General features: G+C 45.7%; 1 protein-coding gene across 1 annotated transcript; it reads right to left on the bottom strand.

Moving 5' to 3' along the window:
- On the bottom strand, window positions 29,948-40,426 carry RHOU (ras homolog family member U). Its single transcript, XM_021072737.1, has 3 exons — window positions 40,165-40,426; window positions 38,554-38,612; window positions 29,948-33,172 (listed from the first exon to the last, which is right to left on the bottom strand). The coding sequence occupies exons 1-3, from the start codon at window positions 40,424-40,426 to the stop codon at window positions 32,717-32,719; spliced, it is 777 nt and encodes a 258-aa protein (XP_020928396.1). The 3' UTR covers window positions 29,948-32,716.

A 72,089-nucleotide genomic window follows, 5' to 3' on the forward strand; every position in this document is an offset into this window, starting at 1 on the left:
ATACAGCAGACAACAATACTGCTCTCCTTTTACTGGCAAAGTGATTTCAATTTGAAAAGCCTTCTTACCTATATCACTTCATTTGAACTTCAGAACAACCCTGGGATGAATTATTAACCCCGTTTCCGAGAGGCACCAATAAGTTGGTACTTGACAAGAGATCCCAGCAGTGTCAAGCACCTGAAGCCTGGTTTAACCCGAGATCTCCGGGTCATCAGTCATCCTGTGCTTTCTCTGTTCTCCTTTCCTTATGCCAGCCCATCCCCCCCATTAAAAGCTGCAAGCATAACCAACCACTCAAGTCCTGAGGCTCCCGATAGAGCTGAGACCGTTCTGATGGCACTTATCAAACCCCATGGGATGCTGAGCTCCATTTCATTTGTTGTAGGAGGGTTAGGGGACAAAGAAACAGGCCTTAAAATCTAGTTGGGAAAATTGGGCAGAATTTTAGAAATAATTAAAGAATGCTAAGCAAATTAACAATCATGTCTGATTACAAAAAATTTTAGGAGGAACCTAGTTTCTTTCTTCATGGCAAATGGACTGGGATCCCATGAACAAAAGTGCCTTTTTTTTTCTTTTTAGGGCCGCACCCATGGCATATGGGAGTTCCCATGCTAGGGGTCAAATCATAGCTGCCGTCCTACACCCACAGCAATGCCAGATTCAAACTGCATCTGCGACCTACACCACAGCTCATGGCAACACTGGATCCTTAACCCACTGAGCCAGGCCAGGAATCAAACCCACATCCTTGTGGATACTAGTCGGGTTCTTAACCCGCTGAGCCATAATGGGAACTCCTAAAGGTAGCTTCTTGGAATGTGCCTTAACAGTGCTAGAGGAGAGTCGCTAACCCATTACCTCTCCCGGGAGCATCGTTAGAGGATGTTCCAAGCCCTTCCAAGTCGCCTCAGCTCCTGCTGCCACACAAAATCCCAAAAACTCAGTGGTCCAAGACTATGACCATTTTCATTATGTTCATGAAGTTTGTGGTCCAGAGACCTGGCAGGCCAGAGCAGAGCTTCTCTGGGGCTTGGCCTGGGTGACAGGAAGCCCGAGGTAGCATGTCCACGTGGTGTCCCATCAGGCTTGTGGTCTTCACAGCACAGTGGGCTTGGGGAAGTCAGGATTCTTGTCACCTATATGCCTCTCAGAACACCAAGAGTGGGGGCACCCAGGGGACAAGGAGGAGGCCACCTGGCTTTTCAGGATCTGGCCTTGGAAGTCCCACGGGATCACTTCCACCACAGTCAATAAAGCAAAACCTCACAAGCCCACCCTCACTCAGACGGCCATAGAACCCCCCCACCTTCCTATAGAAAGAAAAAATGTAGAGCCGTATTATAGAAACACTGCAATGCCCTTTTGTGCCTCAAGCAGTAGATAATCACCCATAATTGATTAATAAGATTAGGAAAGAATATTTATCTCAATGCACTGGGTTTTTGTTTTGTTTTGTTTTGTTTTGCTGTGCCCAGGCCTTGTGGAAGTTTCCTGGGCAGGAATCGAATCCAAGCCACAGCTGTACCCTGAACCACAGCAGTAACAATGCTTGTCCTTAACCTACTGAGCCATCAGGGAACTCTGTGTATTGGATTTCCTTCTTTACAGTTAATAACTATGGAAAACAAAATGATCTTAATACAGCAAAAGATTTGGAGCACAGAATTTTGTTGCATTAAAACTAATAAAATGTCACTATTCCAGTTCATTGGCTAGGACCCTGTAACAATTTGTTGTTGCTGATGTGTGTATATAGGATTTGAACACTGTCAGTAAATGCAAATTAGTGGTGGATATAGTATGCAGATGAACATTTTTTGGTATGAAGAATAAAAAAATGGCTACAATTAAGAATGCATACTTAAGAGGGTGTTGATATAAACTCTTTCTGGAAGACTCATTTCAGTCAGGTTTTAAAGGATGCAAGAAGAATGCTTATTTCAAATGAATACTGCTAGTTATAAATAAAATTGATTCTTCTCATTAAAGCAAGCCCAGCAGGATTTATACTTGGAAGTACTTAGTGAGAATTAATAGAGTTATTATGGGCTTGAAATAAAAATGGAAAAAACTTTGGATTGCTAGAAGAGAAAAAAGTAAAGTATCAGTCTAAGACCCACGGGAGAAAAGTATGATTTTTTTTTCTGCTGATCCTCCTGTGGGCTCCGGGACCACTGGCTACTCAATTCTCTGACAGCAAGTGCTGTATGATTTCAGAGTGTGTGAACAAAGGGTGAATTTTCTTTTCCCACAGCAGCATACAGTGCACGCGAAGGAAAATCTGGATTAGTTTGAACTCCAACTACTTTTAAAAATAGCTTTATTGAGATATATTTCATGTACCATAAAATTTAAAATTCCCAGGACTGAAGAATCAGGAAATTGGGTCTAGTCCTGCCTTTGTTAGCATTCCAGGAAATTTGCCTCAATTTCCTGGGTCTTTTTCATAGTAAAACAGACATTGCACGACCTGATTTCTACAGTCGTCTTCAGCTCTGGAGCACTTTGGATTTATGATAGACAACGTCTCCCTGGAGCAGAGAGACCCCCTGTTTCGAGTTGGCCATGGTCCGGCCAAGGGTCCTTCCCCCACCTCTTGTCAGGCCTGTCCAGGTCCCGCTCTGGTTTCCGTCAGCAGGGCCGTTGTGGACTTCCTGCCATGTGGCCCCTAAACCCAGTATCTGAGCCAAGTGTGGAGAGAAGGCAGGCAAGGAGCTGACAGACAGGCACGCCAAGTCCCACTTCCTTCTTGTCTGTAGGAAGGGCCGAAATACAGGAGGCCCCTGGCCCACCTCCCCCACCAGTGTGCAACGTGGGGGGCTCCTGATCCGCCAGGCCCCCCACATCACTGTCACTTTTGCTTCCATGTTTGAGGGGAAGCTTGGGCCCCTCAGGGGAGTGTAATGGGCACCGGATGTCAACCAGCCCCTTCCCGGCGCCTCTGCCCTGCCCCAGCCCTGTGCCTACATCAAAGCGGTGGGCTCCCAGAAGCCCCCTGAGGATGTCCCCTGGGCAGCCTTGGGTCAGAGCTGAGAGCTGTTTGCACAGAGGCCACTCCGCAGTTTACAGCTCTCATTAAGTGCCTTTACAACTGCACAAGTTGATTAAAAACACACACACTCACACATGGGAAGCAGAAAGCACAAAAACTTTGCTTATTTTGCAGATGCAGTGGGTTACGTCACAGTGGGGCTGCTGATTACCCAAGAGTGTCCAGCACATTTTTCCAAAGGGTCGGGCCTGTGAGGGCCGTGCAGGGACTCAAATGCTGGGTGGGGAGCCCAGGGCCTCCCTGCCCTTGCTTATCTGCAGATGCCTGAGATGCACCCTGCACCAGCCAGCCAGACTGGAGGCCAGGGTGGCGACCTGGGTGGCCCCTCTGGCCTGAGGCTCTCGGGTCACCAGGTGGCTGGGGTTGCGCAGCACCGAGGCAGGAGGCTGGGAGGACATGGGCCATCCCAGGCCATCTCTGTGGCAAGGACTTTGGACAGGGCTGGCCTGGGCCTGGTACACTGATGTTGCTGGTCAAGACTGGTCAGAAAGTCCTCTTGCCAGACCTCCTAAGTCACCTGAGCTGCTGACTCAACACCTAGGATGCTGACGAGCCTCCATCTCATCTGCCAGGACGCATCTTGATCTCTCCAGCTGTGCTGTGGTCCTGCCTTCTCATCTCTGCCCAGGGGTACCCCCTTACTCCTCCTGGCTGTTGGCAGGTCCTGCCAGCTCCCCAGTCTGGAGGCAGAACCAGTGATTCCTCGCCGTCAGCGCTGCCCTGTAGCCACCTCTACTGTTCCCTTCTTCCTTCACAGCCTGGTCCCCCAAACAGCAGAAGCCAGGTTTTAAAGTATAGGTCAGGCTGCGGAAATAAAACAGTAAAATCAGTGCCTGTCAGTGTCAAGGCCCTGCCCACTACCCCCGCAGGGCTCTTCCTGTCTCAGGTCTCTCCAGGCCCTCCCTGGGTTTTGGCATTTGCTCTTTGCTCTGCCTGGACTGCTCAGCCCCAGTCCTCGTCACCTCCTCAGGGATGGTTCCCTGCCTACCGCCCACCCTCCACCAAATCCTTCCCAGGGTATCATTTGTAGCCATTATTGCACCAAATTTAAATGCACCAAAATTTAATTTTGATGCTGTTTTTTGCATATAATTAATGAGATAATAAAGGCTTCCAGATCTGTTTCGTTGGCTCTGGGTGTAGAAGGGTGCCCAGCACATGGAGATAGATGCCTAACAGACATTTGTGGACGGAACCAAGTGGGTGAGTTGAGGGACCAGTTCCACTGCCAGTGGCCTCAGCTCAGGAGGAATTCCTACCATCAGAGGCGGCCCAGGACCATCTGGGAGCTGAGGCTTGAAGGTCCCTCCTGCTGGGGGCAGGTGACTCTGGGCTTCAGTGGAGATGCAGGAGCTCTCCTGGGTGAAGAGCCACATACCAGTCTCAGTGAGGCTTGGTCTGTAAGGACTAGCAGCTGCTGAGAGGCCTGCGAGGCTCCCGAGCCTTCCCTCCCCTCCCACTTGCTGAAGCTCTTCTCCACTCCCAGCTATCCAGCTGAAGATGCAGGGAGCCCAGAAGTGGCTGTCCCTTCCCCAAAGTCTCCAAGCTTCCCTCTCCAAAGTCCGCTCCACTCTGACCAGCTGCACTAGTCACACGCTTTCACTCTGGAGCCTTTGGGAACTGAGCAGGAGACAGACACTTGACCTGAGACTAGGTCCTGCGCCAGAATCACACCACATGGGCTGCGTCAGCAAAGCCAGGCAGAGCCAAGGACCACAGTGCCTGGAGGAAACAAACCTCCGCAGGGTCCCTGTAAGAGTCCCCTCACTCAGGGGACAAGTAGAAGGCACAGTGATGTGACTGCTATGTAGCAAGGAAGGAAGGAATGCTTTGAGAACACAGACTGTCTGGTCATGCTAAGCCAAGAGCAGGGCTGGCCAGTGGGCTCGCCCCAGGACTGCCAGCATTTCTCCTGGTTTCCTGGAGGTGAGAATGGCTAGATCTCATTTGCTGTGAGCCACACTCAGTGTGTGGGCTGGGTGCAGTCTAATGCACACTGGGCAGTCGGTTGGCGTGTAATGAATGATTGTTGATTGAATGAATGACCTTTTCAAATTGCTTTAGGAAGCAGAACTCCTAAGTGGTTTGTTGATTCCAGAAAGCAGAATAATTATGATTCCTGAGGTAAAGCAATTAAGATGTAAATTCAAAAAAAAAAAAAAAACCAAAAACAAATGAAAAACCTAAATGTTCCATGGTCTAATTAATTGGGAGCAAAATGAGGCTAGGGATTCTGGCTTTTACTTCTAAATTCTACCTGCATTTCCCATCTCCTCCCTGCTCCCTCAACACCCCACCCCCACTACCTTCCCAGGGCCTGAAATTCCACAATCTGAAATACTTGCTCTGAAATTGAGGACTTGACTCCTTTAAAACACCTTTGTAGCATTGCACATAAATTCTTTTCAATTATAACCAAGAATGACTGAACTTCTTTGAGCATTTGTCTAGATGAGGCCAAGAGCAGAGAAGATGCAAATGAGAAGCGGGTGATTTGGGCCCAAATTCTCCTCCTCCACTCCCACCCACCTACTCAGATGACCTTTGGCCTCCAGACAGCCCTGCAGACCAGAAATTTAGCGAGAGTAATCTATGTCTGGATCTTGATAAGTGCAATGAAATTATCTTAAGTGGAAAGGGGAGGGTCCAGTCATCACTCCCTTCAAGAGAATCAGGTTGAAAAGAAAAAGGACATCTTGGAGTTCCCGTTGTAGCACAGCAGAAACGAATCCGACTAGGAACCATAGGTTGCAGGCTTGATCCCTGGCCTCGCTAAGTGGGTTAAGGATCCAGATTTGCCATGAGCTGTGGTGTAGTTCGCAGACAGATCCTGGCTCAGATCCTGCATTGCTGTGGCTGTGGTGTAGGCCGGCGTCTGTAACTGACTGTAGCTCCAATTAGATCCATAGGCAGGGAACCTCCACATGCCACAGGTGTGGCCCTAAAAAGCAAAGCAAAAAAAAAAAAAAAAAAAAAAAAAAAAGTCATCCTTTCAACAGAAAAGCTGCAGCCTTTCAGAAAAGCACAGGCAAAACACCAGACTTGGACTGTAAGCTTGTGGATGGGTTTCCACAGCAATTTGATTCAGAGTGGGCAAGCCATCAGGTTGAGAGCCAGAGAGAACACCGTCTCTGGAGAGGCATGGACAGAGGCTCAGAAGTGGGTTCAAAGTCTTTCCTCTGAAGCTCTGCCTCCTGTTGGGCAGAAGAATCAGAGAGGGGCGGGGTCCTGATGACCCGCAGAGATCCCACAGACATGGGCCTGAACCCAGACCTTGGCTCAGAGGCCACATGCAGGTCTGCCTACGTCACCTGTGTCAGCAGGCACATTGGGGATGGCTGGAGGGGATGGTTGGGTGGGGCCTCAAGGGACATGGCTTTGTCTGGGAAGGTGGCTCCAGCAACTGCATGTCAGGTTTAGAGCTGCCCCTGTTTCTGGTCTTCAGGGATAGTACATCCCAGCAATGCTGTGTTATAGGGCCTGGGCCCTGGTCCTGCAGACAAACAGCCCTCAGTCCTTGGCTGCCCTTAGGACACCAGCAGCGGCAGCCAGCTCCTCGCTCCACCCCAGGGAAGCCAGGCCCTGCCTGGCTGGGGGTGGACAGGGGACGGGATTAGAACCATGCAGAGGGGTTAGGGCCATCCCCTGCAGCCCAGCACTGCCAGTGCGTGGACAGAGCCACATGCCACGGAATGCTCAGCCCCACCAGAGCGCCCTCCCACCCCCGCACTGCCACACACCGCCTCCTGGCTACCCCTCCCCAGCGGAAGCCCTAGTGCCTGCGAGAAGCATGTAAACACCAAGTCCCCCAAGTGTGTCATTTAAGCCTGGGCGGCTGAAGTACACTTCCCAGTGTGACATCCCCAAGGCTAAAAACACCTCCAAACTTCCTGTATGGGACACTGCATGCTTCTTCGAAGGTGCAGCAGCCACACAATTTCCTACAGTATCCTAGGCACGTCTCGACCCCAAGACCTGTCTGACAAACAGTGAATGAAACGAATCTTTGCTTAATCTTATGAGACGAATATTTATTCACTGACTAATAAAAACAATCCCTGAATGCCCAGTAGATGACCAGAATGGGAACATGTTGCTCTTCCTTCCTTATACGGTTGACAGAGAACTAATGAAACCCAGCAGCAGAACTGGTCCCAGACTGTATGGGGAGCTTGTAGACATGAGAGTAAAGTTGGGTGTGCTGTATGTGATGGAGACCAAGGAGAAGAAAGCAGGGGATCAGGGGGCAGGGAAGAGGTGCTCCCCACCAGGACCCAGGCAGACTCTCCCCATTCTGGTAGTGGCGTGCTGGCCGCAGAGAGCGGGCAGCCTGAGTGAAGGGAGGCTCTGGTCATTAGTGTTCTGGCCCCCAGCTCGTTAGGGCATCAGGACAGAAACTGAAGCAGGAAACCCAGGGCATAGCAAGGAGGTAACTTCAGAATCTGGCTAGAGATCCTCCAGAGACTGCTTTAGAACTTGCAGGCCTGGGCTCACATGATGGGGGCTCGGTCCTTTTCGGAGTTTTGGTGAACCTCAGACTTCACAGGGAGCTGAAAGGAGAGAGCAGGAGGGGGCGCCCAGGCCTGGGGAGGACAGGACTCCATGAAAACAACCTCCCAGCCAAGGTGAGGTGCCCAGGTGTCTTGTGAGGAAGAAGAGCCCTGATGTAACTGAGTGGTTCATAAACTGTCTCCTCACGGACACTTTCATCCTCCACCAGGTCTCCTCCTTGCCTTCTTCTTTCTCTTAGATTTTCTCTGTTCAGTGAGAGAGAGGGGATCACACTTTGGAGGGCCTCTCATTTAATCCTAACACCAGAGGCAGCCCCATTGTACAGATGAGGACGTTGAGGCTCTGAGGGGTAAAGTGTCTTGCCTGAAGTCACACAGGTGTAGGTAGAGGGACTGTACCCAAAAGTCACTGCCTTTCCCTCTCTCACGCCTGACCATCCCTGACCCCGAGCTCTGTGGGAAGTCCCCTTCTCTTACCTCCATTCTCCCACTCCCCTGGGCTTGAGGTTCCCAGACTTGTCTCCAGGATGAGAACCCCCAAGAGGTTAAATAAGAGGACTTATTAGGTGTGGCTCATCCTGATGTACAGGACAGAGCCATTTCCATGGTAATTTCAGAACCCTGAGTGTCAGATTTTTTTCTGAAGCCCCACCCCCCAAGCATCCCCATCCCTCCAGCCCTGCCCCTCCCCGCCCCTCTTCCACGGGGCCAAGCCCTGCATGAGGCATGAGGTGGCTTTGGGTTTTCCCCCAGGCATCTTTCTCACCACGGGGGGGGGGGGGGGCTCCCCAGGCTGCGTGGATGCCCAACGGCTGGTGGCTGGTCAGCACCCACAGGGTGGCCAGGACCTCAGAGACACCCCCCACAGCCCAGGCATTCTGGGTGTGTCTCCACTTGGGAATGAGGTGGGACTCAGAACTGAGATAGAGAAAGGAGGCCATCATCAAACCAAGAGTAATGTGTTTGGAGCCAGGTCAGAAGATGGAAATACAAAACAAAACCTCAGACAAATGGGGGGACAGAGGTGGCTTGGGACCTCATGTCGCCTAACGTCTGTCAAGAACTTGGTGAAATTCTCTGGGGGAGGAATGGGGAAGGGTCCCCACAGCTGCCAGGCCCACCCCAGGCGTCCTCCTCGGGAGAAGGGAGGGTGAAGGCTTCACACCACCTGAAGGGTGGGGGGCCTGGGCCTCAAGTCCGGGATAACAGAGAGAATTGGCTCCACCTGGCTCTTCTTCAGGGCTTAACTCTAATGAGGTCTTGGGATGAGTGCCTGCAGGTGCCAGCAGGTCTAGTAGCTGGATGTGGACCAAACAGCCCAGAGGGCTCTCAGGGGACACGGAGGCCGAATCTGGTCCTGCACTGGGATGTTTAGAGAAAAGTCAGGTGGGACGGAGGCCTCCAGGTGCAGAGGGATGCAGAAAATAGGAGAGGGGACCCTAACTGCGTGAGAAGGGCCCTAGGGGCCGATCCCGGAGCACAGGTGTCAGAGGCCAAGGGGGTAGAGACCCAGACCCCTGATGAGTAAATCTTCCCTTTATGTTTTCTCTGCTAGCTTCAGTGTCCCTGATGATTTCCTGGTGATTATTTATTAAGCTGTAGCCAGGGACACAGCAGACCCCTGAGGCCTGGATGAGATGCAGTGGGTTCAGTGCTGGAGGACCCTCGCCCTGGGTGTCACCCCTCCTGTCATAGTGCTCCAGTGGGAAGTAGTCAAACTGCCTGGTAGCCAGTAACTGGCCCCAATTTTTTGCCATTTAGAGCCTCAGCCTGATCGGCCCAGCTGTCCTCACCTCTAAATGAACAGAGGGAGGAGTTGGCAAACCAAGCCCGTTCCATCCATAAGCAGCACAACGCGAACACTTTAAACTGGTCGCTCTACAGTTTCAGAGAGTTTACAGTATTCAAGTTATAGTTAGCATTCACTGAGTATTTATTATGTGCTGGGTGTTATTTCATTCAATGTTCAAAATTACCCTGTGTGGTGATTATCACTCAAAAGATTATCGAGGCTTCCAGAGGCGTGCCTGCCTGGTGGGTGAAAGGCGGGGCTGGTGGGAAGGCCTATCTGCCTGAACTCAAGTCCCTGCTGTCCAAGACCCCATCTCCAGGTCCTCTCTAGAAGGCCTGGCTTGAAAATGGCCACAAGAGCGAGGCATAGATAACAGGTGCCTAAGGTAAGAACAGTCAGAGAGCTGAGGGCAAGGGTGAGGCAGGAAGGAGGCCAAACTGCTGCTTCTTCCCTTGGGTCAAAAGTTTAGAAGTTCTCTGACTTTTATTGTTTTTGTGAAATGAGGTAATGGCCCAAACCCAGTTGGTAGATACCCAGGGTTTAAAATCACAAAAAAGACTCACTTCAAGCTGCTGTCCCTGTGGACATCCTCTGGGAAGCCAAGGGCTGGCTCCCACCCACAGGAGAATTGTCCTCCCTGGAGCCAGAGGGGAGGGAGCCAGTTCAGATGGAGGCAGGAGGGAGAGGACCACCACAGTGTCCCCACAGCCTCCGGGCCTTGCAGACGGCTCCCTGGGCTCGGAAGAAACAATGAGGGGTTTTCCTCTCCAAGTAAACTGAAACGAGATCAACAGAGAAAACATTCTCTATTTTCAAGTTCCTCCCTAAGGTTTTTCGAAGCTGTATCACCTCCTGCCACTGGTCTGACAAGAGGCAGCAGAGAGAGGACAAAACCAGCTGAACCAGGAGTAAATTAATTCAGGGTCGAGACTGGAATCAGCTCATGGTGCAGACTCCAACAGTTTGTTTTATTTTAATTGTTTTAATGAGAGAAAAGGCAGATTTTAATCATGTAAATATAGGGGGTTCACCCCCCAAAATGTGACTCAAAAGGTAGCTGGGCTTGTGTACCCTATTCTTTTAATTAAAAAATTTTTATTTTTATAGTTTTAGCTTTTTTTTTTGTCTTTGCTATTTCTTGGGCCGCTCCCACGGCATATGGAGTTCCCAGGCTAGGGGTCTAATCGGAGCTGTAGCTGCCAGCCTATGCCACAGCCACAGCAACTCGGGATCCGAGCCGTGTCTGCGACCTACACCACAGCTCATGGCAACGCCGGATCGTTAACCCACTGAGCAAGGGCAGGGATCGAACTGGCAACCTCATGGTTCCTAGTCGGATTCGTTAACCACTGCGCCACGACGGGAACCCCAAAATTTTTTTATTTTTTATTAACAGTTGCTTTTATGTATTCATCTGCTTTTGATTTTTTCTCAATGAATTATTACATTTATAGTTGTACAATGATCATCACAACCCAATTTTATAGCATTTTCATCTCAAACCCCAAGCCTATTTCCTTCTCCCCACGTGTCTTCTTTGGAAACCATAGTTTTTCAAAGTCTGTGAGTTAGTATGTGTTCTGCAAAGAAGTTCATTGTGTCCTTTTTTTTTAGATTCCACACTGTAAGTTGGAAGACACCATTCCACATGTAATTGGTGTCTCACTGTTTGACTGACTTCACTTAGTATGATAATTTTTAGGTCCATCCATATTGTTGCAAATGCCACTATTTCTTTCCTTTTAATGGCCAAGTAATATTCCATTGTGTATATGTACCACATCTTCTTTATCCACTTCTCTGTTGATGGATATTTAGATTGCCTCCATGTCTTATCTATTGTAAATAGTGCTGCAGTGAACATTGGAGTACATGTGTCTTTTCTAGTCATGGTTTTCTCTGGATCATCTGCTTATGATTTTGCAGCGTGAACATGGGCTTTGGGGAGACATATCACTAACAGAGACCCAAACTCACACAGACTGCCAGCCACACAGGCTGCAGGAGGTCACTGCTCTTCTGGAAACTTCCATCTCCTAGCTGTAGAATGGGGGTGGATGGTGCCCACCTTGGCAAACATGAAGGTTCATTACAACAAAGAAGGTGCCAGAGCTGGTGCTGGAGGGATCTGACATTGTTCCTGTCTCATGCAGTCGTCCTGTAAACTTAAGCTGTTTGCTGCCTGAGCAAGTTTGAGAAAGACTGCCTTCGGAGTTGTTGCATCTTTATTTAGGCAGATCTGTGTGACACTGCAGGGCCCAATCCTGTCCCCTGGCCTAGGCAGCAGAGTGCTTGATGACATGATGGGAAGTGAGGTCGTGTCTTCTTTTGATTTTCTCACCTTTCTCTTCATCATCAGCAGTGGTCTCACCATCCTGTGACTGGCACCACCCCCGTCAGTCAGGAGGCAACGTCATGCATGGATACAGACAGGAGTAGGTTCTCAGGGCTTAGGAAAAGAAAAGCCCATTGTTTGTTCTTTCTGTATGACCAGGGTGGTTGGGCAAAAACAGAGAAGGAGGCATCTGTGCACTGGCCGTTTTTTTTTTTTTTTTTTTGACTTTTTTTTATTACTCAATGAATTTATTACATTTATATTTGTACAATGATCATCACAACCCAATTTTATAGGATTTCCATCCCACAACCCCAATGCATGCCCCCACCCCTTGAACTGTCTCCTTTGGAAACCGTAAGTTTTTCAAAGTCTGTGAGTCAGTATCTGTTCTGCAGAGAAGTTCATTGTGTTCTTTTTTTCAGATTCCACATGACAGTGAAGCATTTGATGTTGGTGTCTCATTGTCTGACTGACTTCACTTAGCATGATAATTTCTAGGTCATCCATGTTGCTAAAAATGCCTGTATTTTGTTCCTTTTAATGGCTGAGTAATATTCCATTGTATATATAGACCACATCTTCTTGATCCACTCCTCTGTCAATGGACATTTAGGTTGTTTCCATGTCTTGGCTATTGAAAATAGAGTGCACTTTTATACCTTGTTCCCTTGAACAGGTACATGGCTCTTCTACCACACTTCACAGACCAAAGACAGGAATATGCCTGGCTTCACCTGGGAAGGCTGGGCCATGTGCCCAGGGGCAGGGCAGCTGGGCCTCATGTGTAACAGACAGTCTCATCTATGTGAGCATCTCCCTGTGCCAGGCTTCAAGCCACCAAAGGATGGAAGGGCTGTCTTCCGGAGGGCCATCCGGCTGGACAGGAGACAGGAGACACCAACACAGATCAATCCAGGAATGGTGCCGAGCTGCTGTTTACCATCTGAAAGGCAGCAGGAAGGCCTCCTGTGCCCTCTGAAGGAGCGTGTCACTGGGCGTGAGAGTCAAGACAACTTCGGAGGCAGGGGGACCTGGCTGGGCCCGGGTTGGGGAGGGTTCCAGCAGGAGAGCAGGGGCTGTTCTCTGTGGTTCTGAGAACTGTGAGCCGTGACTGGAGGGAGGGTAACATTAGGGGAAACAGCAGCACTGGGAGGTGGGGAGCCATCCTTTCACAGTGCTGGAGGTTAGAACTTGGAAATCACCCTGGCTTGTATTTAAGAGGGTGCCGTGTGCAAGGCTGTGCTTTACAGAAATCAGCCCATCACTGGGGCAGAGGATGGGCAGAGGAGCCCAGCCCAGCAGCCCGGCATCCCTCGTTCAGTGTGAGGGGCTGAGGCTGGGAGGGAGAGAGGGTCTGAGATTCAAAGGAAAGGCGAATGACGGCTGACCACTGGGACCAATTTTTCCACTGGAAGAATTAGCCTCGCTGGACAAACTAGGAAAAGATACAAACAAAAACACATTTGCAGGCAGACCATAAAGACCAAGGCAGTGAGAGTGTGCCAGGCACTAAGAGAAAGCCCAAGAGTGGTGGTTCCAGCACTGAGGCCACATCTTCTGCCCAGCCACAGCCAAGCCCTGAGCAAAACCGAGGCCACTAAGCTAAGAAGCTCAGCTGAGCACGGGTGGTCTCGTGGAACACAGGTTAAAATGGAGGCAGAACATGCCAAGGAAGAGGTGCCTGCTAAACACCCTCATTTCAGCTGGAGCCCAGGACACAGAGAGAGAGCCAGACAGGGCTGGACATCGGCACCCACACTCATGGCACCAGCACTGTCCCCACTGTATCCAAGTGCTCTTCCCAGTTCCAACTTTGAGAAAGAAAAGTCAAAAGTCACTCTCTCTCATGAACAAAGATTCAAAAACCCAACACAGAACTTTAGCAAACTGAACCCAGCAATATATACCAAAGATAATGTATCAAGATCAAGTGTCTGAGTTCCTGCTGTGGCTCAGCAGGTTAAGAACCCAACATAGTCTCGATGAAGAGTCAGGTTTGATTCCTGGCCTTTTTCAGGGGGTTAAGTTTCTGGTGTTGCTGTCACTGTGGCATAGGCTGGCAGCTGCAGCTCTAATTTGACCTCTAGCCTGGGGACTTCCATATGCTGCAGGTATGCCTGTAAAAAAAAAAAAAAAGTTCAAGTCTCAAGGTTAGTTGGACATTTGAAAATCAATCAAGGTAATTTATCACTTTAACAATAAATGAAGGAAAAACTATATCATCACTTCAATAGGATGAGAAAGAGCATTTTATAAAACCCAAAGCATATTGATGATTAAAAAAAAAAAAGAACTCAATGAACTTGCAATGGACTAAAACTTCTTTATCTGATTAAAAATAAGTAAACATTATATTAAATAATAAAATTGTTTTCCCTTCTGAGGTTGAGAATGAGATGTCTGTTTACCATCTAAATTTCTATTAAACATGATACTGATATTTCTCAGTAACAGAAATAAAGCATATAAAGAATATATAGAAGTAAAATTTATATGGGTCTGGTTAGAATGGAAGAAATAAAACTACCATAATTCCCAAATTACATGATATTATATGTAAAAAATCCAAAAGGATCCACACATAAACTATTAGAATTAATTAGTAAATTCACCAAGGTCTCTGGATACAAAGTTAATACACAAAAGTCAATCATATTTCTATATAATATCAACAAACAATTACTAAATGAAGTAAAAAAATGTATTTAGTTCAAATCACTATTGATAAACCGAACAAAAGGTATGTGAAGCTTCTATATAGAAAACTGTAAAATATTCCTGAAACTGAAAAATTAAACAAATGGAACAATGTACCATATTCATGGATGGAAAAGCTAGACTTGCCAATTGTTTTCAAAATATATCGATTTAATGAAACTGGAATCAGTATCCTGCAGCATTTGTTTGTAGAAACGACGGGCTGATTTGATTATTTTATATAAACGTGTTAAGGGCTAGGGACTGCTAAAACAAACTTGAAAAAGAAGGAAAAATGTGGAGAGCAAACATGATTAGATATCAAGACTTACCATGTTGCTGACCATACGACAGGCCAGTAAATCGAGAAGAGCAAGGTGTTAGGGCAGGGAATAGTGACTTTATTCTGAAAGTCAGCAGACTGAGAAGATGGTGGACTGCTGTCCCAAAGAACCGTCTTCCCTGTGTTAGAATTCAGGCTTCTTTTACACTAAATGGGAGGAGGTGAGGTCCTGGTTCCGGCCAGACTCTGGAGGGGATGTGTTAATTTCTTCCTTTCTGCAGCCATTCTCAGGTGGGCCTGGTCAGAACAGTTTTCTGTGAGCTAAACAAAACTATTTTAGCTTAGGGCTCATGACCTGGGAAGCAGGGTTCCTGGGTAATGAGATGGATCATTATGTGTAATTTAAGTGCTTATAGGCAACATACCTTTAGTGATGAGTTTGTAATAGCATACAAAGCTTCCTTCTTATCACTTATCATAAAGTGACAGTGAGATAGTGCAGTGCTATACCAGGAACATACACAAGGACCAATGGAACAGAGCAGAGCCCAGAAACAGACCCACAGTGTAAGAACTTGTGACAAGTGACAAGTGACAAAGGTGGCACATAAAATAATGGGGAGGAGCTCCTCTTGTGGAATGTAACCTTGGAGAATATCTCCATGACTCTGAGGTAGAGAAGAGCCACAAAGAAGGATTTATAAATTGGACTATATTAACATTCATGACTTCTGTTCATCAAAACACACCATTGAAGGAGTAAAAAAAGGTATCTGCAATATGTAAAAAAGCTCATATCAAGAATACATAAAGAACTCCTACAGATCCATGTGAAAAGGACAGACAACCTAGTAGAAAAATTGGCAAACGATCTGAATAAATGCTTCACAAATGAGATTATCCAAATACCATAATAAACATATGAAAAGGTGCTAAACCTTATTAACCACCAGGGAAATTCAAATTGAAACTCTAATGAGATACCAGCTCACAACCACCAAGAGAGTTCACATGGAAAGACTGGCAGCACGCCAAATTGGGGAAGGGGTGAAGCCACAGACTGGCAGGAGTTTGTTTGTCAGACATCCAGCCACATCACCCTATAACCCAGCAAGCCTGTTCCTGGGTTTGGCCCCTCCCTGAAATACATAAGCAAAAAATATTTTTGTTGGCATTATTTATAATAGTGAAAACCAGAAGCAACCGAAATGCCCTTCAATTGAGCAGACTGTTGTGGTATGTTCATAGAATGGAATCCTCTACAGCAATGAAAATATGCCACATGCAGTTACATATGTGAATCACATAAACATAATGTGGGACAAAATAGGCCACGAACAGAGGAACACATTAAAAACGGGCCAGAGTAACTCAAGGTATTAGAGGTGGGCAGTGATAACTCTGGAATGAAGGAACCCTGACTGGTGTGTGGGTGGCATGGGGACGCTTGGTGCCAGTCACGATGTCCCGCCTTCATTTGGGCGGAATGACATGCAAATGCCTGGGACTGAACACGCAAGGCTGTGTGTTTTATGGTGTGTTTGTTATATGTCAACAAAAGGTTGTTTTTAAAAAGGTAGAAGTTATTGAGTTCCCATTGTGGTGCAGGGAAAACGAATCCGACTAGGAACGATGAGGTTGTGGGTTTGATCCCTGGCCTACGCTCAGTGGGTTAAGGATCCTGTGTTGCCGTGAGCTGGGGTATAGGTCGCAGATGTGGCTCAGATCCCGCATTGCTGTGGCTCTGGCATAGGCTGGCAGCTGCAGCTCTGATTAGACCCCTAGCCTGGGAACTTCCCTATGCCACAGGTGTGGCCCTAAAAGGACAAAAGACAAATAAATAAATACAAATACAAATACAAATACAAATACAAATAAACACCAAGGCCAGCCGATGACAGGCCTCAGGATCTACTTTACTTCCCACTCAGAGTGGCAGGCCAGCAGACCATTTTTGTTCCTGCTCAATATGAAGGAAACAGGGGGTTCAGTGACCCCTCCTGGTCCCAGCACAGACCCAGAACTGGTCTTCGGCCCCTCCTTGGTGCTTTTTCTTGGGCACCAGGAGGCTTACCCAGGCCTGCCCTTCCTGGGAATGATTCACTCAGCAGATAACAGATGGCAGCCTTTTGGCCATTGCTGGGCACCCAACACAGCAGAGGAGGGGACACTGGCCATTCTCAGGGGGCACGACCTCTCTCCCAGTGCCCCCACCAGGCACAGCCAGATTGCCACTTCAGAAAGTGCTCCTTCGGGGATTTTCTTTTGTTTAAGCACCACCCCGGGAATCTGAAGGGTCCCACCCTGATTGTGAGCTTGATGATCTTTTAGGGCCCTGGCAGATTTCTTCATCTCTGACTTCAGCTCCTGCCCTCCCCCTATCATGTTTGAATCCTCTGGACGGAATAAACCCACATTCCTCTTAGGTGAGATAGCAAGCTCCAAATGATGAAAACAGCTTGCAAAAAATGTGCTAGAATATTTTGAAAATGGTTTGTACTTGAAGGAATGCAGGGAGGGTGAGGTTTTCAAAATTGATCTTTGCTTTGAGAAAAGAATTGCTTTCAGTCACTTTCAGAAATTCCTCAGCTCAAATGCTGAAGAAACGGTTTAGTGGTTTCTTGAAAGGTTAAGCATAGAATTATCCTAAGACCCAGCAATTCCATCTGAGATATATGCACAAAATAATGGAAATCAGCAACTGAAACTGATATTTGCACATGAGTGCTCACAGGAGCATTTTTCACTTAAGCCAAAAAGTAGGAACAACTCGTGTGCACATGGACAGGTGAAGGATGAAGAGGATGTGGTACCTGTGAGATAACAGAAAATATACATATTGTCTCTGCCCCTTAGTTCCTGCACACAGCTCCTAAAATCTTTATAATTTCCTGTGATAAGAGCACCAGGAGCATCTTTTGTTCTAATGCAGCAACTCTGGGTGGTGTCTGGCTGGCCCCTAAATGGGGGCTGGTCACCAGAAAGATGGAGCCATGATCAGAAGTTTGGATTTTCCAGCCCGCCCACCCCTACCTTCCAATCTTCCAGAGAGGCAGGAGGGGCTGGGACTGGAGTTAATGCTTAATCATGCCTATAGGACACAGTCTCAATAAATCCCAACAGTAGGGTTTGGAGAACTTCCAGACTGGATGGACAAACCCACACCGGGACAGAAGCGCCCGCGCACAGGACCCTTCCAAACCTCACCTCGATCTCTCTCTACCTGGCTGTTTATCTATATCCTTCATCATGTCCTTTAATAAACTGGCAAAAGCAAGTAAATATTCCCCTGATTTCTTTGAGCTTCTCTAGAAAATGAATCAAACTGGAGAAGGGGTTCACGGAAACTTCCAATTTGTAGCCAAGTTGGATGGAAGTTGTGGTCCCAGAGTCTAACTATCTTGACCTGCCTGTGCCCTGCTTGCTGGGGAGAGGGGAGGGCACCTCTAAGCAACCCTCCTCACCCCCAGCCCCCCAGTGCATGGGGTGTCCCACTTGAGCTTTCCCATGACTTTTACCCTCAAGTCTTGCTGGTTCTGCTCCCTCCTGTCAAAAGCTAAGGGGCAGCTCCAAGGTGAACCGAGCTCAGTCTCCTATCTTGGTCCCTAAACCTCAGGATAGAAACCCTCTTCCTTCTCTGCCTTCTTCTTAACCTCTTTCCCATCCAGGTCCACACTTAATGACTCCCAGTAGGAGGGGGCTGTAATTAGTGGATACTAAAAACAAGTCCGGAGAAGAAAGACAGAAGCAAATTCATATACTAAAGTATCAAATTTAGGGAAGGATAGCTATCCGTTTGCATCTTTTGAGCTTAAGCAGCAAGTGCATTCAAAGAGCCAACATCCACCAGAGGCTCATTCTGTGAGCAGAAGGAATTAGATTCCCAGCCCAAAGGCAGAGTGGCAGGTCTGTGTGGACAAAGGAGGGAGGAGCAAAGCGGGTCTCCATATAGTCAAAGAAATTGTACGTCTTCAGTGGGAGGGGCGAGGTCGTAGGAGCCTGTGCCCTGCCTGCCAGTGGCATCATTCCGCTGCTTCCAGTAACCACAACTGCATGGGAGCCTCATGCCTGATAATGACTTCCTAGCTTGGGGTCCAGTCTCTCTGTCCTCCCAGCCTCCGCGCGGCTCTCTCCAGTGAGCGCAGGAAGACACTCGGGGCGTGCACTCCTGGAGGATCACTGCGCGGCTTCACGAATAATAGACCAAAACGCATCCTCTACGGGTCCTGCAGCTTCTATGGAAGCAGCTTTCCAGACCTTCTCAACCTCCGGAAGGCAGTGGTTTCTTAGTTCCTGCTGCCCAGCTGGCCCTAAACTGTGCCTCCCGCCCCGGGGCACGATTTTCTTCTCAGGGTGCAGGGTGCAGGGGAAGCTGACATTGATATGGGGAAGGTGAGGTCAGGAAGCAGAACCCAGAGTCCGCAGCATTTCTTTGGCCTCCTGGGCTGCTCTTGTTGAGGGGCATCAGTAAGGTTACTTGCACCGCGCTTGAGAGCAGATTTCCAGTTTCCAGAAGGGTGAGGGTCCCAGAGGTCCTGAGACCACAGCCCCCAGAGTGGCCCTACCAGGGGCTTAGAGAGCAAGTGGTCCCAACAGGGGAGTGTTGGCACTTCTGTGAATTTCTCCTGCTCTTCCACAGGGGGTGGGGGGAGGCTGAGTCTGGGACAGGAGAGGGGAACTTCTGCAGAGGCCTCTGAGCACCAAGGTGGGGCAGACCTGATCCATGGAGAGGAGGCTCAACTCTAGCCAGACCACATCCCAGCTCTGCCACCCTAGTGATCTCCTGAAACTTTTGGAATTTCAGCTTCTCATTCTAAAAGGAGGATAAGCCCGCTTCCCTTTACTCAGTGATCCTGAAGATTTAGAAACAATGGGATTTCTGTGGTGGCTTAGTGGTAACGAACTCAACTAGTATTCATGACAATGAAGTTTGATCCTTGGCCTTGCTCAGTGGTTTAAGGATCCTGAGTTGCCATGAACTGTGGTGTAGGTTGCAGATGCGGCTTGAATCCCGAGTTGCTGTGGCTGTGGCTGGTGGCTTCCCCCAGACTGCGAACTTCCATATGCTGCAGGTACAGCCCCTAGAAAGAAAGAAAGAAAGAAGGAAGGAAGGAAGGAAAGAAGGAAGGAAAGAAAGAAAGAAAAAAGGAAATAGAGAAAGAGAAAGAAAGAAAGAAAGAAAGAAAGAAAGAAAGAAAGAAAGAAAGAAAGAAAGAAAAATAGATATAGATAGGTAGATAGATTATGTCTTCGAGGCAGCCAGTGTACCCTGGCCATGGTAAGGGGCTGAGTGAATGACAGCTGTTGGTAGTGCCCACACAAAAGATCTACAGTGTGGAAGAATCCCAGAAGCATGGAGTCTTAGACAAGAATCAACCCTGGGGTCACTAGTCCATCCTGGCCCAAAGCCCTACCCCTCCCTCTCCACCCTGTTCAGGGCTCTGCTTTCCCAGTAGCCACCTTACCTGCATCCTGGGAACAAGACCACAGGCTTGGACCATCTTACTCAAGCTTGGATGCAACCCTTCTGCAGGTGGGCCAAGTCTATGTGGCACCATTTGCCACTTAAATTTCATCTTGTGTTTTTCAGCTTCTTCTATATCTTGGTCTCCAACTACTGTTATGTTCTGGAGGTGGGTGTGAGGCTGGTGCTGCACCTGGGCCTTCCCCACCGCTGAGCCTGAGCTGACTTGTCTCTACCAGGACTTACTGTTAGCTTGGCAAACTCTTTTACATTTCACTGGAGCTTAACAAGTGATAAAATAGATAGAAATGCATTTTCTCTGTCCTAAAGATAACCTTCTTCCTGTTCCAAGAAACTTCTTCCTGTTGAGATAAAGGGAAAGGTTGAAGGCAGTCTCTTGACTGCCTGGCAGCCCTAGATTTTGAAGCAATAAGGATCCTTCTAGCGCTGCTATAGAAGGAGGGACTTGAGATCACTAATTTGGTTGGGAAGGGGCATGAAGGGATTTATGTTGGAGTTGTCACTGCATAGCAAGTCCATTGCTATTTTAAACTTGTACTTCGTGTTTATTTGGAAGACATTGGAAATTATGGGGGAGAAAGGTCCAAAGACCTCCATAAGCAAGATTTACAGTGCCAACACCATGAGAAGTAAACTACTTTTTTTGGCCATTTTTAAGGGCCACACCCATGGCATATGGAAGTTCCCAGGCTAGAGGCTGAATTGGAGCCACAGCCGCAGGCCTATGCCACAGCCACAGCAACTCAGGATCTGAGCCAAGTCTGTGACCTACACCACAGCTCACGGCAATGCCAGATCCTAGGATCGAACCTTCATCCTCCTGGATACTAGTTGGATTCATTTCTGCTGCACCACAATGGGAACTCCAAAAGTAAACATTTTAATTCCTGAAATTTTGAGTTTCATTCCTTCCGCATGGTGTTATCTGTTGCTTCATGACAAATGACCCCAATACTTAGTACTTAAATAACAAACATTTATTGTCTCACAGTTTCCTTGGGTCAGGACTTGGGAAATGGCTTAGCTGATGGTCTCTTTTCAGGCTGCATTTGAGATGCTGGTGAAGTTCAGTCTGGGATGGGGTCCATTTCCAAGACTGCTCCCTCACACAGCTATGGGCAGGAGGCTTAGGTAGCTCTCTGGGGCTCTCCGTGGGTGTCTTCATGATATGTCCATGCCTTTTCTCCAAACAAATGACCCAGAGAAAGGACAAGGAGGAAGTCCACTACCTCTTTTCACTTGGTCTCCGCCATCTTACGGTGGCATCAGGCTTGTTCTAAGTTGTTAGAAACAGACTGCTAAGTCCAGCACACACTGGATTGAATGGATGAGTGGAAAGAAATTGGAGGTTGTATTTCAACATCCCCAACCCATGATTAGCAAAATCAGCAAGGACTGGGGAGGTTCCCATATGTCTGATTTCCCCAGAGTCAGTGTTTCAGAAGTTATATTAGTCAGAATGGGCTCCTGGAACAAACCACCCTTGAATCTGAGCGGCTTCTCCCTGGGAGGTTTTCTCTCACTCTTAGGGGAGGGGGCTGGGAGGGGTTTTGTTCATTGTCACCACTCAGGCTTCCAGGATTGGCAGGGTGAGAAGGGGGCAGATTTGGCAGGGCTCATGAGTTTTGGTCTAGGAGCAGCACACTTTCCTGTGCATGGGCCAAAGTGAGTCACATGGCCTCACTTTGGAGGAGAATAAAGGGTGCGATCCTTAGCATCTGGGGGAAGGAGAGCCAGAAACTTGCTAACAGACAGTAGTGACTATTACTGCCTCTATTTGACCCTATGGGGTAGTATGACAATTCAAACTATCAGAATGGAAGGTCAAACATTCTCTGTGAGATTTCTGGGCTTCCTGAAAGATTGATTGTTCTTACAGACACTTGAAATCTTCTTTATAGGGATTGGCCTGTATGTAAGGACCAGAGCAGATGTACAGGAGAAAAAGGTTTTTCTCCTAGATGTACAGCTGGGTTGTTCGGGCCTTGGCCCCCAAGATCCCCCTCATGGAGAGGGTACTAAGAGTGCGACAGCCTTACACAAGAAACAGGGAATTTTAGGCACCCCTTTTTTCTTCATGGTGGCTATGGTGGTGTTGAAGGTATTCACTCCAGATTTCTGGGCTTTGGTATTTGTTGTCCCTGGAATCCCTCGAGTTTCAGCAATAATTAATGACTCCATTAACATGCTAAGTACCCCTTATCATTATTCATTAATCCATTAGAAATGACTGGCCTGCCCCAGGGAAAGGGTGACAGGGTCGTGCCCCTCCTCCAGGGGCGATCATGGGGTCCATGAAGTTCTGGGACTTCCCAGCATCCTGGGGTCTTTCTCGAAAAGCACTGTGCCAAGCTTTGGGAACTGTGGCTGGGCAATCCTAGAGGTTTTATTGCACTTTGTCCTAGCTGGTACCCCAGAAAGACACTGAATTTCAGTCAGAGCCTGGAGTTTTCAGATGATGGGATTTTCACCATGTTCCAAATAGGAATTGCTTAAGTAGGACAAGAGGTTCTTCTCTGAAAACCATGTTCCCCGAAAGCAGCTGTGCAGTGTCCTCAGGAAAAGCACCACTAACTTGGTGAATGGCCATGAGCCCAGGCCTTCGAATCAATTAACAAAAGAAATTGCTTTCTAAGAAAATCATCCAGACTGCGGAGGCTCTGACCCCGTTTCCCCAACCCTGTGTGTTGGATCCAACAGCCCGAGCACTTCCCTCAGGCTCTGTCCCAATTGTCCAGCTGGGCTGTCATAAGATCTCGCTAGTTACCCCCCACTTTCCTGGCATACAAGGCCACAGCGCACCTTCCCTGTCCACAACACCCATTGTTCTAGCCCGGTCGGTGGGACTCAGCACAGCTGTTTTTTATTCCCTGACCTGCTAACAATAGGACCCCCTTGATGGGACAGGCCCCAGGGTTAGGGTTAGGGTTAAGATTCACCTGGACTCTTCCATTCTTCCTCAGGGTCCCAGAACCCCATTTCTGTGTCTCATCCTTGCCTCCAGGTAAAGGGACTCAGCAGAAGAGGGCAGGAAAGGGCTCTACACTTTCCTCTGCCCAGGGTGCGCAGAGTGGGCTGGCCGACACCTCCACCCCATCCAGAGGCAGATCTCTAATTTTCTGACAGAAAATAATGAGGAAATGGGACCCCCCCCCCGCCAAGATGGAAATGTGTCTTCACTAAAGGAAAATAGCTGTCTGCATGAGGCCCTGCTGTCTGTCTGTCCCCAGCTGGCACTCCGGCTCAGCCACGGGCAGCAAATGCCTTAATGTCAGTGGGCCTCAGCTTCTACTTCTTGGAGATAGAGGTGGTGTGGGTTCGTATTGCACAAGAGTTCCTGGGAAGAGACACTGGAATTTATGGGGAAAGAGGTCTAAAGACCTCCATAAGCAGGATAGCATACAGTGCCAGCACCATGAGAAGGAAACTTTTTTTTTTTTTTTTTTTTTTAGTGCTTTTTTTAGGGCCACACTTGTGGCATATGGAGGTTTCCAGGCTAGGGGTCAAATTGGACCTACAGCTGCCAGCCTACACCATAGCCGCAGCCATGTGGGGTCCAAGCTGCATCTTCGACCTACGCCACAGCTCATGGCAACGCCAGATCCTTAACCCACTGAGTGAGGCCAGGGATTGAACCAGCATTCTCATGCATACTAGCTGGGTTCATTACCATTGGGCCACAATGGGAACTCCCCCGCAAAAGAGTAAGGATTTTTAATGTAATCGCCTCCTTCATTTTAACTCTTGACCTGTTGGAGGAGTGTTAACCAAGTTCCCAGAACAGAGACTTTCCAAGGGGATCACGGCAGGGCAGTCACTTGGCCCCACCCTGTTCCGACCACTTCGCAGCTGGGCGGACTTGTCAGGCTGCTCCCAGAGGACAAAGTGACCCAGGCGAAAGCCATTTCCTTCATGGGGGGCAGGGAGGTGGGAGGGGGAGGAAGACAGGTTTTCTCTTAGTTTTTCACCTGGTTTTCTCAGTGGATGTGGAAAACCTGCTTGTTACCATTTTCAAATGGTTAATGCGAGAAGATGTGGCTAAAGGGTCAGGGTTGGGGTGGGTGCAGGGCCAAAGTAGGCCGGGCATGGTGTGGGAGGAGCAGGGCATCCAGTCATTTGCCCCCCCTGCCCCAGGTCAGCCACTCGGGGAGAGTGTGTGTCACCATCCACTTGGTGGGTCCCAAGGAAACCCCCTCCCAGTGTTCACGTCCTTATGCAACCCCTGCCCCTTCCACCCACATTGTCTCTGGATTTGGCCTTGGGATTTTCTTTGGCCTGTGGACATTAACAAGCATGGTACAAACAAGCTTGATAAGTCCATGCACATTCATTCATGGAAGTCAGTCTCCAGGCTGTAAAGAAACTGGGGCTAGAAAACGAGAAGGCAGAGAGAGACCCAGGGATTCTTTAGACAGTCCACTCAGCTTCACGACCTCAGCAGATCTGCCCAGTTACACTCAGTCAACCTACAGAATCACAAGAACAAAGAAGCAGCTGTTGTCTTAAGCCACAAAGCCAAGTGAAGGAGGTGGCTTGTTATATGGCAATAGATTGTTGAGTTAGAACATCCCTATTGGGGGTTTTAAAGGCCTCTCTGTATCTTCTATGCAAGAGCAGAAAGGGAAAAAGGAAATTCAGGCTGAAAATATCCTTGCTGAGTAACGGTTCTACCACTAACTCACCCAGGGTCTCTTCCTTAGCAAATAGTCTTTTTGGTTCTCTCTCTAATAAAAGCAACCGACTTAATGTGGGCCCACACTGGGCGGGGGTGTGGGGGGGTGTTAGGGGAACTTCCTAAAATTGTGTCTGTGTGTTCATTTACACCAAAACCTGATCAAGAAGAGATTTAGACAGGTTACGGTAATAAGCAAAATATTTTTCATGATCAAGAAATGAATGTGCTTCATAACTTTCAGATAGGATGATTATTTCTAAAACATTTTTCTTCTTATCAACACTCTGTTTCCTGGTCTCCTCTACCCATATTTGATAAGAAAAAAATGTAATCATTTTACCTAAACAATTGTTCAATGATTGTTTAGTAATTGACCCCTTTCACTTTTTCCACTTGAAGTAGAAAACACTTGACATCCAGGAGCACTGATCAGCTTGGGGTGAAGGAGAGGTGGTGTAGACGAGGGGCCCGGTTCCTGTGGCCACAGGAGGCCATTACAAAGGCAGCCTCTCCCACACCCACTCCCATCCCTGAGATCCTGAGATGAGGTGACGAAGGAGGTAAATTGTCTTGATCAAATAAGTGCTTTGAAAATCCACTTAGTGGCTGGGTCTGGTTTAGATCATTAATGAGCAATAAAAACCTGTGTACAGCCCTGTGGTCTGGCCTGAGATTTCGTTCCAGAATGAAAAGAGGGAACTGAGGAAGATGGGGGACAGGGAGGGGACAGGGGTAGACTAAGAGGATCAGGGTGGAGGGAGAAGTTGAGGGTTCTAGGTGATTTTGTGCGTTTGTGGTTTTTACCAATTAAACCTCTGATAAATAAATTCAAGCCAAACTCTTTCCATTGTTTTTGCTATGACTGGCGATGTTTTAGTATCAGAGTCCTAAGTTCCTCACAAGGACATCTCTGGATGCTTGAGCCAACTCCAAATGGAACTCCCAGCCAGCAGGGCCTGGTGAAGTCTAAATCAAATAGCGGTCAGGCTTCCTGATTCTCATGGGAGAACTTCGAGCTTGATATCTGCTCTGGAACCCCTAGTCTTCCCTCCATCAGCCACGTACACTCTTGGTACTTGTCTTCAAGTTAAAACCTGAACCGACTATTATCCAGCATCTGTCAAAGTGTGATTGATCCAAGTGCTACTACAAAGGCTCGTGCGCTGAGGCATCCACACCCGTGTCTAAGTTCTTTTTGTGCTTGAAGTTTAAAGGCTCCAGAGCATCAGGGCAATAAGAACCCTTTCCATCATGATCACCACCAGCTGCTAAATTAATGGTACACCTCCAGCAGTTTGAGTGAGAGGAAATGCTGGGAACGGCCTTATGGAGAATGTTTCTCCACCTGCTGGAAAACCAAGCAAAAGATGTAAAACATTCCCATCAGCGTTTTTAGTACACTCTCTCCCCACCCAGTTCGTGTCAGAGGTCAGTCTCCTCGTGTAGTATGAGAAAGCACTGTCCTGGGAAGGGACACTTGGGTGGCTGGTGTGATGGGTGCTTTCCCTCCCTTTGGAGACCCCCTGAGATACCAAGTCAGAATAAAGCTTCTTGTGGGAGACAGGAGGTTTGGACACTGCAAGATAAGATGAGGTTTCATCCATCTCACAATAGAGATGCTTTGGCCAATGGGACCAGAATAGCATTGACCACTGCCCAGTAGCTCGCACCTCACTAGGAATGGCTTGGCACATCCATCCCTGGTCAGCAGCTTAAGCCACGTTGGCCCAGGGACTCCCTTCCATCTTGACTAAGACTGAAGCCTACACCTCCCTGGAATCCTCTCCAGTGGCTGTGATTCTAGGCAGATCACCAGGCTCTGCTGGCCTCAGAGCCAGTCTCTCGGCCTGGCTCCACTTCGTGTTCACCTGAAAATGTACTTGACTGTGAAGGGGACGCCCTGAAGGCTCTGATGTTCACATCCTGGAGACCATCCTCAGCTTGGCCTTCAACTACTAGGGACAGGAGACCACAGCATCCCAAACACAAACCAACACATACACACACTGACACACACAGAGACATGCAGACACATAGACACAGAAACACACACACACACACAGAGAAATACACACATAGACACTTAGACACAGACACATATGCAGACACAGAGACACACATAGATACACACACCACACACAAAGACACACACGCACACACACCACTGTCCTTCATTGGGTTTCAGTTTTGTTTCACTCTTGTAACTATGTTCAGCAGGCAGAAAGCGGTTGTCCATGCGCAAATTAAATACGCTCAGAGTATCAACCCTGAGACTGAGGTGGGGCTTGTTGTGCAGATATGTGGAGGGGGGCTTCCATGCCCCAGAGGGTAAAGTGCATCAGAGTCCAGGGACATGGAGTGCAGGGCTCACTTGGGAGCACTGGAGGCAGGACATACAAGGTGGACAGGGGTAAGATCCAGAGTGAGAGGCCTCTGAAGCCTTGCCCAAAGGAGTCTGGACTTGCTTCTATAGCCCTGTGGGGCTGCGAAGCCCTGGGGTGCGGTGGCATTAATGATAGGGGATGGGGTAGCCCCAGTCATGCCAGCCATGTGTGCAGAATCATCTGGCACATCCACGTCCTCCTGGTTTTCAATTATACATAGATACTTTGTGATTAACTTAGTAGCAACTGAAAGTATTCCTAAACATGGAATGAAAATCATTGTTGAATTCACAAAGGTTTTTAAAAGTGTAATGACATGGGCTTTTTAACGCATGTATTTTGATAGAAATAGAAAAAGTACAACTATTATCATCTGGGGTCTGCACAATGGGGGACATTATAAAATATTCAGAGATCAATGCTATAGGCAGTGGAGAAACACTGAATATTAGAAGAATCATGGAAAGCTTTGCTTCTTTTTTAAAAAAAAGTCTTGCTGGCCAGAGGGTGCCAAAGAGAGAGGCCAGATGGGTTGGGCTTGGGTGGTGGTGGTGGTGGGGTGCCTGAATTCATGCCCTGGTGGCAGAAAGGGGAGGATGATGAGGATAATGCCCAACAGAAAGGACCTGGTGACAACCAGATGTGAATGTGCAGGAAAGGGTGTCCTGGCTGATGACAGATTTCTGGCCTGGACAAGTGGATATTTGGTGTTGTGTTGTGAGTGTTCCCCAAGCAAAGAGCACGGTGCTAGGGGAACCATGCTCTGGGAGGTGAGTGTGGGCAGCAGAATGGCCCTCAAAGACGTCTGCATCCTAAGTCTTGGCTGCTGTGACCTCGTGGGTTACATGGCCAAGGGATGGAATGCAGATGCTCCCCCTTGACCCTGAGAGGAGGAGGTTACCCTGGACTCTGGGGCAGGAACGATATAAAACAGGGTCCTTAGTCGGGGAAGAATGGGCAGAAGAGAGCATCAGCGGGATTCCAGATGCAGAAGACTTGACAGATCACCACCGCTCTTCTCTGGACAGGATGTGTCTCTTTTTAGGGATGGACATCAGATCCCCAACTACACAACTATCATCTGCAGACGCTGCCCCTTCAGGACTTAGTTTGACTGTTTGGGCTGTGCTCTGCATGGGGGGACAGGGGAAATGCAGTGATGTCTTGGGCTGATAAACACTGGCTCTGAAAATGGCTCCAGTTGACAAAACCAAGAGTGTACCAGAGTGTACCAGGCTGGGCAAGGCCTTCCTGCGTGAAAGGGGTGGAGGGACACCCCAGCCCACGGCAGGGCTGCAGGAGGTCACAGGCTCCCCGTGGCACTGCTGCCTCACCTGACCCCCAGACCACCTCTGAGCTCTAACACGGAGTCTTCCAGCTGGGGGGTGGGGTTCAGCACAGCACCCTCCACCCGCTTGGCCTGTGCACTGCCTGGAGCAATTGAAGTGTTTCGCTACTCTTCTATTAAAAATGAGTGGAAACTGCAGAATGAATGTGCTATTAGGCATAAAAAGCATAAGCCTCACATACTGTTGGAGTCTTAGGGACACCAGCTCTTTATACTCATAACCCGGTTGGCCACTGGGGCAGGTGGCATACTGATCCTCTTTGCAGATTCCAACATTTAGGCACAGAGAAGTTAAGCTGCTTAGGAATCACAACCAGTAAGCAGCAGAGCCAGGATTCCAGCCCAAACAGGCTGACCCTGGAGCCCGGCCCTCTCCTTTTCTTCTTTCCTGTCACCTCTCCCTGATAACAGGGCTTCTCTGACCCATCTTCTCCCTGATGTCATCTCCTGCTCTTCTGTCCTGTCCACAGAAGCCTCTGGGACTTTCCAGATAGACCTCTGCCTCAGGGCCTTTGCACATGCCACTCCTTTCAGAAGACTTCTCTCCTAGGTACTTCTCATTCCCTCATCTCCTTTCAGATCATGTCAATATTTCTGTGAAGATGCTCTGAACTCCAAAGGGGCCGGGAGCTCTGTCTTTGTTTCCCCAAAGGCCTGTCCCAGATAAGGGAGCAGGACTGGGGCTGGATAAGGAGAAACTTCCAGGTGTCTCTGGGTGAGGGTCAGGCTGCCCACGGAGGCCAGTGAGGGCCAGGAAGCCAAAGCTAAGGCTTTCAGCACTCCAGGAGGCATGCAGATGGGCCGTGGTTTTAGTTACTCTCTGCCCAGTTTTCTAGTCCATTGCCGTTGACCAGTGGGTACAAAAAGTCATTGCCTGGCATCAGAGCAACATGGGGAATGAGGTAGACAGGTATGCCCTTCACTAGATGACCAGGAGTGCTGTCCACCCCTCTGGAGATCAGAACCCTGAGCCCTGCTGGTCTTCACTGTAAAGCTAGTGGGGCTGGTGGCACCTCCCACGGCCACCATGGACCTTGGACATTTACCCTACATGTGCTCCTGTGCTCTCACCCAGGGCTCCGACAGCCTGGGGAAAAACTGAGGTCCATCAAGTGACCTCAGTGTCACCATACACTCAGTACTGCTCTGAGCCTGGCATCTGGCTCCAAAAACAGGGCTCCTTCCAACACACCAGGGGGCTCCAGCACAAGACACATTGTGGAGGCAGAGTCGGAGGGTGCACATGTCAGACACAATGACCAGGCATCAAATGATGGCTGGGGGTACATCCCTGGTACCCCTAAGGGCCTGCTTTCCACATGGCAGAACTTCTATTCACTCCCAGAGAAATTCTTTGGTAGAAAAGGCAAGTGCAGTTATAGCTATAGGTCAGAATTTATTTCACACCACCTCACGGACAGCATCGTCAAGGACAGCGTTCAGCCCAACACCACTTATGCTTGAAAATAGAAAAGGACACCTTGGTAAGGCACCAGGTAACGACAATCTGGGGCAAAGACCTTGTCTCAACTGGGCTTGTGTGAGAGCTGGGTAGTTTCCTGGAAGTTTGTCAAGCACAGAGGACAATGAGAACAACTTACAGAAGGTTCATTTCCACGTACATGGCGAAAAGAGGTAACTGTTTTGCAGGATACCGTGTTTTTAAATTACGACTGGCCTACACTGCAGGAGTCACCCTACAGTGGCATTTTCCAAAGAACAGCTCTTAGAAACTCTCCTCTGTGATGCCGAGCTGTGAGTTTAACAATGTTTGAGCTTTGAAGCAAACTGAATTTATATTTAACTCAAACACACTTTAAAAAAATTTTCTGCCCAATTCTCTATTTGCACAAAGAAGTAAAAATGAAGGAAAATGTTGAGTACAATTGCACCTTTCTATTTTATAAATTGGCAGCATATTAAAAATGGTTGCATTTAAATGTCAACCTCTAGATGTTTAGCACTCATGGTACAGGTTGTATCATCTGGGTTAAAAATAAAACATGTGAGTAAAGCTCCAGAACTGGGCCACACAGGTGCTCTTCAGAGACCCTGGTCCACTGGTGGCCCTGAAGGTGGACAAGGCTGAAGTCCCCTGTGGGACTTCAGAGAGAGGCCCCATATGCTGCCACATGTACAAAATTTCTTTCAAGTTTTATGTTCAGTCTTAAAAATTAACTTGCTTTTTACTCCATGATATTTGCTTAATATCAAAATCCTGTTTGCAGTGACTTTCCAGCCAAATAATGCTCCTGCCCCATCTCCACGCCAAGGTGGACATAGCCCAGTGTGGTAGGTAAGCCAGCCATCACGTTCAAATGCATTTCATTAGGTCCGTTTGGGGCATTTCCACAAAGGAAGTATTTTATTTACTCTGGAGGGTAACTAAACACTTCAGAAACTATGGTGGCAATTTTAATGTACTGGAAAATAAATAGCGAACAGTATGTCTTCCAGTTTTTAAACAAAGAAAAAATTAACTAATTTTATTTACTAACAGAAATCAAAGAAGCCCCTAACCCTAAGTATAACCTGATCATTTACTTTTTCTATAAAGAAGTACAAACTGGATTTTTTTTAAATATAAAGAGGACAACAGAGGACCCACAGAAAGATAAACTTTCTATCTGCTGGCTCTACACAGGTTTTCTCAGCTACTGACTGATTTTGGTAGATGTGCTTCAGCACTGCAAGCTTGACATTACAATTCCATGTATTAGGCTACCTTTTGGCATCTCAGAAGCATATCCATCCCAGAGGAAAACTATTCTCCTGACATGGTGCGTTTTTCCTCTAGAACAGTAAGCCCTAAAAACTGCACACGAATATTTCACAAATATGTGGTTTTCTGACTGTTCTGATCCCCTGACACGCAGTGCTGGTCTCTGCCGCCAGCTCCATGAAAGGCATCTGTGGATTTAATGGGTTGTTTTAACAGGTTTCAAGAGGCATTAAGAACAGGTTCTAAGAGACACATTTTGTTTTAACATGGTCTCAAAAATGCGTGAAGATATGCTTAAAATTATACCTCAGGTATAACCAAAAAGAGATCTGTTCCAAAAAGTGTTAACAAAAAGAGGAAGCCAAGCTTCCCTCACATCAGTTTCTGTGGGCATGCTTTTTCCCTTTAAGTGTTTAAAAGTCTAAATCAGCAGCAAGAACAGTCATATATATGTGTGTGTGTATATATAAAGAAGTATATTTTGGCTGATATAAGAAAACAAGTACATTTTGTGTTCCCCAAACATCTGCCTGCTAGAGGCCTTGCGGGAGCATTCACTTCCCTGCAGATGGGGCCAGTGAAGGCTAGAAGTTTAGAAATGATGGGTCTCCTTGGTGCTCTCATTACAGAGGTTTAGGCGGTTTGGCTCACGGGAACGGACAGCAAACATCACACCCTGATCTCAACATGAATCACTCCCTAAAAAAAAAACAGGGCTACTGGCATCACTTTCTATGCTCCACATGGCATCATGGCCATGTTTACACAGTCTCAGGGTGAAAAATCCCAATCAACAACTTCTCCTCTTTGGTCTACACAGTGCCATAGTCAGTAGGATGTTTTTGGTTGAGTGGGATGTTTCAATCTGAAGCCACTGGGTATAAGCAGATAAGACAAGTGACTGGTTTGAGGTTTTATAGGCAGAGGGCTCTCATGTTTCTTTTCTCAGATTTTTACTCCTTAAAAAAGCAGGGGAAAGGATGAGGTTTCAAGGCTAGGAGTTACTCTTACCCCAGCTGGCACTCTGCGTGAAGCAGCCCTTAATCACGGGATGGCCGACCACACCATCTCCTCCTCTCTGTCTTCGGTGCATTATCACACAGCACAATTTCACTCCTGACATCCAGATCTGAGGTGTCTTTTTCATATCAGATATAAATTAATCCAAAAGTCTAGAGCTCTAAATTCTGTCAGGACAAACACTTAACTTACTTCAAAGTATCTTGCATAAGAATCTCATTCCTAAGCTCAAACAAATGAGAAAATCAAAGGCAAGAAAGGGTACACGCACTGTAGCACCTCCTATAACACACAGACACACATGTCCTCTATACAGGTTCTACACGGTAAAGGAGTCAATTCAGCTAATGGAGCCCCTAGTGCCGATTTCATCCCAAAACGGCCATCCGGGTCCCCACCAGCATCATACGAAGCAGCAGTACTTCTCCCACCAGGACTTGGACAGGGTCTTCATTTTGTCCGGAGTTCTGCTCTTGGACTTCTTTGGCTGTTGCTGAGAGTCCGAGTACTGAATGCCCGTGACGATGGCTGCATCAAAGACCTCTTTGAGGTTCTTCTGAGTCAAAGCCGAGCACTCGACGTAGGAGGCAGCCTTGATCTCCTCCGCACACAGCTTGGCTGCCTCCTCGGGCACTGGCTTCTCTTTGCATTTGTCCAGCTCGATGAGGACTTTGACATCTTCTCTGAGGTCTGACTGCGTCCCCACGAGGATGATGGGGGCCCGGGGACAGTGGCACCGAATCTCTGGCACCCATTTCTCGCTGACATTCTGGAAGGAGGAGGGGCTCACGACGCTGAAGCACAGGAGGAAGACATCGGCGTTGGTGTAGCAAAGAGGTCTGAGCTTGTCAAACTCATCCTGCAACCGGGACAAGCACCCAAATGTTACCTCACAGTAATTCTCATCAGCAACACACAGTGTGAACATTCCTGGGAAAGGCCTGGCAGGTAACAGAAAGCCCACAAGTCAGGGGAGGAGGAGCTGGCATCTGAGAAAGGACCCTGTTGCCAAATGGGGCTGCGCAGCCCCCCAAACCTGCCAAATGTGCTTGGCGTCTTTCTTCATGCTCATGACCCACTAGCAACTTCCATAGCAAAAGTCCTGAAATTAGATGGATTTTAAAACTTTCTCGGAGTTCCCATTTTCGTGCAGCAGAAACCGAATCTGACTAGGAAATATGAGGCTGCGGGTTTGATCCCCAGCCTCGCTCAGTGGGTTAGGGATCCAGTGTTACCCTGAGCTGTGTGTAGGTCACAGATGTGGCTCGGATCTGATGGTGCTGTGGCTGTGGCGTAGGCCGGCAGCTACAGCTCCGATTGGACCCCTAGCCTGGGAACCTCCATATGCCGTGGGTGCGGCCCTAAAAAGCAAAAATAAATGAAATGAAATGAAATAAAATAAAATAAAGTAAAACTTTCTCTAGCCTTCAGCCCAGAGTAACCCAGAATTACTCCTTCAGCTCTAGTTACTTCGCCACACTGATCCCAGGCCTCTGCTCTAACCCCCGTGAAGCCCAGTCTCTTAACTCAGCTTGTCTGTAAGAAGCCAGCCCTGCCATCCTCACAACAGCTCTGAGCCGCACCCATCTCACCCCATCTGTGCTGTGCACACACAGGGCACACTCAGGTGAATCAGACACAGGCCTGGAGCTGAGACCTCTGGGAGGCCATTCTCACAGCAGCCCAGAAACTATGTGCCTCTCATTGTCACTTACAACACCAGTTGATACATTCTCACACTTGCTGGATATACCTCTTTCTTCCTGCTTCACATCTATGTCTCCCTCTTTCTTTTCTCTCACTTTCCCTCTCCACTAATCCCAGAGGCCTTCGCACATGATACATTGGGAAGATAAAGGACCAGAGAAAGGGTGTACCCCCTGCCCCATTCTGAGGTTTAGACAACTGGATAGAATGAGATGGAGTTGATTATATAAACCAACCACCAAGCCTCTCAGTGCTGGCTGAGCTCACTCACTTAACAGAGATGCATGTGGGACACCAGGCACTGTCCAGCCCAGGGGATGTGGCCAGGAAGACAGACATGTCCCCAAGTCTGTGTTTCATTTTATCAAACACCCTAGAGTTCCCTGCAGTACCATACTTAGCTGACTGAAAGCTTTTACTCAACTTTCTCCTAGGAAAATATTTAAATTATCTCATTCCTTTTTTTTTTTTTTTTTTTTTTTTTTTTTTTGGTCTTTTTAGAGCTGCACCCATGGCATATGGAGGTTCCCAGGCTGTGGGCTGAATTGGAGCTGTAGCCACCTGACTGCACCACAGCCACAGCAATGCTGGATCTGAGATGAGTTTGTGACCTACACCACAGCTCGTGGCAACACTGGATCTTTAACCCACCGAGCAAGGCCAGGGATTGAACCTGTGTCCTCATGAATACTAGTCAGATTTGTTTCCGCTGAGCCATGACAGAAATCTGTCACTCCTTTTTTTTTTTTTTTTTTAACTTTTTTTGGCTGCACCCATATGTAAGTTCCAGGGCCAGGTATCAAATCTGAGCCACAGCTGTACCTACACTGCAACTGTAACACTGGATCCTTTAACCATTATGCCAGGCCAGGGGTTGAGCCCTTGCCTCCGCAGCAACCTGAGCTGCCACAGAGACAATGCCAGCTCTTTAACCCCCTGTACCACACTGGGAACTCCTCATTCCTCTTTTAAATTTCAACCACCCTCAGCTGTAACATGACATAATTTCCCAGCGGCAAGAAAAACGTAAATGTCACCAGGTTTTTGTTGCTCAGTTGGCATACTCAGATTATTTACAAACTCCTATTTATATATGCATTATTCTACATCCGGTCTTTTTATCTGAGTGCACTTTCTTCATCTGAGGCTCCACATTTCAGCTTGTGGGACAACAACAAAGTAACAATGTTGAAGTCGACCAACTAAATACTTAAGAAGGAATATGGCATCTCACAAGGTGAGTACCACTTCACTTCTCTGTCTTCTATACAGAAAAGTTAAAAAGAAAAAAAAAAAGTCTTGGGTTTCTTACTGCCAACTTTGTGCTGAAAGAATAAACACAGAATCCTAACCAGGTGGCCCAGCCCCAAAGATCTTTTAATGAAACGCTCCCTCTGTTCTCAGAGGCCTGAAAGGAAGAAGCACAAAACAGTGTAAAGTCAGCACCCCCCCGCCCCCCCCCCTCACTGCCCCTCAATGCTGGAAGGCATCACACTTGGCTGTGCCCTGGAATCTGGGGTTGCATTACCAATAAAAAGAAAGGCAAGCACAGGGCTGGGCCCCGTGACAGGAGTCCACAGACCTCTCGAGGTTCTGGCTTAGGGACTCGGGAAACAGGGCAGACATTAAACCCCTCTGCTCACTGCCTGACCAGAAACCTTAGATATTTGCTGAAACAAGTGCAACACACATACATGTGATGAGGCCAACTGGAATGTACCCTCCAGGAAACATGTTCTGAGGCCCAGAGATTTGCATGCGACTCTGAGATGGTGCAGAGATTCAGGGCCAGGCTGGCTGGAGAGCAGTGTTGGTCAAGCTTCAATCAGACTTTTTCTTTTCTTTTTTTTTAAGAGCAAAGATTTTCCCAAGTGCTTCCTGAGTCAAAAGGCTGAAGAGTTTTCAGCTGCTATTGGCAAGGCTACAGTGCACTGCTCCTGTTTCAGGGAGGGTGCTTTCTCTACAGCAAAGGTAGGTTTCTTCAAGGCCTCCATGTGATGGAATTTCACTTGAGTAAGATGGTAAGTCTAGCGTTAAAAACTCCTCCTCACATCTCATATACTCACTGAGACCCCAACAGGAAACCCCAAGGCACAAGAAGCAATTTCTAGCTACTCATCCAGCCAGCAGAGCGCTATGCTTGCTCTCAGGGGCTATGTGAAACGTGAGTCTGGTCCCCAGGCTACGCTACCTGTGTTCACATTCCCGGGAGTTTAGAATGGAGGTGGCTCGAGTCAGTTTATCCACGAGGCCACCATGAGGACTGCCTGGAGGGGGGGTTGCCACTGGCTGGGACGATGCCAAGGAAATATGCTAACCCAAGTCCCTTAAAAAGTAGTTGATCAGATCTGGAGTAAGGAGGGCAGAAAAGGATGCCATCTTGACCAGCTTTGCTGATGGTCAAAACAAATACTAATTGATACTTTAGAAGCAGAGGACAAGCTACTTTTATCTTACCAGCTGTGTATTTTTTATAACTAATTTCTGAATTTGATTTTCTACAAATCTATAGAAGGCGGCTACACAATAAAGCATACTTTACTAACCAGAACATCCATCAAGAAATACAGTGAATCTCAATGAAAACACTGCTGGGAGACTAGAAGAATAATTTCCAAATAAACCAAAGCTTATCAACTTGCACCAGAATCATTTTATTTCCCTAATGATAAACTTTTTTCATGAAAATATTTATAAAATGATTCTTTTGATTCTTTGACTTTGAAACAGATCATACTTGAGAAAAATCAAACTCTGATAATTCAGGATCATTCCTACAAAGTTCTTCTGGTAAAAATCCCATTCCTCTTTCAAAACTGCTCAGAGATTTCCCCCCAGGTCTATCCATCCTGCCCCTCCAGCTGAAGCTGCCTTATTCTTTCTGTAACTTCTTTCTCAAGTTCTACTAACTGGTTCGTCTTCCCTACAGACTGTAAATCTGCTGATGGACAGACCCATGACTGAAGTTTGCATTCCTCAGGACCTAACACTCCATCCATTTACTGATCCATTCTACAAACCATGATTAAACCCCAGGATGTGCAGGCACTGAGGGGGCACTAGGCAGAGAACCCCAGCCCTGAAAGCTGTGTCTGCCAGGAAAACCAAGGCCTGACAGGCAACCCTTTGGGGAGGGCATGGCCACGTGCTCTCTCTAAAGGGTCTCAGAGAAGCGTGCAGTTTGGTGCCTTATGTTTTCCTGCCTTCTGTCTTATTCTTAGGCTGTTTAGCTGCCACTTCTTGCTCCAGGGGGGAGCCCTCTGTTTATTGAGGTGCTACCCAACCCTCATTTTCAAGATCAGAAAATCTGACCCTAAGTAGGAAAAACATTCTCACTTTATACAAAACAATTAAGCTTTAATTATAAATAGCAGCAGGGCACCCTGAAAGATTAAGTATTAGAAGACCCTGTGTTCTTTGATTTTTCTTTTTCACAGACTGGTGGGTTGTTTCTGATCCTGGTAAAAGTGAGGGCTAAGGAGCCCCAGTAGAAGGGCAAAGACAGAACAGAAGAGGTGGGGCTATGACAAGCCATTGTGACCATCACCACACTGACATTCAGCTGGGGACTGGGTCACCCAGTCGTGTACCTCGAGGTTTGAGAAATAAAGCCCTGAATTTGCGGTCCTGGAGCAGGTAAGTGACCTGGAAGCCCTGATTTGAATGAGGCACTTGGGGACTCATTCTAGAAAGCCAGCTGCTTCTTAAATGCACGTGGTCATGTGATACCTCAAGTGAAATGGGCACTCTTACCTGCCAAGGAAGTACCCCCACACTTTCATGAATTCCAGCAAGCATTGGAGGGACTACATGCTTATTAACTGTCACTTTGGCAAACTCAAGAGATAGCACCCAGGGTTCTCACAGAGCACAGTGAGAACTCCGTAACGTGGGCACTGTGCAGGGGACTAGGGCCCCTGGAGCTCTCTGGGGACACTCCAAAGGGGACTTCACATGGGTTCTCCCCATCATCCCCCGGCTGTCTCCTCCAAGTGGCTGGCCCTCAAGACCAGAATAAATTCAGAAAGACCAAGTTCCAGCTCATTCATCCCTCTAGCTTAGGTCATCCTGGACCACTGCACCTCTGCTTCAATGGCTGGGGGTGCCCTAGTGAGTCCAACCACACCTGGGAGGGGAAATAGTAACAGCTACTGACATAAGCTCCATCCTTTTCTTGAGTACGTTTCTTAAGTATTTGGCTTGTTTGGCCTTTAATAATTATATCACCAACTTACTTGGAGAAATGATTACAAAGCATCATTGATCATTTTTAATAAAAACCAGAAAGTAAATAAGATCAGAAACTCCCCTAAGATAAGAACTGCTCTTGACCCCATTTTCCCCTGTCCTGCCCACACAAAGTTGGGCCAAACCCTCTTTTATTAGTGCAGCGCCATCTCCCCCCACCCCACCCTCTGAGAGGGGCCAAAGAAAGGGGTGGGGCTTTAGAACGGCCCAGTTATGGGGCTGTTACTTGAAGGTCTTTCAAAGGCCATTTCCTTGTCCAGCACTGAGCAGTGATGTGATACTGACCTGTCCTGCGGTGTCACAGAGCTGGAGTCTCACAGGCCGCCCATCCACAGACACCACAGCTTAAAAATAAGAACAAAATGACTATCAGGGGGTGTCTTTTAACTCTCTTCAGAAGAAAAATAGTTTTAGCTTGCATGACCATTCTTACTCTAAACCTTCAGCTCCTACTCTGGATCCCTTAGCCAGCTCAAGGCTTACCTAAAACAAGGAGACCCCATGGAGGCACTTCTCTGTACAAATCTCCATTGTCACAGAGGAGGCAGCAAAGCTCAGAGCCTTTAACAACATCCCAGAAGGGCCTGCGCTTTCCTCCCAGACCTAGAAGACGTATTTTCTTGTTGCACTTGTTTAAAAGAACTTAAAAACAACACTGGGGGTAATTGGGAACTTGCAGTTCTAAGTCAGTGGAAAACCTCACGAATACTTCTGTTTTCCCTTGGGAAACGCTGGGCATCTTTGGGGTTTATCATAAAAGTGTAGCTTTTTTGAGAACATGTGCAAACACAGGCTGCCAGTGTTGTCCTGTTTATAAGAGGCCTCTGCTTATCTCTTCATGTCAGCTCAAAGAGAGGATTAAGAGAGAAAAGGAAAGAAAGCCATGGCCACCTTTCCACTGGGAAGAGGTGACTGGGGAGGGGCCTGCATCAGGATACTGCTCTGAGGTCTTTATGTGAGTGAAGCACTCAGCTTCCTTTCAATGCAACTTTCTAAATTGTTTATATAAATGTTTATACCAGTCAGTTGGGAGGGAAAAAAGAAAGAAAAAAAAAAAAAAGCACAATATCATTTAGGTGGGAAACCCACCAGCACAGCACTGTTTTTACTTAGGGGAACTTCCAGGTGGATGAAAGCAAGACCTTGCCACTGTGACTTTCTAAAACATCAGGAAACTTTTAAGAGCAAGAGAAAGTGTTTCAGACTGGTGTCTGTAGATTTTAACTTTTTCTTAAATTTCATAAAGACTTGAAAAACCAGTGTTAAGGATTCCTTTATCTTCGTAGATACCAAACCAAGTATCATAGCATCCTGTACAGAGAAGCGAGCAGCCTAATTAGATAGCGAAAAGATACCAATAGTCAGAAACACAGTCAAGCGGGGAGGTGGAAGCGAGGGAAGTGGGGGTGAGGTTCTGAGGAGAGAAATGTTTACTCTCCAGCTTTAATCCAAACCTCAGCCTTTCCAGGACCCCTAGTGCCATTTCCACCAAATCCATTCTCTTCCTTCGTCTCCGCTGCTCTTTAAAGTGACGACGCTGCCTGGTAAGGGAGCCACTGACAGAAAAGGATGGACCCTCAGGGCCACAGGTAATGGCACCTGCGCGTCACCTTCTGATCGAAACTGCAGCAGCGCCAGCAACATCGACCTGACGCAACTTCTAGCCGCAGGAAACTGACCAGGCCACCTGGGCGCGACCTGTGAGGTCCCGCCTTCTGCTCCTAAATGGCGAGGCGCCCTCCAGTCCTCGTGCCCGGGTTCGGGCTCCGGGTTCGGGTTCCGGCTTCCCCGCGGTCCCGCCGTTTGCCCCGCGCGGTCCCGGCACCGAAGCTCGGGAATCGTCCGCTTCCTCTCTGGGCCGGCCCCGCGCCGCCCATGCCCCCCCGCCCCGCTCACCCGAGAAGTTGTCAAAGGCGGTAGGGATGTACTCGGTGGGGTAGCCGTTGGTGGTGTAGCTCACCACCAGACTCGTCTTGCCCACCGCGCCGTCGCCGACCAGCACGCACTTGACGCCGCGCCCCTCGCTGCCGCCCGGGCGCCCTCGGCCCCCCGGCACCCCGGGCCCGCGCGCCCCGCGCCCCCCGCGCTCCCGGCGGGGCGGCACGGGCGGCGCTTCGCAGCGGCCCGGGAACGCTGGGTCCCCCTGCTGCGGGGGCATCGGCCCGCTCCCGCCGCCGGAGGAGCTGTCACCGACTGGAGCGAGAGCCGCAGCTCCGGGCCGCGCGGCTCCAGACAAAGGCGGCCGGGCGGGTCGCTGCGGGGCTGGGACTCGGGCGGCGCCGGCTCCGCTCCGCGGCCGAGGACTGCGGGCCGAGCGGCGCGGAGCCCGGGCGCGATGTCTCCTCCCGGCTGCCTGGCGACACTGCGCGCGGGGGCGGGCGCCAAGGGAGGAGGCGGGGCCGCCGGCCACTCGGTCCCCGCGCCGGGCCCACAGCGCCCCCAGCCTGCGCGCCCGGCCCCTGCACCCGTGCGGGAGCCGAGCGTGCGGGGGCGGGGCTGCAGCCTCAGGCCGAGGGCCCGTGGCACCCGCGGTGAGGACCCGGACACCCGCTGGGGGCGGCGCGGACGGGAGTACCGGCCGAGAGCTGCTTCTCCAGACGCACGGAACTGACGCCACCGCGGAGCGGCCCGCTCGTTGCCGCTTCCTTCGGCCACGCGGCTGGCGACCCGAGCTCCTCCTGGCCCCGTGGCCCTTGCCCCCTCCTCCCCGCCCAGTCCGGGCCTCCAAGCTAGCTGTGAGGGTCTTGGGGACGTATCGTCTGAACGAGGCTAACAGGCAACTCTTATCGTAAGGTCTCGCTGCAGCCCAGCGTGTGATTTTTCTTCGTCTAATGTATTCTTATATCTATTCTTATATCATCTGGGAGCAAAAGAAGGCCAAGTCCATTGTTAATGCTTGTTGGACCTGCTCTTTGGCACGCCATGAACCAAGAGATTTCTTTAGAGCCCCAGTTCCTTCATTTGCTTCAGTATAATTTGGTGACATTAATATTACCTGGGGGAAATTTTCATTTTTCTCTGACTTGTTCTCTGGCTTCCTCCTACATTTAGGCAGCAGTCTGTGGGGAAAGACAGGGCAGCCTTTCTGGGCCTAGTCGGGCCGCAAAGGCTCCGTCGGGTTGACAGTGGGGTGTGAGAAGAGGCACGTACTTTTAACATGAATAGCGAAACCAATAATAAAAATTACAATAGCTAATAAACATTGAGCCTTTTTTATATGCCAGACACTGGTAAGCATTCTGCATGAATTAATTCCTTTCATTTTATCATTACTGATAGCCATTTTAAGGGTAGAGGATAAGAAAATCCGAGGCACAGAGATATCAAATAAAATGCCCAAGGTCTACAAACGAGGAAGTGGTGGTGTCAGGATTCAGGGTCTAGCTCCAGGAAGCTAAAATAAGCCAGAGTGATAAACTCAGACTTGAAAGTTTGGCGGTAGGTGGAATGCAGAGGTGAGTCTATCAAGATGCTACACGCTTGAATCCAGGCTTCCATTTGCACAGAACGTCTCCAGGGCCTTGGGGGCCCTAACAGTGTGAACACACCCATTATACGTCTGTAAATTTTGCAAAGTCACTTTTTTTTTCTTTTTCTTTTTTTAAGATTCCCAGGCTAGGGGTCAAATTGGAGCTATAGCTGCAGCCTCTGCTACAGCCACAGCCACAGCGATGTGGGATCTGAGCTGCGACCTACACCACAGCTCCCAGCAACGCCAGATACCTGACCCACTGAGCGAGGCCAGGGATCGAACCCACATCCTTGTGGATACTAGTCGGATTTGTTTCTGCTGTACCACAATGGAAACTCCCTGCAAAGTCATATTTTAACCACCACTGGTTAAGCCCATTGTCTCTTTCAGCTCTAACTTCTCATATTGAGTGGCAGTGGACATTCTGAGGATCAAGTCAAGGAAAGTGAAGTTGGGGAGACAATTTGTTTAGGTTTAATGGATGCAGAGCCAGGACTACGGTGAGGGGCCAAGGGAGCAAAGTTGAAGGGGCCAACTTCACGCTTGCCTGACCCTAAGGCACTTGCTTTGAGTACCCTGGCCTCATCTGCCTCTGCCTAACTCTGACCTTGATGGCTGATACCTATGTGGTATTCTAACACATTCTCGTGTTAGTTACCTTATTTCCCAGGTGAAGGAATGGCTGCAAGTAACACACCTGTTCTGTGGGGTCCTGCTGGCATCTAAGCGGACTTTCCCATTTTCCCCAGCATTGGGAGGGTCCAGTGGCAAAGCAATAACAGTTGGAGATGTAGCTTCTTGAAGCCAGAAGCTAGTTTGTGTTTGTGGCAATTCTTTCCATTATAAAACACACAGTATTGTTGGAGGGGGCTTGTCTCTCTCTATACCTGGTCAAAATGGAAGCTCCCTCCACTCAGGAATACACTCTAAATGCAGCATATAAAATTATAGATGCACCATACATTTTTGAAGGAAATCACAGGAAATAGAATTGATGTGGGGATTTCCTGTCATGGCTCAGCAGTAATGAACTCAACTAGTATACACGAGGTTGAGGATTCAATCCCTGGCCTTGCTCAGTGGGTTAAGGATCCAGCATTTCCATGAGCTGTGGTGTGAGTCACAGATGCGGCTTGGATCCTGCATTGCTGTGGCTGTGGTGTAGGCCAGCAGCTGCAGCTCTGATTCCACCTCTAGCCTGGGAAATTCCATATGTTGTGGGTACGGCCCTAGAAACACACACACACACACACACACACACACACACGAAAGAATTGATGCAAAGTCCTGTGTTTGTGAAGATACAAACCTGCCTGTGAAGTCCACTTCCATTCCTCTCTGGAAAACATAATGCAAAACCACAACATTGAAAAAGAGGTCAAAGGGCATGCACCCCAGCACATGTGGGGAGGTGCCCTTCAAGGGATATACAGCTTCAGTTATGCAGGATAAATACATTCTGGAGCTCTACTGCACACAGTGTGACTAGAGTTAACAATACTGTCCTGTACACTTGCATCTCTAAGTGGACATCCTCAATGTTCTCCACACACACACACACACACACACACACACACACACGTGAATATTTCACAATGTATACATATACCAAATCATCAAGTTGTACACCTTAAATATGTACAATTTTCTTTGTCAACTATACCTAATAAAGTTAGGATGAGGAGTGCAGCCACAAAAATGTAGGAAAAAATAGCGTTATCACAGTATGTCAGGGAGTTCATTGAAGTGTCTTCTAGTGGATGTATTTGAAATTTATGGTGTTTGTCAGCCTTTTAATTTTTTTTTTTTCCTTTTTAGGCTGCACCCATGGCACATGGAGGTTCCCAGGCTAGGGGTTGAATCAGAGCTATAGCCGCTAGCCTACCCCATGGTCACAGCAATGCAGGATCCGAGCCACATCTGTGACCTACACCACAGCTCATGGCAACACCGGATCCTTAACCCACTGAGCAAGGCCAGGGATCAAACCCGAAACCTCATAGTTACTAGTCAGGTTCGTTTCCCATGTGCCACAATGGGAACTCCTTAAATTTTATAACTAATTTTGATGCATTTCTCATTGAAGTTAAAATTTTTTGTACTTAATTTTCTGTTCTTAAATTTTTATCATTTCTCTTAAGGAAGGCCCAGAAATTTGATAAGCTTCAGGCCCAACCAAATGTGGGGCTACTCCTACCTCTGACCATATAGTGGTTTTTGTGTCCTGGAAACCCAAACTTTGCTTTGCTCCCTTTTTATCTGGCCCTCTTATGTCCAATATTGCCCCTTCCACTCTTTTTGGCCCATTTTTTTTCCCGTTTATGGCCACATCTCAGTGCTGACCGAGGCAGGGGCTGCAGGAGGTCCTCCTAAATGTAGGAGAAATCAGTAAATCACACCATAAATCCTATTTATACAAAACTTTCCCAGGAGCACATATCATTAATTGCTGTTGTGCATTTTTTACATCTGTAATATTTATTTTTAATAAAGGTATCGTCTTCTGCAAGTGTTATTATATGTGCTTTAATATGTTCAACAAATTGAAGTGGTCCTGGAGGATTATCACAAAAGAGGCAAATTATAGACATAAGTTCCTGGAGAAAGATGAAAGCCCCAGGGAGGGCCATTGGGAGGATGGCAGGTAAATTTGCAGTGGAAGCTCACTGGAGCAGAAAGCCTGGAAACACTGCGAAGGCTGAAAACAGATGCATGCAAGGCAGGCCAAGCTATACTGCAGGCCCCTTTCTGCTCTCAGCCTTTGTAATTTTCCTCCTTAAACCCCTGCTCTGGGTCTTCCCAGCTGGTGCCCATCCCCCAGGAGGAGAAACGCCCCCATTTCATTCCCTCAACTCTGCTGCAGCAGCCAACCTGCCCTCCCAGCTGTTCTGACCCTTGAGATAAAAGAGCCTCCTTCCCAGACCTTTGCAGCAACTGATACGCTTCCGACTTCCCTCCCCAAACATACATCACAGAAACGCCCCAGGCCAAACATTTTCCAGCTGCCCAAATCCCCACAGAGGATAAGAACTCTTTAGAAACCCTCTTAGCTATTGCAAAACCTTGACCTCCTCTAATTTTTAAGCCACCCTAAAGATAAGACCTCACCATGGAATCATTTCCCAACGACTGTAATCACCTTGGCCGGCAGCTGTGAAATGATAGAATTGTCTTCCTGCCTTCCTTCCAGAAACTGCAACTACCTCCCTTTTTGAGATCTTCCCAGTCGAGGGCAAGGAAAAGCCCATAATTCTACAACGGGGAAGAGAAAGGAATTCTCACACATTCAAATCATGGTCAAAATCCATTTCTGGGTTTGCAGTGGAGAGTAGCACTTTGAATGAAGAAGGGGCGCACACCCAGATGCCATACCAATCTGCCCAAGTGTGGCTTTGAGAAGGAAATGCTGTAGCAGGAGGCCCGCTTTCTCTGCCGTGTGCCTCTAGAATGTCCTAGAAGGTGGATACTGCCTCTGCACACTGAAATTGTGTCATTCGTTTGATTTTGGAGGGGAAAGGAGTGTGGCTGTTAGCTTCGTCTTTAGAGGGAGGAATCCAACTGATGAACTTAGTGTGACCAAGCAAAACAGTGGTGATCTCTTCAGATGCTTTTAGAGCTGGGTCTGGACCTCAAGGGATTTACAATTCCAGTAAGAGAGAAAATATCTATAAAATAACTGTAATGCAAGGCACAGCGTGGTGGGGGTAATGGGATGTTCTAAATGCAATTGGATGTCAGAGGTGCCTGAGGACAGATTTTTGGATGGGGAAAAACTTCTGGAAAGTAGAATATACATCATGTGCTACTGAAATATTTTCATACTTGCTTATTGCTAATCTAAAATCATTTTATCTATTCATTAAATCAATTCCATAAACACTGATTCAGTCCCTTTGTTAACATAAGGACTTGTTAGTGATCAGATATTTTGTTTGAAATTTGTTTCTATAATACTAAACTTTCATTAATTCCGATGGCTTTCTAATCCGTAAAAATTGGGAGGTTTTAAGTCACCTTCACAGTGCTGTCACTGTCTGGAGAACCCTTTCCATTGACTTCACACACTAAATCATAGGGTCTTGGAGGTCCGGCTAGAGGTGTTATCATCACTCTTACTCTGCTCTCACCAGCCTGGGCAGAGTCCTCCCTGGGTGCTCAGACCCTGGGACATGGCCCTCTTCCCGGCTCCCCTAGGCTCTGTGGGGGTGGGGGGAAGAGAGATGCACCAGGATGACCTCTGAAGCAGTGACCCCTGGGGTTCCTACACCCACGCAGATCTGTGACTGACCCTGAAGCCCTGGCCTCCCAAGCATGGCGGAAGACCAGATTTCAGACATTTGGCCTGAGGTCTTCTGGACTATTCCTCTCTAGCAATATAGACTGAGCCTGGTAGCTATTGGGGTCACTTCTGTAAAGTTTGAACTCTGTCCTTTGAGACTTGAGCGCACAGAGTGAATTCCAGGCTCATACTCCAAGGGTGCGCCTTCAAATTCATTAATTTGAAATAACCCAGAAGATGAAAATGAACAGCAGGAAGAGTTTTGGTGTGCTAAAAATATTAGTTTACTTTTCCTCGAATCCCTGTAACAATAGTCCTGAGATTGAAATATAAAAACAAATAAAAATTTTAAAAAGGCAGAGAGACTGGCAGACAAGAAATGACTCAAGGACAACTGATCAGTGTGGGAGACACTGCTCTGTCCCGGGAGGAAGTTGAAGCTGATGGTTTGATCAGACTCACTTCAGTCCTTGTCTGTTGCATGCCTCTGGGTATCAAGGGGTGTATTTAGTGCCTAGAAGGATGAGATGCACATAACATCTCATCACACATATTTAATGTAAGTTCACCCTGTCCTTGTCACGGGGGAGAACTCCAAAAACAACCCCCACCAGGTGTAGAGTAATTCAGAGGGCACTTGCTCAAGTCGCCATGGGTTTGCCCTCCTTTGTCAGACAGGAGGACCTTTCCCTCTACACTGGGGAAATTGTGTGGAAGGAATGCCATATGTGTGCCCACTCAGCAAATATTTATTAAGCACCCACTGCTTTGAGGTCTGTAGTGGCTGGGCCCTGTTGATGACCACAGTGGATGCTAACCACTCCTCCGTGAAGCGGACATTTGTGGGGGAGACAGACTGTGACCAGGATGAGCAAATGTGTACTTGTCAGAAGGGGCAAAGCTCCACAGAGGAAGAGAAGCAGGACAGAGCACAGAACACTAACTGTGCTCTAATAGGTGGGCAGCGAAGGTCTCTTATGGTTACACTTGAAGGCCTGAGGGGCCTGAGTGTCCTGGGCGTCTGGGAAGGAGCCTTCCAGGCCAGGGAATAGCAAGAGCAGAATCCCTGCTGCAGGGACTATTTGTGCAGATCAGGGAAGCACCGAGGAGCCTTGGGAGAAGTTAGTGGGGGGTGGGAGGGGTGGGGGGTGGTGAGGTCATAAAAGAAATGAAACAAAAGACCTGAGTGTAGGCTCCTGGGTAAGCTGGAGCGGCTGGCACTGGTTGGGCAGTAGCACCGTCTCAGGCTCCCAGGATCCCTCGGGCTGCTGAGGAAAAGCACCTACTGGGGAGAAGATGTCCCAGAGGCCAGTTAGAGATGAAGGTCTGAGCAGGGGGGTGGGGACTTGGCCAGATGTAGGGCTGGGAAGAAGCTGGGTTTTGGCCATGCCTTGAGGCTAGAGACAGCACATGCCCCCAGGCACCTTGGGTCCTGGGTTTGAGGGCACATGGAAGGCAAGTTAAGTCCAGGGATGTTGGTCTGGCAAACCCAAGTTGTCATGGGCTGGGATGAGGAAAATTCCAGCAGTTTTCGGAACTGGAAGAAAGATTGGGAATTCTGTTTACTCGTATGAAGTCCGAGTTGCCTCTGAGAGGTCAAGTGGACAGTTGAATATATATCTACAATTCAGAGAGAGAGGCTGGCCAGGGTGGAGACGGCATCTCCTTGGCACGTGGTGAAGGGTGAGTGGGTGTGAGCTCACTTATGACTGCAGACCCAGAAGGGAGAGGCCAAGGCTGAACTCTGGGATTCCAATGTCACATTAAAAGGACAGACATTAAAAATCTAGAAATAGTGGGAGCTCCCTGGCAGTCTAGTGGTTAGGCCTCTGTGCTTTTACCACTGCAGCCTGTGTTCAATCCCTGGTCTGAGGACTGAGATCCTACATCAAACCACTGCATGCTGTGGCCAAAACAAAGAGCTGGAAATATTAAGTAGGGCCAGATAACAGAAGCTAGGAAGGGACAAGTGAGTAAGTGCCTGCCAAGTGCACTGCCTGAGTGAGTAAGGGCTTGTCTACACAGCCACCTGGCCACTGGCTGCACACGGAGCCACTAGGCCCCTTTGGGATTGGAAACAACCCTCGATGCCTTTGTTGATCAGGTGGCTGAGAATAAACCTGATGGGCCCTATGTGCAAACTGGCTGCTTCATTGATTTCTGGTGCCAGGTTGAATTTCAGTGAAGGAGGGGATGACTGAGATTGGAACAAAAGAAGTCTGGGACGGTGGGGGTGTGTCCTTAGTGTGGAGCCCTGAACCCAACAGGCCGGTTTTCTCTGTGCTGTGCACCCTCGGGATCTGGACATTGAGCCGGTCGGTCGAGTCAGTAAACAAACTTGCCCGGAGTTTGTTTTGCTGGATGGAGCCCATGTGTGCTCGAAGCTCACCTGATCTGAAGGGAGAGCCACAGGGCTTTTTAGGCTCTGCTTTGACTCATACTGAAACTCCTGCCATCCATTTCCTTTTTAAAAGTATGGAAACATCTTGTTTATGTCTTGGGAAGAAAAATGTTCTCAGGGATCCTCTGGATTTTAAGAAGCTCTTGGTGTGACCATTTTGAAAAACAAAGTGACAGTTGAATTCTCAAAGCCCACAGTGGGAGTCTAGCCAGACAAGACACACGGATCCCGTGGTCTACTCTGCAAACCTGAGGACCGTGAACAGGGCTGGGAAGAGGACCTGGGGGAGGGGTATAAAGTGATTTCCTTGGAGGAAAGGTATGATTTCCCCACAGCATATTCTGTTGGGGGTGGGGGTGAGGAGATGGCTTTCTGGCCAGTTGGGCCCACATCTGAGCCCGAGAGGGCCACACACCTGTGCATCCCTTAGTCTGCTGGGGTTGCTATGACAAAGTACCACAGGCTGGGGGCTTCAACAGCAGCAGTTTATTTCTCACAGTCTAGAGGGTGGTTGTTCAAGATCAAGGGCTCAGCAGGGGTGATTGCTTCTGAGGCCTCCCTTCCGGGCTGGTCCACAGCTATCTCCTCCCTGTGTCCTCACACCATCTTCCCTTTGTGCGTGTCTGTGTTCTAATTTCCTCTTCCTAAACGGACACTAGTTCACCCTAAACACCTCATTTCAACTTAGCTACTCTTTAAGGGTTCTATCAATCAATACTGTCACACACTCTGAGCTATGAGGGTTAGAGCTTCAGGACATGAATTTGGAGGGACAGAGTTCAGGCCATAACAATATGGATAATGCTACTCACAGGGAGTATTACATTATGCTGATGGATGTATTGAGTATTATGTCTACCTTATAATACATATTATTTGCTGAGAATTGTATTTATTAATCAGAATTCTGTTTCTAAATTTTTTTTCATACACACAAAATTTTTGCTTGAGGAGTTCCAGTTGTGGCTCAGTGGTAACGAACTGGACTAGCATCCCTGAGGACAGGTTAGATCCCTGACCTCGCTCAGTGGGTTAAGGATCTGGTATTGCTGTGAGCTGTGGTGTAGGTCGCAGATGGAGCTTGGATTTAGTGTTCCTGCGGCTGTGGTGTAGGCCAGCAGATATAGCTCCGATTTGACCCTTATCTGGGAGCTTCCATATGCCGTGGGTATGGCCCTAAAAAGGAAAAAAAATTTTTTTGCTTAGTTGTCCATAATTTAATAGGAATTCTGAAGATTACAATGTGAGACCAATATAGATGTTTACAAAAGGGTACTTTTGTTTAACTTTTTGAGGCATAGGGATACTCTCATGTAAAGTTCTTTGGAGTTACTTCAGGTGTGCTTGGGAGCAAGAAATCTTTGCAAAAAAAGTAACAACCAGGAGGGTCAGGAGGGAGAACTCCTGGGCTAAGGAGAAATAAATCACTTCAGGTGATGTGATCCAAGGGGCATAGACAGGCCAGCCTGAGGTTATTTTCTGTTTTGCCCCTTGTTAATTGTATGAGTTTCACCCTCAGCAAATATTAACTTTTTTCTCCTCGATTAGTGTGGCTACATGCTTTGAAAACAGAATAGTGTGGTCATGATTTTGGGAAAATATGTAACTTAATGAATTGAAAATTCCTCAACTTCACTTTTTCTCTACAGAAAAAGCACAAGGTACACAATCAATGAACAATGGATGGATGGACAGATGGGTAGATGGATGGATGGATGGGAAAGCAAAATAACACAGGAACATATGAGGACATTTTTGAGTCCCCCTTGGTCTATGTTCTGGCCAAATATTGACGTGGCTGGTGAAGTCAATAGGAAATCTCACTCCTCCTCTACTCCAGCTGTTCCCTCAGGGGAGGAAGTGCTGTGGAGCAGCTGCTATTAGGGGTTGAACTTCTGTTTTAAAGCCACACTGCCTTTTGCTCCATAAGCCATGCCACTGCAGCTGTTTGGGCTGGTGCTGCCACCACTTCTGGGGGGACCCTCACTTGCTCTCAAAACCCTCCTACAGTCAGCATCTGGGCCATCTGCAGACTGGGCATGCTCAGGCAGGTCCTGGACAGAGATGCTCACATCACTCCATCACCATCCCAGTCTTCTCAGTCCACATCTTAGTCTCCAGGTTTCTAGATGAGAAAGACAATTTTCTAATGACTCCCAAACATTCCACATCTGAGTTTTAAACCATGTTGCATATTCTTCCCTTCCCTCCTCTCCCAATGTTCCCTAGGATTCTGGGCCCCTGATGTCCAGTACTTGTCCCAACCCACTTCATCCAGCTGATGAGGCAGCGCTTACTGCCCCCCCATCACTGTGACCCCACCTCCAGCCTTCTCATTCTATGCAGTCCCTTCCTATTCTGAGAAGGGATGACTCATATCATCAACAGGGTATTGCAGAAATGACGGAATGTGACTCCTAATTCTCTTACAAAGCCAGCTCCCTTATCAGGAGAACACTCAAGCAGAACTTTGGAGAGGGCCCCGGCACAGAACTGAGGCCTCCCTTCAGCAGCCATGTGAGCGCCCCATCTTGAAGTCAAGCCTTCAGAAAGGCTGCAGCCCCAGACACTACCTTGATCACAATCTCATAAGCCAGAACTGCCCAGCTAAGCTGCTCCCTAGTTCCTGCCCACATCAACTGGAAGATAAAAAATGTTGCTTTAGGCAACATTCTGTGTTAGTTATGTAGCCATGGATAACCAATAAAACTCCCAAGCACTTGAAACCTTGATAGTGGATTCCCTCTGTCCTTAATGCTTATTTGCATCATCCTAACCCCTTCCTCTCATGTCTAGAAGCAAACTCCTGACTCTTCCTATTTAGAAGCTCTCTTCCCTCTCAGCCCACCCACTAGAGACCATTGGGTGGATACGTGTTTTTTGTGGAGGGGGCAGGAACTTGGGTGTCACCCCTCCTCTGACTTCCCCAGATCCTCATTATGATTTCTCATCCTTGTGTCCCCAAGGAAAGGTCTTTTGGAGCCCTATTTTTTAATACCAAATTGTCTTTAATCTGGTATAGTCTATAGTCTATATATGGAATAAGAACAGACCTAGTTTTCACAAAGGAATTTAACCCAGGTAAATTAATCTGTATGAATGTCCTGTACTAGATGCAGATGTGACACATCCGTCAAATGTGCTAGTGATGAGCATGGAGCCACCCGGATTCTTGTATCTTCTTCTGATCTTGAATAAATTTTTACATGACTGGCTGGATTCAAGGGTGTTGTGCCAGCTCCCACAACACAGAACAGGACTGTACTGAGAAGGACTAGACACTATTCTCACTCACCAATCAAATACCATCTCTGAGGAGATTTCACTAAAACTATTCCTCAACTTCTTCCTACACCAAGATGCCACCCAACTCTGCCCTAGCAGCTCTCTCCTGCTTTGTGTCCCAACACTTGCTGACTCTGCTTGCACGGTACTCTGTGCCTCTAGCAGCCACAGTGTCAACACAGAATAGCCGAGCAAGTCCAGGTACCCTTTCCAAGTAGGTCTGTCAAAAAGGCCTTTTTCTGGTTTTAAAGACCTGAAATTCTTTGTTTTTCTAAAACCCTCCTGGAAAATACATTGCTTTGATTTCAGTGGTACAAAAGGCTGGCTTCAGTTCCTTCCAGCTCTGTTGTCCACGGGATGGCGTGTCCTCCTCGTGAACCACAGCTCATTTGTTTCCAGAGGACTACAGGGGGACCAGCAGGTTCCAGGCTTCCAGGTCTCTGGATAAGAAAATTAAAATAAACCCATTTAGGAGTTCTCACTGTGGCTCAGCAGGTTAAGAACCTAACATAGTGTCTATGAGGATGCAGGTTTGATACCTGGCCTCGATCAGTAGGTTAAGGATCTGGTGTTGCTGTGTGCTGTTGTGTAGGTCGCAGATGCAGCTCAGATCTGGTATTGCTGTGTCTGTGGCATAGGCTGGCAGCTGCAGCTCTGATCCAAACCCTAGCCTGGGAATTTCCATATGCTGTAGGTATGACTGTAAAAAGAAATGAATAAAATTAAAAACAAAACATTTATTCAAAGGTGAAAGTGAGGAGAATGTGACCTGAATAAGAAACAAAGCCTTGACTGTCTCTTGGTGACATTTCCTCATGAGAGATTTGAACCTGAACCACCTGGGTGAGAAAAACTTTGAACTGAAAAAAAAAAAAATGTGTGTGTAATTGTGACTAGTTTTCTACTAGCCTGGAATGTGAAATGTGTAGAGGGATAAATTCATCTAATACATACTTACTACCTTATGTGCCCACCGTATCAACAGTGAACAAACAAACACGGTCCTTTTTCTCACGAAGCTTACCGACAATAAACAGATAGGCACTATTAAACTACAGATTGTGTTAAATGTTAGAGGAAAAAAATAGTGACTGTGTGTTGCCTGAGGGCAGTTCCTTGCTTCCTTATTCACAATTCCTTCCCCAATACCTGGAACTGTCCTGGTCCATAAGAGGAACTGACCATGTACAGAATGATTTGATGAGTTTATCAGCTCATCATGAGAAATTACAATAAAGAGACAATTTAAGTTGTAGGAAGTCATGGAAAGCTATGACATACAAACACCAGTGCGAAAGAGAAGCAGGAATTATTGACACGAAGTGGGTAGAATGCAGAAGAGCCTTCCAGAAAGAAAGTAAAATGGACTTAAGTAAAATGTCTATATTGGGAGTTCCCTGGTGGTCTAGTGGTTGGGATTCAGGATTTTCACCAGAGCAGCACAGGTTCAAGACCTGGTGGAGGATATAACTAAGATCCCACTTTAAGCTACTGCATGCTGTGGCAAGAACAACAACAAAATCTATATTTAAAAAATATTTTTTAGTTTTTCGTCTTTTTAGGCTGCACCCGTGGCATATGGAGGTTCCCAGGCTAGGGGCCCAAGGAGAGTTGTAGCTGCTGGCCTACGCCACAGCCACGGCAATGCCAGATCGTTAACCCACTGAGTGAGGCCAGGGATTGAACTTGTGTCCTCATGGATGCTAGTCAGATTTGTTTCTGCTGAGCCACGACAGGAATTCCAAATCTACATTTTTAAAGCTAAAAGTCACAAATCACAATGCAGCTATTTCCATTATGAAAACCCACACATCACGTAATGAAATAATGCAGCAAAACCCCACCCTTATGAAGCAGTAGGAGCAAAAGATGTAAAGATGCTTAGGTAAAAACACATTAACAATGGGAGGCTTTAACACACCACTCAGAACAGGACAGATCTAGTGAAGCAAAAATAAATAAAGATATAAAAGAGCTGAACAATGTGATCACATGACTTTTCACTCTGAGAATAGAAAACACAACTTCTTCTTAAGGTAAAAGGATCATTCACAAAAAGTGGTCATGTATCAGGTCACAAAAAAAAAAAAAAAAGAAAAAAATCAGTAAAGTTCCATAAAGTATAAATATTACAATCAACAGTCTCTGTTCATGGTGAAACAAAACTTGAAATTATTAACAACAACAACAACAAAAGTTCTCTTATGGTGCTGTGGATTACGGATCCAACATTGTCACTGAAGCAGCTCGGGTCAATGCTGTGGTGCAGGTTCGATCCCTGACCCAGGAATTTCCATATGTTGTGGGCAGAACCAAAACAAAACAAAAAAGGCAAAAAGACTGTTCCACCTGTACATGGAAAAGTTTCTGTTAAGGACTCTTCGATGAGAGGAGAAATATAAACTAAAATATCTAAAACATAATGATAATAAAAACACAATGTATCAGAATATGACATAACATATTTAAATCGGAGATCATAGGAACAGTCATAGTCTACAAAAAACACTTTTGTCAACAATAAAAGATTTTAAATAAAAATGAATTAAATTCCCAGCTCAAAAACCTTTTTGAACAAAAGATTTTTGCTCAACTAGAACAACAAAACAAACTAAAGGAAAGCACAAGGATGGACAAATTAAAGATAAAAGCAAAAATTATTGAGGTAGGTAGAAAAACAGTAGTTCTAAGCAATAAATAAAATTTCTGTTTTTTAAAAATAATGAACAAAATAGACAAGCCACTAGCTAACTTAATTAAGAAAAAAGAGAGAAAGCACAAACATGCAAAACAAGAAATAACAAAGGGGAAATAACTGTTAAAACATGAAAAATTTAATAAATCAAAGGAGAATTTTTTTTTTCAGAACTCCAGGGGAAATTAATTTGAAAAACTAGGTGAAGTAGATAATTTCCTAGGGAAATACAGTTTACCCAAATTGGCCTTTTTAGATTTAGAAAGCTCAGACTAATATCTATAGAATACATGAAAAAAGTCATTGAGGAGCTATATCCCCCAAAAGCACTAGGCCTAGGTGGCTTCAGAGAGAAGTCCTACCAGATCGCCAGTTCTTTTTTTTTTTTTTTCTAATCTTTTGTCTTTTTAGGGCCACACCCACGGCATATAGAGGTTCCCAGTCTAGGGTATGGTGGCCTATGCCACAGCCACAACAACTCAGGATCCGAGCCGTGTCTGCAACCTACACCTCAGCTCATGGCAATGCCAAATCCTTGACCCACTGAGTAAGGCCAGGGATCAAACCTGCGTCCTCATGGATACTAGTCAGATTGATTTCCGCTGCACCACAATGGGAACTCCTGAATCTTCAAGAATAGGATAACCTCCAAATTGTCCCAGAGTACTAAAAAAGAAAAAAAAAATTCCTAATTATTTCTATGAAGCAAATACAACATTGAATCCTGAACTTGTTGAATATGGTGCAGAAAAAATAAAATTACAAACCAATATCGTATATGAGCACTGAGGCAAAATTTCAAAATAAAATATTAGTAAATAGAATTTAGCATCACATTAAACTAATACACCATGACATAGTGGGAATTATTACAGGAATTCAAGATGGGATCACTATTAAGAAATTCAGGGGAGTTCCCGTCGTGGCGCAGTGGTTAACGAATCCGACTAGGAACCATGAGGTTGCGGGTTCGGTCCCTGCCCTTGCTCAGTGGGTTAATGATCCGGCGTTGCTGTGAGCTGTGGTGTAGGTTGCAGACGCGGCTCGGATCCTGCGTTGCTGTGGCTACAGCTCCGATTCAACCCCTAGCCTGGGAACCTCCATATGCCGCAGGAGCGGCCCAAGAAATAGCAACAACAACAATAACAAAAAAGACAAAAAAAAAAAAAAAAAAAAAAAAAAGAAATTCAGGGAGTTCCCGTCGTGGCTCATTGGTGCAGCCCTAAAAAAAAAGACAAAAAAAATCATTACAAAAAAACCTATTAATAGATCTAAGGAGAAAGATCACATCATTCCTCCATAGATGCTATAAATGCTTTTTTAAATTCAACATTAATTCCTGGCAAAAATAAATGAAAATAGGAATTAACTGACAACTTCTTAATCAGAACTAGATAGATACATTAAAATATATACATACCCAATTTAAAAGAATTACAATTACACAGAGTGTGTTTGTTCTCTGACCATAATGAATTAAATTAGAAATCAATAATAGATCTAGAAAATACCCCAATTATTTGAAAATTAAACATCTTACTTTTTAATAAACCATGAGTCAAATTCTCATGAAAAATTAGAAAATAATTTTGAACTAAATGAAAATGAAAACGCAATATAGCAAAAATCTGTAGGATGCAGATGCAGACTAACCTACACTTTGAGAGAAATTTACAGCAATTTTATGGAGAAATTTAGACCATGAAACACTTATACTAGAAAACTAACATATCTAAGCTTTGATCTTAAGAAACTAGACAAAGAGCCTTATTATGCGATTTTGTTCAGCTTTTTTTCTCCCGGGAGTCTTCATATAACAGCGGCAATGCCATTTGCTTCTGGCATACTTACGTTTGAACTTGCAACTCGGTTTTTCAAAACTAAGCCATTTATTACTGAGGGTTCATGTTTGAGTGGTAAATTCCTTTGTATGGAAAAATAAGGCATTATTAGAACAGAGCCAGTCAGATGTGGAGGGACAAGGGGAAGCCCTTAACAGGGCAGGTAAGGAACTTCTGAGATGCTAGTAAACTTCGTGTCTTAATCTGAACACTGAGCTACATACAGATGCTCATTTTAAACTACACACTTGTCTTTATAGACCTTTGTGTGCATATGACCTTTTCTCATTTACAGTTTGGGGGAAAAAAAAAGAACACAGAATCTCTCTGCCCCAATCTTCACTCATCTCAGAAACAAAATTTCACTTGACCACAAATTTACCCCCAAACCAACTCTAACTCCAGGACTTGCCCCTTTCTCCTCATCTGCAAAGGACCAGGTGACATTCTGGGGGCTGTCAAGGAGACCAGTTTCTCTGTAAGGTTGTGCACAGAGCTAAGGCGCTAACATGTGCTGGACCTTTGCAAATTGCCATGGAGGAAAAGCACTTTCTAGATGGGAGTTGAATCTTACATCCCAGAAGCTACATTCAGTTGTGCCAGTAAAGATGCCACAATGATCACAATGGCCATTGCAATTGGAGCCACAACCTGATTATTGTGAAGCCATAGTGATTTCTCCAAGATCCAGTCACCAGCACAGATTAAATAGGCAAGTTCAAGTGGGTTGTAATCAGAATCCCCTCTCGTCTTCAAGGCCCTTTGGGGATGGGAAGGGGCTCTGGGTTTACTCAATAAAGAAGTTTTCCCCTCTGGTCCACCCAAGCCCAGTGGAGCAGGTTGCTGGGGGTGTCTTTTCAATCACACATTTAGGAACAGGGTAGAACCATGATGTGTCTGCAGACCCGCTGGGCCCACTGTGAAAACTCAGGTTACAATCCCTAGCCCTGTGACCCCCAGAAGCTCCCTATTTAAGCTGGAGAAACAAGGCCACTTAGAAGACTAAGTATGTTAACTCAGAAACCAGCACCTGGCCACCCCTGAAAGGGGACTTTGTCCTCCCTCCAGGGCAGTCTCCTTAGCAAGTGTCTCTCTTGCTTCAGGAAGACTTGGAAGAAGATCACAGCATATATGTAGGCAGTTATAGGACCCCCCACTCCTCTGAAAGGAGCTCTGGGTCCCTCTTTCACACATTTCTCAGGGCTGTGACTGCCCTCGACTGACTGAGAGGCCACAGCTCCCACTGTGGTCCGCCAAATCAGGCAGGGTGGTGGTGGCCGCACATCCCTGGACGTTCCTCCACCTTGGGAGGTGGGCTCCATGTCCCCTCCCCTTGAAACTGGCCTGATGGGTGAGTGCTTGACTAGAGAACACAGCGGAGGAAACTCCAGGTCAGAATCCAGGCCTGGGTCTTCAGACACTGGCAGCTTCCATTTGTTTCTTGGACTTGTTCTGGGGAAACCAGAGCCCATAGAAAAAGCACAAGTACCCTGGGGTCCCCACACTGTGAAAAAGCCCAGACTAGCATGTGGAGGGGCTGCAGGAAAGGGGCGCTACCCTCTGCCCCAGTTGTTGCTCCCATCCCAACCCTGTAGCAGACAGGTGAGGAAAGCAACCTGTGACCCCCAGCCCCCGTCTCTATCTGACTGCAGCATCCTGAGAGATCCCAAGTGAGAACCCCCACATTCATACCCATTAGGATGGCTACTCAAAAACAAACAAACAAAAACCCCCAGAAAACCAAAGCCAAAAACCAGAAAATAGTAACTGTTGGCAGGATGTGGAGGAATTGGTGCATTGCTGGTGGAAATGTCAAATGGTACAGCTGCTGTGGAAGACAGTATGGTGAGTCCTTAAAAAACTGAACACAGAATTACCATATGATTCAGTAGCTCCACTCCTGGGAATTTATCACCCAAAAGAATTGGAAGCAGCAAGGACTGCAAGAGTTATTTGTACACAAATGTAGAGAGCAAAATTATTCACAATAGTCAAAAGGTAGAAACGACCCAAATTCCTATCAACAGACAAGTGGATAAACAAAGCGAGGCTAGTCCATACAATGGAATATTATTTGGCCTCAAAGGGGAAGGAAATTCTGATGTAAGCTACAATGTAGATGAGTCTTGAAGGCATTATACAGCAGAAATAATCTAGTCACAAAAGGACAAATACTGTATGATTCTGCTTACAGGAGGTCCCTAGAGTTGTCAAATGCATAGAGACAGAGTAGAATGCTGGTTGTCAGGGGCTGAGAGAAGGGAGAATGTGGTTAGAATATCAGCTTGGGTAGATGGAAAGAGCTCTGGGGATGGATGGTTGCGATGGGGGCACAGCAATGTGAATGTACTTAATGCCATTGAACTGTACACTTAAATAATGAAAATGGTAAGTGGAATGTTATATATATTTCACCACAATAAAAAAGAGACACCCACAGAATTATGAAAGTTAATGATGAATCATTGTTTTAATTGACTATATTTTGAGATCAATTGTAAGAAGACCTAGAATTAAGCATAGTGGGTGGAGCGTCAGGAGCTCCAGGATCAGGATGACGTGAGTGGAAACGGAGACAAACATGGGTGGCTGCTTCTTCCAGGCACCAGAGAATGAGGCTGGACCTGGATCCCCAAGCAGACTCTCCATCTTGACTAGGTGTCAGGATGTGCCCGCCAGGGAACCGTTTAGAGTGTAGATGTCCCTGAGAAGGTGAGTTTGCCTCAAGCCTGCCCACGAGGGTGGGTTTCTGAGCAGAGGTGGATCCAGGCTTGATGTCCTGGAGCTGGACACTCATCAAGTGCTTTTCTATAGGCCTTTCTTCTGGCTTCTACAGCCCTATGCAATGATGGACCCATAGCTACAAAGATGAGCCTGCTTGTCCATACAGTAGCCCATCATCCTAATTCACCCACTCCTCACTTTAGACCAGATCCAATTCTCATAGCATATAATTAACCCATTTAGTGTACCATTCAGTGGCTTTTAGTATATTCAGAGTTGTGCATCCATCATCACAATCAATTTAGTACATTTTATATGACAAAAAGAAAGCCAGTACCTACTTAGCCAGAATCCTCCACTCCACCCCCAGCTCAAGGAAACAACGAATCTACTTTTGTCTCTATGGGGGTTTGCCTATTCTTCACATTTCATATAAAGGGACTATTAAAAAAATCCTAGAATTGTTGCTGTTATATAGATCAAGTATAGACTGCCCACCTCTTTCATGCTTGATGATGTTATGGCCCGTTAGCATCCTCAAATATCCTACAGTTCAAACCACTCTGAGTTCTTAGTTCTAACCACACTTAAGTCATCTATCTAACAGGTCTTTTGCTGGTTTCATAGTGCAACTGGGCTTGGATCTCCATGGAAACCTGTCCTTTTCCCTGGGATCCTGCCTCGTCTCTGAAATCAAGGAGCACATCTCAATGGCAGCATCTCTCCACAAGCCTGGCTCCAGAGGACAGCAATGGACCCCAGAGGATGTTGGTGCCTCCCAACAAATTGTGGACAAATTTCTCAACATATTAGTGAAGGGCTGCCTCCCCAGGGAGATGTGGAAAGGAGGGCAGAGGTCACCATGATAAGCCTATTTCAGCACTTCTATCTCCTCATCCTGTAGGTTACTTCTGGGGAAGTCAGCCTCTTAGCCTTGCTGACTCTTGGTCAATCAAGCAAACAGCTGCTGAACCTTCCCCTGGTAATCCAAACCACAAGTCCCCTCCACCACCCCAGCCAGCTCCAGAGGCCAGGTTTGCTGAAAGACCAAGTCTTCACCTGCAACTCCATGCCTACCTCTCTGTAGAAAAAGAAACAAAAAGAAGTTGAGGGGGTTTGTACCCCACACAAGATAAAATTTCTTAACAGGACATGCACCTTGCTTTTCCTGGGAGAGCATCAAATCCTCCAGTAAATATGAGGGTGCTGACACTTCTGTGTTTTCAACAGGCTTGATCGCAGCTGCCCTGCCTTTTGGAAGACAAGGACATAGAGTGTTCAGCATGCAGGGATGCCAAAAAGGTTTGTTTTTATTGCATTTAACTGTGCTGTGTTTCCAGTGATCCCAATGGGTCTATGATTGGTAATGTCCTAAGGCAGCTCGGGATCATGACATCCTCCATCAGATTTGGCAGGAATATGGATACTGGAAAGTGTAAACTCAGAATTAAACTTCAAGGAGATTTATGCTGTCTCCTTACTTCTTGAGTTATTATTTCTTGGTGGGAATGTAAATTGGCACAGTCACTGTGGAAATCAGTATGGAGGTTCCTCAAAAAAACTAAAAATAGAGCTACCATATGATCCTGTAATCCCACTCCTGAGCATATATCTGGAGAAAACGATCATTTGAAAAGACACATGCACCCTAATGTTCATTACGGCACTATTTACAATAGCCAAGACATGGAAGAAAACTCATTGTCCATCAGCAGAGGATTTGATAAAGAAGATGTGGTACACATATGCAATGGAATATTACTCAGCCATTAAAAAAAGACTGAAATAATGCCATTTGAAGCAACATGGATAGACCTAGAGATTATCATACTAAGTGAAGTAAGTCAGAAAGAGAAAGACAAATGATATCACTAATATGTGGAATTTAAAAAAATGATACAAATGAACTTACATACAAAACAGAAGTAGACCCATAGACATAGAAAGCAACCTTATCATTACCAAGGGGGAGGGAAAAGGAATAAATTAGGAGTTTGGAATTAATACATAAACACTACTGTATATAAAATAGATGACCACCAAGGACCCACTATATAGAATGGGGAATTATACTCCATATTTTGGAATAACCTATGAATGAAAATAACCTGAAAAAGTATATGTATATATGCATATATGTGTGTATGTATAAACATATATGTATTCAAGGTGAATCACTTTGCTATATGCCTGAAACTAGCAGAAAATTGTAAATCAGCTATACCTCAACAAAAATAAACTTTAGAAAAGGAGTTATTATTTCCTACTTGCCAACTTCCTTTATTTATCAACCTCATCAATAATGTCACTCATTACTTTTAGCATATTGTGGGATTGCTGGATGATAAAACCCCAAACCCTTGTGTCAGACAGCAAACTATTAAGACAAAGTCAGGAAGTAAATAAGGGAAAGAAAGAGAAGACAAAAAAGTCAAAATGAGCTTTCAGATATAAATAATGAATTACAAAACACTTTGCTTCCAAGAGGAGGAAAAAAAAAAAAACGTGTAATGGAGATTTTCTCTTCAGTTTAATTCTTCTGCTAATAAAAAAGAAATAGAAAAAAAAAAAGGTCAAAGATCTAATAATTAGAACTTTGTGTTGAGCAAAGTTAATTTGCTTAGATGTGAAGCGGCCTCAGAGTAAATGTTTCTGGTGGATTGTATTTTTTTTTTTAGCCACACTCAGGGCATGTGGAAGCTCCCTGGCCAGGGATCCAATCTGAGCCACAGCAGTGACAATGCTGGATCCTTAACCTACTATGCCACCAGGGAACTCAGGGATTATGCTTTTTAAAAAACGTTTGTAGTGTTTTCATATAAACTACATTTAATAATGCAGAAATTTTGAAAAACAAAGAAAAGCAGGGGAAAACATTAACTTAAATTGCAACCTCTAACAAAACCACTGTTAGTTTTTTCAAAATAGGCTTCTTTTCTGATTACTCTGTATTTCCTTAATTTCCAAATACCTGCTCTTGCCGCATTCCCTTGCTTTTTTAAATTATAACTTATATTACTCTTATTGCCTCTATACAAATCTTGAGAAATTGAAGTGCAAAGTAATTTTCATAATGCTGCTCTTGGCAAGTAAGACAAAGAACAGGCCGCTATCTTAATCATAAGACAAATCAGTCATAATATGATCTCTGCATCCTCATTTGGTCCAGAAATCTTGGCCTAGCTCCCGCAGAAGTGGGCTGTAACAGTCTCTACTTAGTTGCTGAGATCAGTGCTGGGAAGATGCAGCCAAGAACTGCAGGAGGGAGGGGGTGGTGCCCCCAGCCGAAACCGTAGCTGAGTAAACACTTTGTGGAGGGAACGTCAGTCCTGGGCAATCTGAAGTGGGTGTGGAGCGATGGAAAAAACACTGAACGGCAAATTCTGAGATATGGTCTGGCACCAAGTAGACTTATGATCTTGTCCAAATGGATTTGTAGAACACAGACAATAGGTAGGGGCCAAACCTTTGAACTTTCCTGTAGAAAATGTTTTTCCTTCCAGCTCTAAAATCCTATTATTCTAATGCTTTCATTTCACTTATCACCAATCATTGGAGGAAAAAAGAATATTACCTTGGTTATAGGTAAAGCTAACTTTAAAAAACTATCTTTGGTAAACAATAAGCACCTACTGTACAGCACAGGGAACTATACTCAATACCTTCTAACAAATGATAATGGAAAAGAATCTGAAAAGAATGTGTGTGTGTGTATAAAACTGAATCACTTTGCTGTACACTTGAAAATAACACAATTGTAAATTAACTGTACTTCAATTTTAAAAAAGAAATAAAAAAAGAAAAAATCATCTTTGATGATCTCATTTCTATGTGGAAGATTTAAAAAAACAAAAACTAAAACAAAAATGAGCTCATAGATACAGAGAATAGATTGGTAGCTGCTAGAGGTGAAGGTGGGGGGGTGAATAAAATGGGTGAAAATTGTCTAATGGTACTGTCATTAAAATCGGTAAGTCCTGGGGATGTAATGTACAACATGAACTATAGTTAACGATGTATTGCATATTTGAATGTTGCTGAGAGAATAGCTCTTAAAAGTTCTCATCGATAGGCGTTCCAATCTTGGTTCAGTGGAAATGAATCTGATTAACATCCATGAGGAGGCAGGTTCAATCCCTGGCCTTGCTCAGTGGGTTAAGGATCCGGTGTTGTCTAAGCTGTGGTATAGATCACAGAGGTGGCTTGGACCTGGCATTGCTGTGGCTATGGTGTAGGCCAGCTGCTGTAGCTCCAATATGACCCCTCGCCTGGGAATTTCCATATGCTGTGGGTGCGGCCCTAAAAAAAAAAAGTTCTCGTCATTAAAAAAAAGTATTTGTCACTATGTATTGTGAAGGATATTAACTAGACTTATTGTGGTGAGAACTTTTCAATGTATACAAATTTCAAATCATCATGTCGCACATCTGAAACTAATACAGTGTTATATGTCAATTACATCTCAGTAAAATGTTTAAAAATTATCTTTGTTTAGCTACACAGTTGTCATTTAGCTTCAAATTATTAACTTGCTGATGTGACTTCTTTAGTTTGAGCTGGATATAAATGTCTTTTTCCTTGAATATATTTAAATATTTTCCTTTGCCAATTAAATCCTATATGGAGGTCAGATCAAATTAAAATTCTGAGGTGCTTGAAGTTTGCCAGCCTGGAAACCTTCCATTGATGGCAGATAGACTGGCGGAGGCCAGTTCATGAGGAGGGAGAACCACCACCCCATGTAACGCATCAGACGTAAACACAAATTGTAAATAAAAATACTCTCACTTAGACCTATTTTCATAATTGTTATTTTACTGAAAAGCTTTGATCTATTATTTTCATATTTTATTATGACATGGATTAATAACCCATAAGGTTAATTACTACTGAAGGGAATGATGGTTTATCTTGAGAACTTCCCCTATTTAAAAAGGTCTGGACCCTCCTTAACTGGACACATTGTAAGACTCACATGAATAGTTGGGGGCACCCGTTGGATATGAGCTGTGGGTGTTCCTGTAAAAGTATATGTAAATCCAGTTTTTCTAATTCAATTACATGTTGTAATGTATTTGGGGAGCCTGATATTTTAAAGGAGTTGTTCAATGAAAACTTTAACAACATTCTTCTGTTATGTAAATATTCTGCCCTAATTGTTCTTTTTTTAATATATATATATATATTTTTAATCAGATTTTTCTCGGAGTTCCCATTGTGGCTCAGCACGTTAAGAACCCGACTTGTTTCCATGAGGATGCAGCTTTGATCTCTGGTTTTGCTCAGTTGGTTAATGATCCAGCATTTATTTCTATGAGCTGGGGTGAAGGTCAAAGATGCAGCTTGTATCTGGCATTGCTGTGGCTGTGGCTGCGGCTGTGGCGTGGGCCAGCAGCTGTAGCTCTGATTTGTCCCTTAGCCTGGGAGCTTACATATGCTGCAGGTGTGGCCCTAAAAAAGGAAAAAAATCATATTTAAAAAAAAATCAGGACACATCTACAAATGTAAGAACTGATTTCAGAGTCACCACGAAAAAAAGAAACAGTGAACAACAGCAAAACAAGAAACCAAAGATTCTAATCAAGAAACAAAAAACTTGGGGATTCCCTGATGGTCTAGTGCTTAGGACCTGGTGTTTCACTGCTGCAGCCCTGGTTCAGTCGCTGGTCTGGAACTGGGATCACACATTAGGCCACTGCATGCTGTGGCCAAAAAAGAAAAATGAAAAAGAAACAACTATATTCAGGGAATTCCCTGGTGGTGTAGCAGCTTAAGGATCCAGCATTGTCACTGCTGTGACTCATGTCACTGGCGTGGCGCAGGTTCAATCCCTGGTGCAGGAAGTTCTGCATGCCACAAATGTGCCCAAAAAGAAAAAGAAGAAAGAAAACAAAACAAAACAAAACTCTATGCAAGAAACCAAAATCTCTTATCTCTGTGCCCAGGCAGGTTATTCCTTGGGTGCTGGAGAAGTGGGGGATGCGTGGAAGGTGAAAAGCAGAGTCTTCTGTGATGGGTAGAGCTGGGGACAGGGCATGGTGGCAGATAAGATGTTGATAATTATAAAATAAAAGACTTCATAAAGCCCTTGAGTGGTTTAAGATTTTTAACCTTTTTTTTTTCTTTTCTTTTTAGGACTGCACCCATGGCATATGGAAGTTCCCAGGCTAGGGGTCAAATTGCAGATCCTTTAACCCACTAGTGAGGCAAGGGATTGAACCATATCCTCATGGATACTAGTTGGGCACGTTACCACTGAGCAACAACAGGAAATTCCAATTTTTTTTTTTTTTTTTTGTATTTTTAGGGCCGCACTGTGGCATATGGAGATTCTCAGGCTAGAGGTCCAGGGGGAGCTATAGCCTCTGGCCTACACCAGAGCCATAGCAATGCCAGATCCAAGTCGTGTCTGTGACCAACACCACAGCTCACGGCAACGCCGGATCCTTAACCCGCTGAGCAAGGCCAGGGATCAAACCTGCAACCTCATGGTTCCTAGTTGGATTTGTTTCCCCTGTGCCACGACAGGAAGTCCTAAAATTTTTAACTTTAATAGCGACTACTGTGACAGTGAAGTTATTATCAAGGCTGCGTGAGAAGTGAGAAGCTCCCTTTGTCTCTTCCCTTCAATGTAAACTAGTAAAACATGCTAACTCAACAAAAGTGTCTCTGCCAACACACCAGGAATCTGGAGAGTGCCACTCATGTATAGATCTGAATGTGTGCAGAACTGGGGGGAAAATGGAAGGTGTGCCCACCACCCCTGCCCCCAACCACAGCAGCATCCAGACCACCTAGAACTAGGTGGTGGCAGGGCCCAAAACTCCAGTCCCTCCGGCTTCAGTAGTACCTGCCAACCCAGCCCCCCACCCATGGGGAAGGCACCTACAACCTCATTTTCCCCTCTCCCACCCCCCATGCTGTGGTGGTCGTGCCCACGACCACAGCGACTGTGAACAGGCAGAGGTACTCGTCATCCCAGTGACCCCAGCAGCAACACCAGTGACAGAAGCAACTCTCGCAGCAGCAGGGCTCCAGTGACTTTGGATGAACAAGTAGCAACAACAATGGCACTTGTATCACCATTGACGGAGGCAGTGGGCAGTGGAAAGTTTAACCTGAGGCAGCTTAAGTAGAGAGACCACTTGTGCCACACCACCACCTGGAAAACAAACAAAAAAAGGTCTCTAATTACAAACCTGCTGAATTGTGAGAATCAATGCAAAAAAACTTACCTAAATAGGGAAATGCACCAGCAGAGGAACAACTCACTGAGCACCATAAAGCAAGCAAACAAACAAAACATAGTAATGCAATATCACAAAAAGAAAATCACAATTCTCCATGAACCAAACTGAAAATCACAGGAGTTTGTGATCTAACTGATAGAGAATTCAAAAACAACCTAATTTTACACCAAAAGGAACGAGACAAAGCCTAAAGTCAGTAGAAGGAAGGAAGTAATAAAAATCAGAGCAGAAATAGATAATTAAAAATTTAAAAAACAACAGAAAAGATTAATAAAACTAAGAGGTGGTTCTTTGAAAAGATAGACAAAATTGACAAACTTGTAGCTAGACTCACTAAAGAAAAAAAAAGATAGTTCAGATAAATAAAATAAGAAACAGAATCTGAGAAATTATAGAAGGTACTACAGAATTACAAAGGATTATAAGAGTATGCTACAAACAGTTATACACCAACAAATTGGACAACCTAAAAGTAATGAATAAATTCTTAGAAGCATTCCTTACAAAACTGAGTTATGAAGAAAGAGAAATTCTGAATAGGACTTGCCCTGTGGCTCATGGAATAACTACTCGGCATTGTCTATGCAGTGGCTCTGATTTGATTCTTGGCCTGGGAACGCCTCTATGCTATGGGCTCAGAAAAGAAAAAAAATCTGAATAGACTGATCACTAGTAAGGAGACAAACAGTAATCAGAAACTTTCCAAAAAACAATAGTACGGGACCATATAGCATCACAGGTAAAGTCTACTAAAAATTCAAAGAAGATTGAATACCTATTTTCTCAAACTTTTCCCACAAATTGAAGAGGAAGGAATGCTCATTCTATGAGGCTAATATTACCCTGATACTAAAACCAGGCAAAAACATACAAAAAAAGATAATTACAGATCAATATCTCTGACAAACATACGCAAAAATTCTCAACAAAACATTAGCAAACCAATTCAACAGCACATTAAAAGGATCATACACCATGATCAAGTGGGATTTATTCCAGGGATTCAAGGATGGTTCAACATCCACAAATCAATCAGTGTGATACACTGCCTTAACAAAATTAAGAATAAGACATATGAACATTTCAATAGGTGCAGGAAAAAGCTTTTGCCAAGATTCAACACCCGTTTATGATAAAATTCTCAATAAAATGGGTATAGAAAGAACATACCTTAACACTAATATTTGTCATATATGACAAACCCACAACTAGCATCATACTCAACTGTGAAAAAATGAAAACTATCCCTCTATGATCAGGAAAAAGACAAGGAAACCCACTCTCACCACTCTTATTCAACAAAGTACTGGAAGTCTTAGCTAGAGAAATTTTTTTAAAGAGAGAAAAAGAAATAAAAGACAACCAAATTGGAAAGGAAGAAGTAAAACTGTCACTATTTGTGGATGACATGATTTTATATATATATATATGTATATATTTTAATTTTAATTTTTTATTTTTTATTTTTTTTAGTAAGAAACCCTAGGGAGTTACAGTCGTGGTGCAGGGGAAATGAATCTGACTAGGAACCATGAGGTTGAGGGTTTGATCCCTGGCCTCGATTAGTGGGTTTAGGATCTGGCGTTGCTGTGAGCTGTGGTATAGGTCACAGATGCGACTCAGATTTGGCATTGCTGTGGCTCTGGCATAGGCCGGCAGCAATTGCTCCGATTTGACCCCTAGCCTGGGAACCTCCATATGCTGTGTGTGTGGCCTTAAAAAAGACAAAAAAAAAAAAAAAAAAAAAAGAAAGAAAGAACGAAACCCTAAAAAATCCATTTAAAAACAATTAGAAATAATACATTAATATAGTAAAGTTGCAGGGTACAAAATCAGTACACAAAAATCTGTGGTGTTTCTATAGACTAATAATGAACTAGCAGAAAGCAAAATAAGAAAACAATACCATTTATAATCACAACAAAATAATAAAATACCAAGGAATAAATTTAACCAAGGAGGTGAAAGACCCAGGCATTAAAAACTGTAAGATATTGCTGAAAGAAATTAAAGAAGACACAAAGAAATGGAAAGGTTTTACATGATCATGGATTGGAAGAATTAACATCGCTAAATGTCCACATTACCTAAAGCAATCTACAGATTTAATGCAATCCCTGTCAAAATCCCAATGACATTTTTCACAGAAATAGAACAAAAAAATCCTAAAATGTGCATAGAACTGCAAAAAAAAAAAAAAACCCCTAAATAGCAAAAGCACAAATAGTCTTATTTCAAATTATACTGCAAAGTTATAGCAACAGAAACAGAATAGTACTGGCAGAAAAACTGATAATTTTTTTTTTTTTTTTGTCTTTCTGTCTTTTTTAGGGCTGCACCCGAGGCATATGGAGTTTCCCAGACTAGGGGACTAATTGGAGCTATTGCTGCTGGCCTATGCCAGAGCCACAGCAACGCCAGATCTGAGCCACATCCGTGACATACACCACAGCTCATGGCAACACCAGATCCTTAACCCACTGATCGAGGCCAGGGATCGAACCTACAACCTCATGGTTCCTAGTTGGATTTGTTTCCTCTGCGCCATGATGGGAACTCGCTGATACATAAATTAATGGAACAGACTTGAGAACCCAGAAATAAACCCTTGCTTATACAGACAATTAATTTATGACAAAGAGCAAAGAACATACATTGGAGAAAGGACAGTCTCTTCAATAAATGATGTTGGGGAGTTCCCATCATGGCTCAGTGGTTAAAGAATCTGACTAGGAACCATGAGGTTGTGGGTTCAATCCCTGGCCTAGCTCAGTGGGTTAAGGATCAGGCTTTGCCATGAGCTGTGGTGTAGGTTGTGGATGTGGCTCGGATCCCGTGTTGCTGTGGCTCTGGTGCAGGCTGGTGGCTACAGCTCCAATTAGACTCCTAGCCTGGGAACCTCCATATGCCACAGGAGTGGCCAAGAAGTGGCCAAAAAGACAAAAAAAAAAAAAAGAAAAGAAAAGAAAAAAAAGTGGTGTTGGGAAAACAGGAGAGCCACATGCAAAAGAATGAATAAGACCACTATCTTATACCATACACAAAATTAACTCAAAACAGATTAAAGATTTGAATGTAAGATCTGAAACCATAAAACTCCTGGAAGGAAATATAGGCAGTACATTCTTTAACACTGGTCTTAGCAATATCTTTATGGATATGTCTCCTCAGGCAAGGGGAACAAAAGCAAAAATAAACAAATGGGACTCCATCAAAGGAAAAAGCTTCTGCACAGCAAAGGAAACCATCAACAAAATGAAAAGACAACCAGCTGAATGCGAGAAGAATTTATTGCAAATCATTTGCAAATCATTTGTCTGACAAGGGGTTGTATCCAAAAATAAAAACAGCTCATACAACTCAGCAAAAGAAACCCAACAACCTGATTTTTAAGGGGCAGAAGATCTGAATAGCCATTTTCTCAACGAAGACATACAGATGTCCATCAGATACATGCAAAGATGCTCAGTGTAACTACTCATCAGGGAAATGCAAACCAAACCACAAATCAGGCCTGTTAGAATGACTGTCATGAAAAGACAAGTGTTGGCAAGGATGTGAAGAAAAAGGAATGCTCATGTGCTGTTGATAGGAATGCAAATTGATGCAGCTACTGTGGAAAACATTATGGACATTCCTCAAAAAATTAAAAATAGAACTACCATATGATCTAGTCATTTTAGTTCTGGGTACTTATCCAAAAATATGAAAACACTGATTTGAAAAGACATATGTGCTTGTATATTCATTGCAGTACTATTCACAATAGCAAGATGTGGAACCTGTATCCATCGATGAGTGAATGGAGAATGAAGATGTGGTACATACATATACCATGGAGTCTTACTCAGCCACAAAATATGAAATCTCCAACATTTGTGACGACATGGATAGAACTGGAGGGTGTTAGGCTAAGTGAAATATGTCGGATGGACAAATGTTTCATTCAAAGGCTGCATTTCGCATATTGGAAACTGTAATAAATTGTTGTGCGCCTTTCTGCTTAGATCACAATATCAGGCCCAGGCATTGAAATACCTCAGGCTTTCCTCACAAAATTAAATTTACTGTTACACCCTCCAGTAGAATGGTGCCTAAATCAAGCATTTGATTTGCATGGACTATAGCAAGCAGCTCCCTTCCAGACAAATATAAACCTAACTCTGAATATGATGTCAGGGACAGGAACAAAGCAATCTAGGACTTCCAATAAAAGTCTGGTACCAAGTGCAAAAAAAAAAAAAAAAAAAAAAAAAAAAAAAAGATTCAACATAATATAAAAAAAAAAAAAACAAAACACTTAGATATAGGAACAATGTGAATAAGATACAGAGAAAGGGAAATGGGGAGGGAAAATGTAAAGGGGTCAACTGTACGGACAATAAACTAAACTTAGGTGAGCTCACAGTAGTACAACAAAGTTGAATTGTGATTGTATTGGTGCAATTACAGATACAGACATAACAGATGGCAGACACAATGTGGAAAAAAATAATAAAAAAAAAAAAAAAAAAAAAATAGGAGATGAATACAGATACAGAAAAAAATGGTGAGGGAAAAATGGGTAAAGGGGGTCAACTGTACGGTACCAGATGGAAACTAAACCTTTGGAGGTGAGCTCACAGTAGTACAAACAAAAGTTGAATTGTGATTGTATAACTGGATGCATGAAACTTACAGTATGGACAGTCCACTAATGGTGCAGTGGGTGAAGCAACCTAAGGCAGTGGCTTGGGTCACTGTAGAGGCTTAGATTTGATCCCAAGCCCAGTGCATTGCCTTAAAGAATGCAGTGTTGCCACAGCTGTGGTATAGGTCACAGCTGTGGCTTGGATTCAGTCTCTGGCCTGGGAACTTCCTTATGCTATAGGTGCTGCAATATAAATTTAGAAAATTAAAAGAATCACAAAACTGGAAGAAAATAATTTCGAAAAAACACTTTAGGAGTGCCCTAGTGGCTCAGAGGTTAAGGATCTGGCATCGTCACTGCTGTGGTGCAGGTTCGATCTCTGGCTAGGGAATAATTCTGCACGTCACAGGTGTGGCCAGAAACAAAAAATGCATTATAATTCTCTAAAAATATAACAAAATAATGACCAGTGTAAAATGATTTGTTTTTAAGAATGTATATATTTCATTGAAACACACAGTGGATTTTCTTCTCTGGGTATCTGTGGGCTTCAGTTCTACTAGTCTATTCACATCCATCAGGTCTTTGGTGCTCACTTGTTACCAGGGTCTGAATTAAGCATATCTTGGGCACTGCCACATGGCCCAGGAGTCATGACCTTTATAAAGTGCTGTGTAAGCCATTCACACATTTTGTTTCCATAATTACAGCCCAAACATGTTATGGTCAAAAGCAACTCTGGCATGTTTGAAAGTTTCATGAAAGGAAGTCTGTGATTGCATTTAATCTGTACAGACTGCATGCTTATAATCTAATCATTCCCAAGTACAATGAACTCTGGAAAATGTGATTAAATACTTCCGCCATGGTTCTTTCAACCTTTGTATTGGCTTTGCTAGCATTTGGGATGGTTGCCTTGGTGAGGAGGGATTGCAGAAACTAGATTTATGGCTGTATGACTTGGGTTCAATTTAACGGTCTGATACAGCAGACTAAAGATAAAAGATTATAGCCTGGGAAACCTAGGTCCACCCAACAAACTACCCGTGGAGGTTTACGGTAGCTTTATTCATAATTGCCAAGATTTGGAAGCAGCCATGGTGTTCTTCAATAGCTGAGTAGATAAATAAACTACTTCACTTAGATAAGGTCTTGATACTTTCAGGTGCTTCCAAGGTCCTCATTCTCCCCAGACCCTCACTCGCATGGCTGCTGTCTGTGCCAGTCTGTATGGGACCAGAATC

Source organism: Sus scrofa, chromosome 14 (assembly GCF_000003025.6).
Source record: "Sus scrofa isolate TJ Tabasco breed Duroc chromosome 14, Sscrofa11.1, whole genome shotgun sequence".
Lineage (NCBI taxonomy): Eukaryota > Metazoa > Chordata > Mammalia > Artiodactyla > Suidae > Sus > Sus scrofa.

Excerpts from the sequence above, each read along its gene's own strand:
- RHOU (XM_021072737.1), bottom strand. The coding sequence starts at position 40,426 with ATGCCCCCGCAGCAGGGGGACCCAGCGTTCCCGGGCCGCTGCGAAGCG. Across the intron at positions 38,613-40,164 it reads CGCCTTTGACAACTTCTCGG|CTGTGGTGTCTGTGGATGGG; the intron begins GTGAGCGGGGCG and ends CTTATTTTTAAG. Across the intron at positions 33,173-38,553 it reads TCTGTGACACCGCAGGACAG|GATGAGTTTGACAAGCTCAG; the intron begins GTCAGTATCACA and ends TCCCGGTTGCAG.